General features: G+C 38.5%; 1 protein-coding gene across 5 annotated transcripts; it reads left to right on the top strand.

The window, feature by feature from the left end:
* The first annotated feature begins 25,834 nt into the window (after positions 1-25,834).
* On the top strand, positions 25,835-60,638 carry NAP1L1 (nucleosome assembly protein 1 like 1). Of its 5 annotated transcripts, XM_029205612.1 has the most exons (16): positions 25,956-26,115; positions 36,352-36,388; positions 40,666-40,751; positions 42,448-42,550; positions 49,249-49,390; positions 49,640-49,720; positions 50,455-50,583; positions 51,861-51,932; positions 52,753-52,892; positions 53,323-53,468; positions 53,562-53,581; positions 55,069-55,191; positions 55,952-55,981; positions 56,492-56,542; positions 57,551-57,622; positions 58,313-58,640. In XM_029205612.1, exons 2-15 carry the CDS (start codon positions 36,372-36,374, stop codon positions 57,584-57,586), a joined length of 1,176 nt encoding a protein of 391 aa, XP_029061445.1. In that variant the 5' UTR covers positions 25,956-26,115; positions 36,352-36,371; the 3' UTR covers positions 57,587-57,622; positions 58,313-58,640. The 5 variants fall into 5 exon arrangements, with proteins under 5 accessions (XP_029061448.1, XP_029061445.1, XP_029061446.1 ...); XM_029205613.1 differs by lacking the exon at positions 58,313-58,640 and having other exon boundaries at positions 25,985-26,115; positions 57,551-58,229; XM_029205611.1 differs by lacking the exon at positions 25,956-26,115 and having other exon boundaries at positions 36,336-36,388; positions 57,551-57,594; positions 58,313-60,638.
* The last annotated feature ends 11,451 nt before the right edge of the window (positions 60,639-72,089 follow it).

Genomic DNA, 72,089 nt, shown 5'->3' with positions numbered 1-72,089 from the left:
ACATTTTGGTTGCTAGGTATAGCCTGTTCTGTTTGGATATGCAGGTCCCTAATTCCTGTTCTATGTGTACACATGTGCCCTTATTAAGGAGTTACTAGATTGTATCCCAGTGGAATCTACCCTTCAGGACAGCCAAGATTCCAAGTTTCTTGTGTTTTGCATAGCATCTTTTCTCTGTTTTCCTTATGTGGAATCTTGTTAGGTTAAATAAAAAGATCCTTTGCAATTAAAAACAAAAAACAGGAAGCAACGAGAACAAGACTCTAAGTAAAAAAGCCCCCTACGTATAAGGAGCCCCCAACCTACATAGTAATCCATTCCCAAAGTATAGACATTGATAGTTTGGAAAACTGTAGGGGAGGGAAAAAAATCTCTTTCCCTCTACCCTCCTAGGTTCTCTGGTTAGAGCCCTGTAAATTAGACTGACAAAAAAACAGATTAACAAGAGGAAACCTGGGACTTCTCTTGTGGTCCGGTGGTTAAGAATCTATCTTGCAATACAGGGGACGAGGGTTTGAAATCTGGTCAGGGAACTAAGATCTCACATGCCTCAGGGCACCTGCATACCAAAACTAGAGAGAACAGTGCACCACAACAAAAGATCCCACGTGCTGCAACTAAGACCCAACACAGCCAATAAATAAATAAATAAATAAATAAATTTTTAAAAAGAGGAAAGCTTACATATTTATTTAATATAAGTTTTGCATGACATAGTAGCCTTCATAAGGAAATGAAGACCTGGGAAACAGTTAAGTCTGAGTGTTTTGTTTTGTTTTGTTTTGTTTAAAGAAGATGTTGGGGGTAGGAGTTTATTAATGTATTTATTTTTGCTGTATTGAGTCTTCGTTTCTGTGCGAGGGCTTTCTCTAGTTGTGGCAAGCGGGGGCCACTCTTCATCGTGGTGCGCGGGCCTCTCACTATCGCAGCCTCTCTTGTTGCAGAGCTCAGGCTGCAGACGCGCAGGCTCAGTAGTTGTGGCTCATGGGCCTAGTTGCTCCGCGGCATGTGGGATCCTCCCAGACCAGGGCTCGAATCCGTGTCCCCTGCATTAGCAGGCAGACTCTCAACCACTGCGCCACCAGGGAAGCCCTAAGTCTGAGTGTTTTTAAACTAGGTTTGATGAAGAGTGGAAAGTCATGGAAAAATGTGATAGAACAGAAGGGTATGAGCTAAGGGTAGTAAACTGGGGAAATTTAGCAAGACCTGTTCACCAGGTTCCTCTGTCCATCTTAGAGACAGGGATGCTCCTTTCTTCTGGGTGTAGGAAGGCACCTCTCACAGGAGGGTCTTATGACCTGCTTCAGAGGAAGGTCAGAGAGTCCTTCCTGTACCTGACGTTTCTCAAATTCCTTTAGCGTACAATATTCAAAATGCCAAGGTGCCATATTGTGGGGTAGCGTGTTCTGAACCTCATCACTACTAAACACTTTTTTGCTTAAACAAAGGTTCATTAAGAGCCTACTGTCCTCTAAACATCTTTTCCATTGAAACAATAGAATGAATACTGCTTGGGTTCCAGGGCTGGCGCACTAAAGCCTTTTCACCTAACTTGGAATGAAACTGTACCCTGAGCTGTGCAAGTCATATCTCTGAGCCCTGGGAACAGCAGGCCATGTGATAAGACGGGAGGAAGGGAGGAGGAGAGAGAATGGCACTTTCTGCTGTGGGAACTGACTAGCCCTAGGACCAATGATTAGTAAATACTTATTATTTTCATATCATTTGGGGCTAGCACTATTCCAAATGCTTTATGTAAAATAACTCATTTAAGCAGATATGTTTTGGTTTGCGCTGTCAGCCACTTTCCTTCTGTACCCCTTCTCCACTCCGAGAGCACCTCTCTCCACATGACCAGGGCACATGTTGCTGTCCTGTGCTCTCTGCTCTGGCTCTTGCCCTGGCCAGATGGACACTCCACAGTGCTCCATGCTCTAAAATCCTCTCTTCTCCAACCCCTACTCATCAAAATTACCATTATTTCAGTGCAGCTGATCTTAGGTGCTAAGAAGAATCTTTCCAGAGATGCTTTTATTTGCAAAGAGGATACCTCAGAAGTCAAAGGCATTTCTGGTGGTGTTTCAGGCAGGTGGGTCTGGCAGTGAGGAGTAGACACGTATGGGTTCCAGGTTACTGAGTGGAAGGGCTTGCCCTTCTGAAGGGACAGTTGGTGGAGACCACACCTCAGAGCTGTTTCTGTTTTGACAGTATATTCCTTTCTCCACTTCTGAACACGAGGAAAGCACAGGGGAAAAGTACCAGCAGAGATAAACTGGCACACTCAGCTTCTCTTAAATTCTACAGAACATACCAAGACGGGGGAAGCGAAGGCAATGCTGTGAAAAAAAATAGGAGTCTTTGGCTTCAGCTTTTCTATCATTGCTGTTAATGTGCTAACACCTGTTACCTAGGGATCACTGGCTGACCTACGTGAAAATTAATTCACACTTACCCCTTTTCAGGCAATTTCTGAGTAGAAAAGAAAGTCTTAAAATTAACTTCTAAAACTCGTAGCCCATGATGCTATTTTGTTTGTTTGTTTGTTCATTTTTAAATATTGATTTATTTATTTGGTTGCGCAGGGTCTTAGTTGCAGCACGCGAGACCTTCGTTGCTGCATGCAGGATCTTTAGTTGTGGCATGCGAACTCTTAGTTGCAGCATGTGGGATCTAGTTCCCTGACCAGGGATCGAACCTGGGCCCCCTGCATTGGGAATGCAGAGTCTTAGCCCCTGGACCACCAGGGAAGCCCCCTGTGATGGTGTTTTTTTACCTCCATTCTTAATGATGATGGTGGACTAAAGCCTTCAAAGGCAGGAGATGCAGGAGATGCTGGTTTTCCTTAGTCATCTTTTGGGTATAACTTTCTGAAGTAAGAATTAATTATTTCACAAAGGCATGATCTTTGCTTGTTTCTAAGGCATGATCTTTGCTTCTAAACAGAAGGTTAGGACTCTATTAGTCTCTGTCTTCTCCAAATTAATAATGCAGAGGTTAAAAGCAATGACATCATTTCAACTCAATTTCCATTTTTATTATAGTAAAATTGTTTTATATACTTTCCAAAAGAATTTTAAAAACCGGAGTTCTACTGAAAGAAAAATAAATGTGAGAATAATTATAAGGTACTTCCTGATAAGTAAAAGGGACATTTATGCCTCTTATTTATTTTTGTTTTTTCTAATGAATTGATTATCAAATTATGTACAATGAAATATCACTGTATAATAGAATTGCTGACTAATGATCACAAAGTTTACTGGCAGGGACTTTTTTTTTTTTTTTTTTTTTTTTGTGGTACACTGGCCTTTCACTGTTGTGGCCTCTCCCGTTGCAGAGCACAGGCTCCGGACGCGCAGGCTCAGCGGCCATGGCTCACGGGCCCAGCCGCTCCGTGGCATGTGGTATCTTCCCGGACCGGGGCACGAACCTGTGTCCCCTGCATCGGCAGGCGGACTCTCAACCACTGCACCACCAGGGGAGCCCAGGGACTTTTCTTATTAATTGGCCCATGAAGCCAGGACTATTGCCTGGCCAGGTTATGCCATCATTTATTTACCTTTTGTGGCTGTAGTCACAATTATTAATTAATTATTTGTGTTATTCTTTATATAGTCTCTTTTTTCCCTATTCAACTGTGGGCTGCCTGAGGAAATTTCTGTCATGTTCACCACCATATTTTGCATCCCAGCTGTGAACATAGCCCCCAGTACATAATAGGCCTCATAAATACTTTATATTTACATAAATATAAATAATCGTATGTTGAGTAAACAAATAATAACACTAAGCACGTGGGGTAGGTTCATTGTGACAGTTCAGCGATGAATTTGGCCAAGTTTCTTGGCAGTTAAGACCCAAGTCAAAACATATTGGGCTTTTGTTCTAATGGAAAATAACATGTACATGAAGAGACACTTTTCTTTGAACTGAACTCAGAGGCACCAAGTAACAGAGATGACCACATCTGTGGTTTTGCAGAACAACCAAATGCTATTCTAATGTATTATCTTACCAATGCTCCCTAAACATTTATATTTTACCAATAAGAATATTTTTGTAGATAACAGATTACATGGCCCAGGTACATTGATACCAGTTAATCAAAGCAGAATATAGTTTGGTGTTTAATTGCTCAAACTTTGGAGTCAGAAGGATCTGGGTATGCACACTGGCTGTACATACAAGCTGTGTGATCTGGGCAATATACTCCCTCTGAGCCTTGGTTTCCATATTGTATTAAAATGTAACACTAATCCCTACTCATAAATTTGTTGTGTGAATTAAATGAGATAACTTATGTAATCCTTCTGACAAAGAGTCAATGCTCAATAAACGAGAGCAAGCATTATTAGCTAACAATACTGAAGCAAAACTAGGGGAATCTAAAAAAGTTAATAGCAATCATAACGGTAAAAGTTTCTTCCAATCTCAGGGGCTTAAGTAAATATTATGAATTGCATATCGCAATCAATTATTGAGTGAATTTTTCTAGTAAGTGTAGGAAATGAAGCTATTTTATGTGGACGGTTAAAGGGAGTCATCTTTTAGATACCAGGTTGTAGAAAGCAAATTTGTTCTGCTGAGAATGAAAAGATCCCAAACCTGGTATTCTGACCCAGACAGAATTTCCACTCAGTTGATCAGAAGTGCAGACGGGAAGGGTGCTTGTAAATATAGTCAAACTCTTTTATCAAAAATTTAATTAAGTACTTGATTGAGGTTCCCAAGTTCTATACCACATAAAAAGAAAGGGCAGCAGAACACTATGTGATCCTGGACTGCAGGATGAGTCAGGTAAAAGTGGCACCTCCCATGCTGCTGAATGAATTGAGGTACCTTTGGTGTCTGCCTACGGGTTCTGTTAAAATGTTGCAAACTGCCACATTTTTATAGGCATAACTCTTTGAGTTTGGGGGTAGAGGCCACCAAGACCTTTAACATCAACTAGCCAATCGGTCTGATCGATTCTTAGCACAACTTTTTCTGCATGAAGCGTAAGAATGTGAACAACACAGAGGAGTCCTCACCCTCCTGTTTTCTATAGCAGGAAAGCATTTATTCCAATCACCTATTAATCATCAGAATGAAATGGGTCTATGACATAGCTTTTATTCCTAGCTGTATTCTCAATATGGTAGGATAAAGCATTATAGTGATAATACAATAATAAATGTTTCTGAAATTTGTAAACAGATTATGCAAGAAAGCTGACGTAGTTCAAAACACTAACTGATCCACGATTTAGGGATGAGAACAGATTGCACCGTCATTCCATCTAGGCTATTCCTGTATGGCTCATTAGAGTAAATAGTTAAGCAATTTTATTTCCTATCCGGCATTTAGGACAGGAAATTTTAAAATTATAATGCCTAGAGATTTTTCTGGGGTGTTTTCTTCAGATGTAAGTAATTGATTAGATTATCTAGAGCAGCGGTCCCCCACCTTTTTGGCACCAGGGACCGGTTTCATGGAAGACCATTTTTCCACGGCAAGGGCGCACGTGGCTGGGTGTGCGGGAGAAGAGTTCAGGCAATAATGCGGTTGATGGGGATCGGCAGGCGAAGCTTCACTCACTCCCTGCCGCTCACCTCCTGTTGTGCGGCCCGGTTCCTAACAGGCCAAGGCCTGCTGGGGGACCCCAGAGCTCTAGAGCTCTGCTGTCTAATTCGGTAGTCACCAGCCACATGTGGCTATCTAAATTAAAATTAATTAAAATTAAAGTATCAGTTCCTCAGTCACAGCAGCCACGTTTCAGGCGCTCAAGAGCTGTAATGGGGCTAGTGGCCACCGTATTACACAGTACAGATACTGAATGCTTCAATCATTGCAGAAAGTTTTATTGGACAGTTCTGTTCTAGAATGACTAAAATCACTGGCTGCCAATTTGGGGTGGCTCCTAGGACCTTACAAAATACCAAGATCATTCTAAGCTGAATTGAGGCAAGTAATTTGTCCAACTATCGGTGGAAATCTATACTTTTGTAATTCCTCTTGTAAATGTCATGCCCTAAGTAATTCTGTCCTGACAGCTGAGAACAGTTTCTCATCCCAACGATAATGCTATGTTACCAGGTCTCTACTAAGCACAGGTTTTTTCATTAAATCTACACAATATTTCTATGAGGAAGGTATTGTTATTTTCAAAATGCAGATGAGGAAAGTAAAGCTCAGAGTGATAAATTTACTTGTCCCAAATCATTCAGTTGGTAAAGGGACAATAGGAATTTAAACCCTATACTGTCTTAAGTCCTGAGCCCTATGTATTATTCACCACACTCTCCAGTCTCTCTATCAGAGAAAATTGTAATAGCGCCTCCTGTATATGAGCCCCTTTAGATCTTTAGATTCTTAAGTCAGATTCTCACACTTAATAGTTGTGTTACCTTGAGCAAACAATTTAACTACTCTGTGCCTCGGTTTCCTCATCTGGAAAATGGGAATGATAACAGTAGCTACTTCAGAGGGTTGTGGAAGTTAGGTAGGCATATGTGAAGCATTTGGACTAGTGCCTGGCACTGGGAAGAGCTCAATAAGTGCTAGTATTATCTCATTCAGTGTTTTCTTTTTAAAAGGAGATTGAGAAAGAGCTTTTGGTACTTTCAAGTGCTAATTATTTATAGGTCTGGAAAACTCTTTTCAAGCAGTATGTTTTTCAAGATATCAAACAAAGAGATTGGAAGACATACCTTTCCTCATCTCCACCCCCAAAAGTTGGCTGATTTTGGCCGATCTACTAAGGTGTCAAGAAAAAGAGAAGCTTCTCCAAAAAGCCTGAGCACTACAGCAGAAAATCCTCAGAGTGCAGAAGGTTTAACCAAAGCCTAAACAGAGCCTATTTTCACTCAACTTTTTTTTTTTTTTGAGAATGTAAGAAAGGGACATAGGATTCGGAACTTTGGGTGGAAAGAATATTATCAGAAAGGGACCATGTAAGGATTGCCATCAAATGCAGGCCTTACTTAGGACCTTTCATTTTGCAGTTCTGCATCTAGAAGACTCTAGGAGAGCCTTTCTTACTGGCACCTGGGAGGTAGGATTCAGAGTTCATAAACATAGAAAACCTGATGGGTTTCTGGGGCAATATTTTTCATGAACTGGGGCAGAAAAACAGAATGTCAAAGCTGAGCAGCCATTTACTATCCGGGACAGAAGACTCTGCATTTTATGCCTAGAAAGAAGGTTGGGAGAAACTATGCCTGCTAGCGTAAGGTTATAATAGCGATGGCCATCCACTCCACATACACAGGCAACAGCAATAGCCCCAGCCTCAGGGAAGAGGGTTCTGAACCATTTAACTAGAAATAGGAAACAAATCAAGTTCCAATAGAAGGAAAACGAACACCAAAAAAACCCCAAAACACACACAACAAAATAAATATCCAGGCCTCTTCCTTTCCTTCTCCTTAGAAGTTGTGTGGTCGTAACCTTCTGGAGTCAATTACATTGTCCAACTCTTAGGATAATTCTAGGGAAAGGGGATGATGGTGGATTTCAGGCCCCTGTAGAAATGGAATAGCCCCTCACAGTAGGCCAGAGACGGAGAAGGAGAATTTCAGAAAGTGGGAATCTTTTGGCAAATCTAGAGCAGCATTTCATTTTCAAGTAGGGTTAGTTCTCATCATGTCATCCCTTCTGCAGACTTAGGCATTTCAGGCAGGAGGACAGGAAGACGAATCAGAAGCACCAGCCAAAGGAACCAAAACCACAGCCTCATTTAATGGATTGTCAGACACAATTTAGAAACAAAAAACAAATTAGAATACATTTCCTCCTTATTGCTTTTCCAGTTTTCTCCAAACCGCCCATTATTTTTAAAAATTAAGGTCATTTCTACTTCTTTCTCCCTAAAACAGTCAGTATATCATAAAAGAAAACAATAATAACCTTCTAAATGCCTGATATGTGCCAGGAACTGTGCAAGCCACTGAAGCATGATTTCATCTCATCGTCACAAACCTTGAGCAGGATTGCTAGAAAGTGGCAGAACCAGGATCACGAACCCACACCGCAGCACCCTTTAACCAGGACACCGTTCTGTCCTATGTAGAATGTAGGACACCTCACAAATACGTTAGTGAAGAGCGCATCTGCCACCCCGCCTTCCCCACCCCATTACCAGCCACTTGAGGCCCTCGATTCTAAAGAATAGAAAGTTTGCTTTTGAAGGTTTTCCTTTTGAACTGTTTGTCAGCGTGGGGTCCCTCCCTATCATTTTCAGTTCAAAGGGGGCTCACACCACTGTCACACACACACACACACACACACACACACACACACACTTTGATGTTGGTCTCCACCTAAAATTCCTTGAAAGGGTACAGCTGCTCCTACATAAATGCCGGCAGAAGGACAAATGGGGGTGTGGGTGGGGCTGGTCTCACCTTCTCTGTTTTCCTCACTTTATTTTCCCCTACATCCCACTGAAGCCTATATAGTTGTTTCAGGCTTTCCCTAAAGCTGGGGTTACTAAAAGAAATGATAGGGTTCACAGGAAAATAATTTTAAACTGAATGCTAAATATCACTTCTCCCATAGTCTAGACCAGAGGTTAGCAAACTTTTTCTGTAAATGGTCATACAGTAAATAGTTCAGGCTTTGAATAGTTTGTGTCTTTTGCAACAGTTCAACTCTGCCATTATAGGGAAAACAGCCATAGACAATATGCAAACAAATATACTTGGCCGTGTTCCAATAAAATTTTATTTACAAAAATAGGCATTGGGCTGGGTATGGCCTGTGGGTTAAAGTTTTCTGACCCCTGGTCTAGTCCAGTGATGTCAAAAGATATGTAATGCAAGCCACAAATGTGATTTAAAAATTTTTTATAGCCACATTTTAAAGAAGTAAAAAGTAATGGGTGAAATTGATTTTAGTGATGTATTTTATTTAACCCAATATATCCAAACTATTATCATTTCAACATGTAATTAATATTAAAAATCATTAATGGGACTTCCCTGGTGGTCCAGTGGTTAAGAATCCGCCTTCCAATGCAAGGGACACTGGTTTGATCCCTGGTCGGGGAACTAAGGTCCCACATGCCACAGGGCAACTAAGACCACGTGCTGCAACTAAAGAACCTGCGCGCCTCAACGAAAGATCCTGCACGCGGCAATGAAGATCCTGCCTGCTGCAACTAAGACCAGACACAGCCAAATAAATAAATAAATAAATATTTTTAATAATCATTAATGAAATATCTTAAATTCTTTCTTTGTTCTGTCTTTGGAATCTGATGTGTATTTTACGCTTAGAGCACATCTTAATTCAGACGAGCCACATTTCAGCACTCAATAGCTACACATGGGTAGTGGCTATTGCATTGGGTTGGACCACTCTAGACACTTTGCAGGTATCTCTAGTTCCTCATCTGGTTCCCCTCTTCTTAGGTTTACCTGTCTGCTTACTCATTCTCTACACACAGAGCCTGTACCAGGATCCTCAGTGTTTCCCCTGAGTTTGAGTTGTTCTGCATAGAATAGCATTCTAGGATGCTGCTAATGGTCACTCCAAGTCCCATAGAACAGTGTGTATGTCTGCGGAGTGGGCTTGGTGATGTCTTAGTTCATTCAGGCTGATATAACAAAAATACTATATACTGTGTGGATTAAACAGCAAACATTTATTTCTGACAGTTCTGGAGACTAAGGAGCCCAAGATAAGGGGTCAGAAGATTCAGTGTCTGGTGAGAACTGGCTTCCTGATTCATGGATGGCCATCTTCTTGCTGTGTCCTCACATGGCACAAGGGATGAAGGAGCTTTCCGGGGTCTCCTTCATAAGGGCACTAATCCCATTCATGAGGGATCCACCCTCATGACCTAATCACCTCACAAAGGCCCCACTTCCAAATACCATCACACTGGGGTTAGGTTTCAGCATATGAATTCTGGGGGGACATAAACATTCAGTCTATGGTGGTGTCCCAGGAGAATCACCCAGCAATCCAAGTTCTGAAGGACAGCCAAAATATGTGTGCATATCCCTGTGTGATACCTTTTGAGGTTTCTCCACCAGAATGAATTTTAGACCCTCCTCTTTATTTTTTTGTCCCATTATCCAGAGAGTAACTATTGGATCTGGATTCTCTCTGACTCTCCTGTCCCTCTCTCTGTCTCTCTCTATTTCTCTCTCTCTATCCTGGTCTCACAGTATCTCTGCCTCTGTGTCTCTGTCTCTCTCTGTCTCACACACACACATAAATACTGCTAGCTTCCACCTCACCCTACACACACACACGTGAAAGGAAAATATTAGTTCTTGAAGAATATACCACGTAGTAAACTTGCAAGTCAGAAGAGAAACACATTTTTTTCCCCTACTTGTCCCGTAATTAGCAATGCTACCTCACTTACTTTGGACTCAATGCTTCACCACAGCTTAAAAGAATAGTATTCATTCCTTTCCTTCATCTTTTTACCTCCCGGTTTCCAGTTTTATCTGTTTAGGGCTGCCAGAAATAAGAAGCCAACTCATCACTGAGCCACTTACTTCTTATGGCCATACTCCTAGTTACACTAAGACACATCTGAAAGATGTAAGCCCAGCTGAATCCTTCGACCACAGCTGTATTGGCTTGGATGAGACCAAACCACTATAACAGAGGCACAACACTACAGAAGCTTAAAGAGTATAGAGTCTATTTCTCTGTCATGTAATTATTATGAAGAGGGTGATCCATCCAGATCAGAGGTAGGTGTTAGGCTTCTCCATCACCTCCTGGGGCATGTCCTCATCTGCATTGCTGAAGACACTTAGCCACCAAGCCAGGCTCTATAGCTAGAAAGTCAGTGACAATATGGAGAAGGCAAATCAAATGTCTTAAAATCCAAGCCTAGAAGCACACATGCCATTTCTGCTCATGTTCTATTGGCAAGAACTTGGTAACACAGTCATAACTCAATGTGCAGGGGGCTGAGGAACTTAGTCTAGGACAGTAGCCATGTACCCTGGAAGGAAACAAGACTGGGTATTCGTGGGTAAGGAAAAGTCTCCACTAAGGGGTATTCTCCTCCCCAGGCTGACTGGGCTGTGAGTGTGGAAATCATTCTTCTAATTTCAACTTCATTATTTTATATAATGATTATAACAGTCCTATGGGATCAAAATTATCTCCACTTTACAGATAAGGAAATTGAGACATTGGGTTATGTAACTTTCATAGAATTTTATTCCTTATTATAGTACATTTTCCTTTTGTTATGTTTATTTGGGATATGTCCGCAACTAGATCATAAAGTCGTATCCCCAGTGTTACAAAATTCAACGTCTAAACATACCAATTGCTTAGTAGAACTTTGTTAGTTGAATGACTGAATTAATGATTAACATATATTTATGTGCTGATGCTTGAAACTAAGAGAAGAAGACTTCTTGCTACATAGGTAAATTATTTTGACATCAAAAAATTTTTTTTAATTTTTTTGGTGGAGCCATGCAGCATGCAGGATCTTAGTTCCCTGACCAGGGATCAAACCCTCACCCCAATCCCTAGTCGGGGAACTGAGGTTGCACAAGCTGCGCAGCGCAGCCCAAAGTAAAAACAGACAAACAAAAAAACAAATGACAGATTAACAAGAAAAAAAAAGACAGAATTTTTATTATATTTACATGCACAGGAGTTTACAGAAAATAAGTGGAACTCAAAGAAGCAATTATACTCCGGACCTTTTATACTTTTCTTAACTAAGGAAAGAAAACTTGATATTAAAGGGATGATAAATTGTGGGGAAGTGACTAAGTAATATATGGGGGAAACTAATAGAAGATAAGGGCTATTTTAGTAAATTCTGTTTATGCAAACTCATCTTGGTGCTGACTCTCCATCTTTGATGATAGGAGTCACTCTTCTCTCCCTGGATGCATAGGGGAGGTACCTTCCTCAAAGGGAAATTTATATCCTGCTTTCAGGCAATGAGGGGAGGGCAGAGAGCTCTCCCTTCATCTGTTGACTTTCAGTTGTCTCAGCTCAAAATAATCCTTTTGCCAAAGGGGCATATTTTGGGTGGCATAGTGTTCTGATCCTCTTCAGTGTTCAGAGAGATTAAATTACTTGTCCAGGTTTACTCGGGTAGTGAGTGGAGGATTCTGGGATTTAAATCCGCCTCTGTCAGCCTCTATAGCTTCTGCTTTTATAATGTAAACATTCAGAAAAAGTCTGCTTTTCCAATTTTATTTAAGATTGTTTAAATAATAGTTTCATTGCAAATAATTTGTCTTTTTTACAGTAGCATGATGCTTGTTCAAAATGCTTTTATGAAATATCTCATTTGATGGTTTAGACAGTAGGATGGCAGGACTTGATAAACTAGTTTCACAGATCAAAAAACTAAGTAACAAAGAATTTAGTGACTTGACCATGGCCAAGCAACCATTTGGGAATATTGTTGCAACCGTGATCTAGGTCTTCTGAGTCTCATTACAGTGCCTTTTTTGGGCTATATCATTACTGCCTCTCCTCTAACTGCCCGCCCAATGAATTTAAATGGGATTATTCGATTTAACCACAGACCTCTGGGGCATAGCCTTCAGGGTAGTATGAAGGTCAGTGTTCTAAAATCCCACAACCTGGGACTGAGTCCAGGTTTAGTCATTTACTGTTCTGTGGGTATAATGGAACCCGCCTTGTGGGATGAGCTTGGAAGGAGATAAGGCAGTAGGGAGTATTACAAAGGGGCCTCCATTTCCCTGGCTTCAGGTTTCCTTGTAGAAGAACCTCCACCGGAGAAACCTGCTTTATTCCTTCTGACTGGATCATTTATCCCCAGGGCAGAAGGCATGATGTATCTGATTGGGGAGTTTGGGAGAAGGAACTGGGCAAACAAAGCCCAGTCCCTTCTTGGGTTCCCTTTAATTCAGAATTCATTGTCCAGGTCTGTCTTCTACCTTGCTGGGGGTACAGGAGGGCCTGTGCCTGCAGGGAGGCGGGGGGCCTGTGTTAGAGGTGAGGTCTGAGGAAATCCACTGCAAGTACAAAGCCATGTTCTCCAATTTACCCTATCCGTACTATTTTGATCTCCCTTTGGTTGCCTCCTGCATCTGTCTTTCAGTTGGTTCTAAACTCAGGCAGGGAAAATGGGTTTTATTTACTGGCTCCCTGGAACTCAACTTGCTTTCCTTGTTATATGAGCAGGTGTCCTAAATTCATTGGGAAAAAATGTGTCTGAGCAAAGTTATACATAATTTTTGATGTGTGAACCAAGTTTTAACTTGTAGGTGTGAAATGTTTTTATGTAATTATAGATCTAAATGGGTATTGCTTTTCCACTAAAATCACAGTTTTTATTCGTGGTTCTGCTGCTAAGTATTTCAGAACTTTCAATATGTCATAAGAGCAAACTAGTTACTAGAAAAGAACACCTGAAGAAATGAAATAATAATTATAATACTAATAAAATATCACTAAAGTTGGAAAATATCACTAAAGTTGGAGAAATGGAAGTGAAATCCTTGTACCTTTTTTTTTTTTACATCTTTATTGGAGTATAATTGCTTTACAATGGTGTTAGTTTCTGCTTTGTAACAAAGTGAATCAGTTATACATATACATATGTTCCCATATCTCTTCCCTCTTGCGTCTCCCTCCCTCCCACCCTCCCTATCCAACCCCTCTAGGTGGTCACAAAGCACCGAGCTGATCTCCCTGTGCTATGCAGCTGCTTCCCACTAGCTATCTATTTTACGTTTGGTAGTGTATATATGTCCATGCCACTCTCTCACTTTGTCACAGCTCACCCTTGCCCCTCCCCATATCCTCAAGTTCATTCTCTAGTAGGTCTGTGTCTTTATTTCCGTCTTGCTCCTAGGTTCTTCATGATTTTTTTTTCTTAGATTCCATATATATGTGTTAGCATACGGTATTTGTCTTTCTCTTTCTGACTTACTTCACTCTGTATGACAGACTCTAGGTCCATCCACCTCACTACAAACAACTCAATTTCATTTCTTTTCATGGCTGAGTAATACTCCATTGTATATATGTGCCACATCTTCTTTATCCATTCATCCGATGATGGACACTTAGGTTGCTTCCATGTCCTGGCTATTGTAAACAGAGCTGCAACGAACATTTTGGTACATGACTCTTTTTGAATTATGGTTTTCTCAGGGTATATGCCCAGTAGTGGGATTTCTGGGTCATATGGTAGTTCTATTTGTAGTTTTCTAAGGAACCTCCATACTGTCCTCCATATTCACATTCACATTCCCACCAGCTGTACCAATTCACATTCCCACCAGCAGTGCAAGAGGGTTCCCTTTTCTCCACACCCTCTCCAGCATTTATTGTTTCTAGATTTTTTGATGATGGCCATTCTGACCAGTGTGAGGTCATATCTCATTGTAGTTTTGATTTGTATTTCTCTAATGATTAATGATGTTGAGCATTCTTTCATGTATTTGTTGGCAATCTGTATATCTTCTTTGGAGACATGTCTATTTAGGTCTTCTGCCCATTTTTGGATTGGGTTGTTTGTTTTTTTGATATTGAGCTGCATGAGCTGCTTATAAATTTTGGAGATTAATCCTTTGTCAGTTGCTTCATTTGCAAATATTTTCTCCCACTCTGAGGGTTGTCTTTTGGTCTTGTTTATGGTTTCCTTTGTTGTGCAAAAGCTTTTAAGTTTCATTAGGTCCCATTTGTTTATTTTTGTTTTTATTTCCATTTCTGTAGGAGGTGGGTCAAAAAGGATCTTGCTGTGGTTTATGTCATAGAGTGTTCTGCCTATGTTTTCCTCTAAGAGTTTGATAGTTTCTGGCCTTACATTTAGGTCTTTAATCCATTTTGAGCTTATTCTTGTGTATGGTGTTAGGGAGTGTTCTAATCTCATACTTTTACATGTACCTGTCCAGTTTTCCCAGCACCACTTATTGAAAAGGCTGTCCTTTCTCCACTGTACATTCCTGCCTCCTCTATCAAAGATAAGGTGACCATATGTGCGTGGGTTTATCTCTGGGCTTTCTATCCTGTTCCATTGATCTGTATTTCTGTTTTAGTGCCAGTACCATACTGTCTTGATTACTGTAGCTTTGTAGTATAGTCTGAAGTCAGGGAACCTGATTCCTCCAGCTCCTTTTTTCGTTCTCAAGATTGCTTTGGCTATTCAGGGTCTTTTGTGTTTCCATACAAATTGTGAAATTTTTTGTTCTAGTTCTGTGAAAAATGCCAGTGGTAGTTTGATAGGGATTGCATTGAATCTGTAGATTGCTTTGGGTACTATAGTCATTTTCACAATGTTGATTCTTCCAATCCAAGAATGTGGTATATCTCTCCATCTATTTGTATTATTTTTAATTTCTTTCATCAGTGTCTTATACTTTTCTGCATACAGGTCTTTTGTCTCCTTAGGTAGGTTTATTCCTAGATATTTTATTCTTTTTGTTGCAATGGTAAATGGGAGTGTTTTCTTAAATCCTTCTACCTTTTAAGTTAGAGCCATCAAAGTGATTAGCAGTAGGAATGTTCTGGGATCCTCTTCTGGTGCTAATTTTGATACCAGAAAGTCTTAGCCCACTTGGGCTTTAAATAATGATTCTTTGAACTTGTCGTATTTCTTACTGAGGTCTGGGATCTCTTTTACCAAAGGGAGTAGTGCATCAACTCTGAACAAGATTAGGCTGGTAGAAATTGCCTGATTCACCTTCCTTCTTTGGCATCTCAAGTTGGGCTCTCCTCTCCCTTTCCTCCTGCTCTAGTTCTTCCTTGCTGGCTCTTCCTCTTCTGCCAACTCTTCAAATGCTGGGGTTCCTGGTCCTCTTATTTTCTTCTTACCTTGTCTATGGCATCCTCATCTATACTCCTTGCGCTGAGGATTTCTAAATCTGTACTTCCCACTCAGGAGTTATTCTCCTGAGTTATTCTCCTGAGCTGTGTGCACATTTTCAGATTTCTAACTGCTTGAGGCATCACAGCTGTCTGAAACACGGCATGTCCAGAACTGAACTCATTTTGTGCACTCATTCTCCTAATATTGGACGATTCCATATAAAAGTCAGCTTCTGTTGAAAAATTGGAAAATCTTATAATACCAAGTCCATGTGACTACAGCTGGCTGGAGCTGAGGAGTTGTTCACAGTCCCTACCTCTCCCTTTGTCTGATACCTGGCTGACTTCACACAATATGTTCTTGGCCTGGCAACTGTAGATGTTTGAGTTTGTGACCATGGTCTAGACCATAGTATACCATGTGCTGAATTAAGAAAAATATCGAAGAATCAAATAGCATCACTCTTTTGAGTTTATTAAATCCTTGTTCCCCCAGGTACTAAACTAATTGCATCTTTGCATAAGTTACTCAACCTCTCTGTACCTTGGTGACCTCATCTATAAAATAGTGATATTTATAGTAGCTACCTCAGAGGGTTGTTGTGAGGGTTAAATGAGATAAAATATGTAGGTAACTTAGAACAATGCCCAACACAGAGTAAGCCACAGTGTTTGCTTCTCAGCCCCTGTTCTTTGTTATCTTTTCTGGATTTCTGTGACATAGTTTTCAAAACTATTTGTAAAATTGATGGCTTCATAAGATTTCAGAAAATAGATTTAATTTGGCTCATGACCTGTAAAGACTCCAACCTTAACTGTGTGGAAATATGTAAATGCATTTTCTATTACTGAGAAATCACGTTTCTGGAGTTAAGTAGAGATTCAGTTTGACAACTGAAAGTTAGCCCAAATGGAACTGACAAATACCTGAAACGAACATATTTCATGACTACATGGGAGTTTTTATGTTTGCAAAATCCATGCCTGGCCAAAGGCAGAAGTTCTTGTTTGAGCAGTTTTGTATCCATACTGTATTTCCTGTATGACCTTGAACAACTAGACCCAAACTTCTTCCAAATGGCTGTTCTCTTGCCAGGAGTGATGTCCTGCTTTCGTCATACAGGAAGTACTTCGCCTTCAAGATTGTTTTCAGTGTCGCTTCTGATACTCTTTTCTCTTTTCTCTTACACTGAGTCACAACTACTTGTTTACATGTCTGTTTCTCTTAGAGTGAATTGCTTGAATTCTGAGACATCTTACGTGCTTCACTAGAAAGGACATGATGACTGGCTCAGGCTTTGGTGCCAGGATGCCTGGATTCAAATCCTGGCTCTGCCACTTTTGGGCTTTGTAGCCCAGGGACAGGTCCTGGATCCCTGTGAATCTCAATTTCCTCATCTACAGTAACTCACAGGGTTGTTGTGAGGATTAAATGAGCAAATATTTGTAAAACTCTATAGAACAGTATCTGGCACATGGAAGATATTTAATAAATGTCAGTGATTATTATTGTTGTTGCTGTCGACTTGATTTTTTTTTATTTCCATATTGTGTCTCTAGTTTCCTCCAACTGCTCAAATTTACTCTGCTACAACTGATACAAATCTAATTTTACTGCTCTTTGCTTCTTCTAGTTTAAGAAATAAGCTTTCAAAATATGAATCACAATTTGATCCTGCAGAGACAGAATACTGAGAAATGAAAAATATTGAATGTCTAGTTTTGGCAAAAGGTGCATAGCCACATTCCACTCCTTTAAAAAACAAAAAAGAAAAAACAAAAAAAACTTATCCTGTGGGCTTCCCTGGTGGCGCAGTGGTTGACAGTCCGCCTGCCGATGCAGGAGACACGGGTTCATGCCCCGGTCCGGGAAGATCCCACATGCCGCGGAGCGGCTGGGCCAGTGAGCCATGGCCGCTGAGCCTGCGCGTCCGGAGCCTGTGCTCAGCAACGGGAGAGGCCACAACAGTGAGAGGCCCGCGTACCGCAAAAAAAAAAACAAAACAAAAAACTTATCCTGTAACTCCTCCCTGCTCCCTGGTAAGACCTTTCTAGATTAATAAATTGATTCCTTTTTATTTCTGTACTACACTCTCCTTCCCTTCTACCCCCATTGTAATGTGTTTAATATATATCTGTTTGCACTTAGTACAGTGTACTAATTAAATGAATGTACTAATTCCTGCCCCATCACATCAGGGCATACTTGACAGTAACATGACTTATAACTGATGGTGTTAACCTTGATCTGAAACCTGGTGCTGTTTGCCAGTTTTCTCCACTATAAAGTTAACTTTTTTCCCTTTCCATACTCTTCTTTGGAAGTGAGTCATTAAGTCCAGTGCACAACCAAGGGAGGGCGTGGGGAGAGAACTAATCTTTACCTCCTGGAAGGAGGAGTATCTATATCTATTCTTTGGAATTCTTCTATAAAGAAAAGTTGTCACTTCTCCAATATTTATTTATTTGTTAAATAATTTTTGTATCATTATGGACTCATAGATATTTATTTTACTCTTTGGGTTATAATCCAATACCATAATTATTTCCTTGCTGAAATTTTTTCAGCTTTGGCCATTGGGAGCTCTTTCAGATTGGCTCCTGTATCCTTTTGACATGCTTCCATCAATTTTATCTTACCTTTTTTCAAACTTCCTTCCTTTTTGGCTTTATAAGATACTCCAGACTCATATTTTCCCTCCCCTGTCCTAGAGTCAGCCGTTTCTCCTTTTCTAGGAAAATGGTATTTAGAAATCAAAATCAGGTTGCTGGTCATGCTTATTGCTGCTGGAATGTCACTGCTTCTAGGCCCTCTCAATGGACAGAGCTAGGAAATATACGTATGTGTAGTAACCTATGAATACACACATCTATCTATTATCTATCTCTCTATCTATCTTCTATTTATCTATCTATCTATAAACATGAATTTCTACTGATGTCTCTGGCCCTAATCCAGCACCCCAGGCCTCATTTTAGCCTTCTCTTCTTGCTTATTTATGACATTTTCTCTAATAATGAGAGACCTGGCTCCCATTATCTACAATTATTTAATTATTTCTTTGAGCCTACTATTATGAGTAAAAATGTGTTCTCCCAAAGCTAATATGTTGAAGTCCTAGCTCACAGTACCGCATAATGTGACCTTATTTGGAGAGAGTCTTTACAGAGGTAAGAGGTAAGCAAGTTAAAATGAGATCATTAGGGTGGCCTCTAATCCAATATGACTAGTGTCCTTAAAAATAGGGGAAATTTGGACACAGACACATGCATAGAGGGAGGAAGATGTGAAGGCAGGGAGAAGATGAACATCTACAAGCCAAAGAGAAAGGCCTGGACCAGATCCTTTCCTCACAGCCCTCAGCAGGGACTAACTCTGTCAAAACCTAGATTTCAAACTGTGAGTAACCAGAACTGTGAGACAATACATTTCTGTTGCTTAAGCCACCCAATTTGGTACTTTGTTATGGTAGCCTTAGCAAACTAATATAGATTTTCTGGTGTACGGGTAAATTAGTTTTGAAATTCCTAATACTTAGCTCTATGAGAAACAGATTTACCAAACAGAGTACAAAGTTTTTGCCTTTAGCCTTATAATATCTAGTCAAAACACTGTTTTCCAAAGTCAGTTCCTTTTCTACCTACCCCTTCAATGAGGTTATATTATATATTTATAATACAGTTAGATTAATTTGTCACAGCCTTCATTCCATCCCAGGATTCCTCATCATCTTGGTTGATTTTTTTTTAATTTGAATACAGCAAATGGATTTTGACAAATGCATCAAGTCTATAGGTATCCACTACCTGTAGAGTATAGAAGAGTTCCTACCCTAAAACATCCCCTCCCTCTGCGGTGCCTTTAGAGTCAACCCTTCACTCCTCCTGAATCCCTGGCAACCACTGGTATGTTTTCCATACCTATAATTTTGCCTTTTCCGTATGTCATATAAATGGAATTACATAATATATAGCCTTTTGAATCTGGCTCCTTTCACTTTAGCAAAAATGCATTTGAGATTCATACATGTTGTTGAGTAAATTAGTAACTGCTTCCTTTTTATTTGAGTAGTATTCGATTGTACCACTATTTATCCACTCACTTGTGGAACAATATCTTTGTTGCTTCTGTTTTTTGGCAATTACAAATAAAGTTGCTATAAATATTCCCCTCTAGGTTTGTGTGTGTTTCAATTCACTTGGGTAAATACCCAGATACGAAATAGCTGGTTCTTTATGGTAAGTGTATATTTAACTTTATAAGAAACTGCTAAACTGACTTAATGACTGTATCATCCTGCATTCATACCAGCAATGAATGAAGGTTCCTATTGTTCCACATACACACCAGCATTTTGTACCATCAGTTATTTTTTTTTAATTTGAGCAGTTGTAATAGGTGTGTAATGATATCTAATTGTGGTTTTATTTATTTAATCTTATTTTATTTTATTTTTGGCCACGATGTGTGGCTTGTGGGATTTTAGTTCCCCAACCAGGGATTGAACCCAGGCCCTTGGCAGTGAGGGCGTGGAGTCCTAACCACTGGACTGCCAGGGAATTCCCTGACTGTGGTTTTATTTTGCAAGCACTAAATTTTACAGATTCATCCCTGTTGCCATATTACATCCCATGTTCTGCTGTATAATTCTCTATGATGTGCATCTACCACATTTCACTATCAATTCTCCCAATAACAGACACTCCCACTGTCTCCAAATAATACCATGAAATTTATTTTCTTTATTCATTATGATCTCAGAGATTTCAGTATTTCTTTAGTTTCTTTTCGTCATCGTTATTTCATACATGAGAGAAAATAATATCCAAACAGTCAAACAATATCCAAACCATATCTAAAAATCTTCTTGCATAGACTAGATTCTCAAATTTTCTCACATAGACTCTATGATAAATATAGAATTGATGCAATTATCTTCAAAAAAGGATTATTTAGGGCTTCCCTGGTGGCGCAGTGGTTGAGAGTCCGCCTGCCGATGCAGGGGACGCGGGTTCGTGCCCCGGTCCGGGAGGATCCCACAAGCCGCGGAGCGGCTGGTCCCGTGAGCCGTGGCCGCTGGGCCTGTGTGTCTGGAGCCTGTGCTCCGCAACGGGAGAGACCGCAGCAGTGAGAGGCCCGAGTACCGCAAAAAAAAAAAAAAAAAAAAAAGGATTATTTAATAAAGCATTATGACTTCTGGTTTGTTTTCAATAACATTTCTTTCTCCCTCCTTCTCTTGCTTTCCTCCTTGCTTCTTTCATTTCATCCCTCAAAAAAATATTATTGAAGGTCTTTGCCTGTAGTAGTCATTGTTCAAGCCAAGGATAAACACAAACAAGGACCCGACCCTGTAGTAGCTGACAATCTGGTGTAGTCTGTGTTAGGGGAGAAGGAAACATGGGAACATACATACAGACATACAGGAAAGAGTTGTTTAAAAACAGGCAAGAGAGTGCAGCCAGCTGTGCCCTGGTGAGATAGGGAAGGTTCTCCAGAGGAGATAAAGATTTGAACTAGTTGTTGAAGAATTAATAGAAGGGGAGAGGGACTTCCCTGGTGGCGCAGTGGTTAAGAATCTGCCTGCCAATGCAAGAGACACCGGTTCAAGCCCTGGTCCAGGAAGATCCCACATGCCATGGAGCAACTAAGCCCGAGTGCCACAACTATTGAGCCTGCGCTCTAGAGCCCACAAGCCACAACTACTGAAGCCCGCATGCTGCGACTACTGAAGCCTGCACGCCTAGAGCCCAAGCTCCACAATGAAGAGTAGCCCCTGCTTGCCGCAACTAGAGAAAGCCCGCACGCAGCAACGAAGACCCAACGCAGCCAAGAAAAAGAAAAAGAAAAAAAAAAAGAAGGGGAGAACAGAGGGCATAAAAACACTTGTCATGTTGAGGGGCTGGTGAGTAGTTCAAAAATTATAAAATTTGGGGTCCATGAAAGTGGGTAGTGGGAAGTATGGCTAGAAAAATAGGATGGATTCTGATTGGGATGGGCTTTGCAAGTCTTATTTTGTCATGTAGACATCAAAGAGCCATTGAAGGTTTTATAACAAAGTAGAGTTTATTAGACTTGTATTTTAGAACCATAACTTTGGCATATAGGTCAGAGAGGAATGAGATTGGTAATAGTGAGACCAATTGCAAGTCTATTACAAATAGTTCACATAAGAAATATTGAACATAGGAATGGCTTGTTTTCTCCCTAAGTCGTCTATGTGTGAGAAACAAGGAAAAAAAGTAAAATCTGGGAAAGTAGAACTTTATTTGGCATGTAAGTTAGAAAAGAAAAAAAAAACAAACAGCCATCAAAGAGCCACATAAGGGATCCTTGCAGTGAAGGAACTGTATCCTGCCTGACATGATGATACAGAAACTTACATGTGATAACATTGTAGAGAACTAAACACACAAACACACAAGAGGATTGAAGTAAAGGGGGAATCTGAATAAGATTGTGGATTGTTGTTATTGTGGTAAACTGGGTAAAGTTTATGTGGATCTCTGCGTTATTTTATACAATCGTGTGTGAATCTACAATCATTTTAATAAAAATTTCAACTCAAAATGATAGCAAAATTAAGATATTTTCAAACCAAATATATATATATATATATATATATATATATATATATATATATAAATCTCCTTTTGGATGTAGAGGAAGAGATTTAAGGCAACTTTTCCACAATTCCTCACTGGAATTTTGATTGATTTTATGTTGCAGTCATATAATAATTTGGGAAAAAAATGGAAAAAAAGAAAACCAACCAGATTCAAAACTAAGATAAGGAATTTAAATGTGTAGTTTTTTAGATGATAATTATGATTGGTGCCGTATTTTACATATTGATTAATTGTGAGGGGAGAAAATAAACATTTATTGGGTACTTAAATGCAATCACTGCTCTGGGGGCTTACATATATTTTTCTATTTCATGCTGCTAAAAAGGCAAATTTTATTAGAATTACTAATGCACTTTTCAGATGGGGAAGCCTAAGTGTCAGAATGTGTAAGTACTTTTGCAAGGTCACAGTGTTAGGACTAAGCTAAGCCTGTCTGACTTTCAAGCCTATGTACTTTCCTACCATGTAAGGACAGTTACAGACACAAGCATATTTAAGACAGCATCTCTGTCCCTGACTTCTCTGGTTGAGCTCTACAGTGTCTGTACCCAATACTGAGAAATGTGGAATATAGTACTTTTGTGGTTATCAGTGTGGATTATTTCAGCTCAGGAAAATATGTTTTCAAATTTGTGACAAGATAGCTTTGATAAAATATTTCGCAAAAAATAGAGTCAGATATAATTAGACTTCAGGGCAGTCCCTTCAACCTTTAAACAAAACAAAAACAAAAACAAAACCTCAGTAAGAGGGTTATAACGTTTAACTATTATGGAGTGTTTACTATCTGTCAGGTGCCAGGTTAAGCAACTTACGCGCTGTTTAACATCGCACAATGAAATAGGGATGAAACTTGGGCTATTAGACTTCAAGGCCACACTGCTAAACCACTGGGCTATAATGCTGTAAGCATCTACCAGATGAAATTAATGGGGAATGAAGAAAAAAGGAACTCTAACGAAAAGTTTAGCATGATCCACGATCAGTGACCAGAGCCACCATTTATTGTAAATTAATTACATGAGTTAACTACATTGTGTGATTTGGGGGCCTAAGGGGGTCTAAGCCATGAGAAAATCTCAATGCTATGCTCAGATCGGTCACCTTCTACCCCTTTATGTGATTTTATTTTCTCCACAGCTCTTTCACTTACTAATACCTAAGATTATTTCATTACTTGTCTATCACTTGCCCCACATCACCAGAACACAAGTTCAATAAAATTAAGTACCATGTCTTTCTTGTTCAATGCTGTATTTCCAGTGTGTCAAGTTGTTCCTGACATATAAATATTTGTTGAATTAATGCATAAATGATTGCCTTTCCTGGGTCTTAAATGGTAGAGGTTTAGATTTACAAACTGTGGTTCAAAAGATCACATTAAAAGGCATGCCTTATTAGCAATTTATTCGTGTTTCATTCCTTAAATTGGCTAGGATAATTGAAAGAAAGGGAGGAGGAAGCCGGAGGAAGGAGCTGGAGTAAAGGAAAGAGAGAATATAAACTGGTAACGATAAAGCCTTTAAATATGGCAGTGGGGGTTGAAGAAATTAGGAGCCTCGGATCAGTGCCTGAAATTGGTGGGGCATCCTGGAGTGGGATGGAAACCATCATGAAGGCTAACTTCTCAATTTGGTCTCAGATGTTCAAACCACCAACGTGTATGGAAAGAAGGTGAAAGTTATTTACCTTTGATTAGACTGCGGTGCTCTTGAGGACTCCATTGAAATTAGTGCCAAGTGTACTGACATTTTGGGCACTGGTCTACCTAGTTTGTGTATTGTAGATTCTTCAGGAGGAGCCATTATTTATTTTTTATTTTTTGCAGTACGCGGGCCTCTCACTGTTGTGGCCTCTCCCGTTGCGGAGCACAGGCTCCGGACGCGCAGGTTCAGCAGCCATGGCTCACGGGCCCAGGCGCTCCGCGGCATGTGGGATCCTCCCGGACCGGGGCACGAACCCGTGTCCCCTGCATCGGCAGGCAGACTCTCAACCACTGCGCCACCAGGGAAGCCCAAGGAGTCATTATTGATGTGATTATAATCCTTATTAGCCTTACATCATTGTCAAGTAGGATGTATATGAAGACAGAAGGTTGCGACAAACAAAATAATCACATAAGAAAACCCAAAATGAATGGATAAACTCAGTCATCTGTAGCACAGAGTGGAAAAGGCAACTAATTTCAATGAGGTTGGGGAGTGCCGAGGAAAAAAACCATATCCTCTAAAATGGATTAGGGGTTGCTGCTAAACATGAGAATTACAATAGATGACTCTAAGCAGTTAGAAGTTTCAAGGAATACAAGAGAGAATAGTTCTCAAACTTTTTAATCTCAGGACCCCTTTACATTCTTAAAAATTGAGGACTCCAAGAACTTTTATGTGTATTATAGATACCTATATTATCATATTTGAAATTAAAATTAAGAAATTTTAAGAGTAGTTATTCGTTATTTCATTTTAAACATTCGTTATTTCATTTCATTTTAACAGAAAAGAATCTTTTATATGAAAAGTAACTACTTTTCAAAACAAAAAAAATTGAGTAGGTGGCATCGTTTCATGTTTTTGCAAATCTCTTTAACGTCTGGTTGAACAGTAGATGACTGGATTCTAATATTTGCTTCTGTTTCCAGTGTTTCCATATCACATGTCATGTAGCCTTTGTAAAACTCCACTCTACACTTATGAGAGAATGAGAGTGCCAAGGCAAATAACATTTTAGTATTATTATGGAAATACTTTTGACTTTCCCCTTTAAAGAGTCTGGGGGCCCTCAGACCACACTTCGAGAACCACTGTTTTAAGAGTTAATATTAGTCAATCCAGCTTCAACTGAAAAATAGCCATGAGGTTTCACAGGCCCTGAGGCTTTACATGGGATTTACTTTTTCAAAAAGATGAAACAACACTGTCCTCATTATAAAGCATCCAGACAATACACGAACATGCTATTTTCATCCATCGAAAGTCCTAAAGGATCGCAAGTCTGGTAGAAGGATGGAGAGGTAGCAATGAAGAGCATCCCCGGAAGCCACGGATACCCACTGAGTTAGGAGAAGCAAAACCAGCAGAAGACGCCGCCGAAGTGGTTAGAAGGAAAGAACTGTTGTTCTGAGGGGGAAAAATGGGCGGGGAGAGAAAATGGTTACCGGGGACCGGAGAGTTGCAGGAATTAGGCCGTGACAGCGTCGGGAACTAAGGAGCGCTCGCCGTTAGGATGCGGCAAGCCGGGACCCGGTGGCTGGCCCCCTGCCCTCACCCTTCCCAGTACCACGCAAGGGGGACGAGGCGAGCGGGGGGCGAGGCTGGCGGGTCTGGGCCCTGCCCGGGAACGTAAGGGGTTGTGAGTTCCTTTCCAGCGAAGCGGGTAGAAAAGAGATGGCTGGAGGCATAGTAAGGGGCGGAGGCGGGAACCCGAGGAACCCAAGCTTGGCGCGGGAGGTTTGGAGGTCGCGGGGGGGAAGAAGGATGGTTCTGTTGCTAGGCAACCCGTCCTGGACCCGCCTCCCGCTCGCGTTGCTAGGAGACGGCGAGGCCAGGGGGAGGGCGGTGGCGGGGGCCCTACGTGCTGACGCTAATTGTATATGAGCGCGAGCGGCGGGCTCTCGGGTCTTTTTTAGCGCCATCTGCTCGCCGCGCCGCCTTCTGCTCCTCCCGCCGCCGCCCTGAGTCACTGCCTGCGCAGCTCCGGCCGCCTGGCTCCCCGTGCTAGCCACCGGTAACGGACGGGAACTCGAAGGGGAAGGGGGGACGTAGAGGCGGCCTGCGCGGAGGGAAGGGGTGAAGGGACGGGGAACCGCGAGCGGGGGCTGCCGGCCGCCCGGGCCTCCGGAGCCGTCCTGTGAGGCCAGAGCCCGAGCCGTTTGCGGAGTCTCGACCCCGCAGTCGGAGAGGGCCCGCGGGATCGGCCGGCGCTTCTCTGGGGAACCGATCAGGACACGCGCGGGGGTCGGTGCGGCCCGCGTGCTAGTCTGCACCGAGGTTTTGAGCTCCACCAGCTTCTCAGCGCGGACGGGAGCGAGGCCGCGGCGACGCCCGGGCGCCCGGAGGAGGCGGCGGCTGCGCCACTAGGGACCGGCAGGCGCCTGGGGTGCGGCCCGGGCCCAGGTCTGTAGCCCACCGCCGCCTCGACGCCCCCGCTCACTCAAAAATAATACTCGGAGGGAGGCCGCTGGGGGATGGAAAGAACCGCGGAGGCTGCGAATTCCGATGGGAGGGAGGGGCTGTGAGGGGACGAGGCCCCTGGGCGGGGAGGGGGCGGGGAGGCAGCGAGGCTCCTGGGCTCCCCGCCCACTGTAGGCGGCGATGGGTCTGGGAGGGGAAACCCCCGGCGGCTTCCCTCCGCACGTGGCCGCCGGCGGGGCCTGATTGGAGACCCCTGTCTGGTTGTCCCTACTTTACTGGAAGTTGTGGAGATGGTGGGACGTGAAAATGAATAGTGAGCCAGTAAGTCCAGCCCTTGGGTTTCCAACTCTTCCCTGCTTCTCTTTGGTCTTAGTCTTTTTATTGGTACCGGAGGAAAGTGTGAACGTTAGGTGCTGAATGATGAAGCAGGGCCTCCACTGCTAGGGTTTTAAAGAATTAACACGTGTAAAGCGCTTACGTTAGCTGTTATTAACAAGAGATTCTTTTGTGTATCTCAAGTACAAATTAGAATTGGGATGGGTATCTTGACCAGGGTTTTTTATTTGGGGAGAATTGATCCTAATCAGTCTAAGCCTGAACAGTTCTAAGGTGGAAGTAAAGGATTTGGCCTGCAATGTCTTTAATTTTTCTAGGACTTCTATTGCTTTCTTACAAATTAGTTCCTTTGTTCACGTTCCCAATCTAAGATAGTTAACCAGTTGTTTTGTTTTTAAGGTGAGTGGGGTTATGGTGGAGGAGGTATTACGGGGTGGAATGCGGCGTCAATGTAAACGTACTGAGCGAAGTGTGTAGTCTGCTGCCTTGTCAGTGCGCCCGCTTTGCCCTCAAAAAAAGAGGCAGGGCAGGGAGACGGGTAATGAGGTACTTTAGGGGAGCGCTGGGTTTTCCGAGTACAAGAAGAACGGGGTACATGATGTCCTCAAGGAGCCCCAATTTTATTCTCTCACTGTCTGATTATACTGTAAGGACTGCGCTTTAAAAGCTCACAACTTCAAACTGCTTGCCTGATTTCAGGAGAGCTGAGCTGGAAAATGAAATTTGCCATTTTTGAAAATACGTAGCATCAAAATACCTTTGCAGAGTAGTATTTAGTTCCTATTTTCCTGTCGGCTTTAATTAATCCTACTTCTGTACGTACTTAGTAGTACACTTTTGGCTAAGGGAAAAACCTTACATTTAGAAAAACTTATTTAAAGCTGACCATTGGTAAATGAGGTTTACAGTGATCTTCTGGGGCTAAATCTCATGATTCTTTCTAAGTTTTCTGAGTTCAAATTAACGGCACAAATCTAAAATGTGCCATTTACTTTTTAAGAAGACTGGTCCTTTTATATCACTCTGAAAACTTTCATAAAATGTATATGTTGCAAAGTACCTATTTTTGATATAGGACCTATTGACAGGGAAAATTACTAAGCTAATACTAAATGTGACACCCTTGTACTCTAGAGATTAAAAAAAAAACACACCCAACACTTGTACCAGAACTAATTTAATCCAGGTGCTATTTTTTTTATTACTTACTCAACTTGCCCATATTGCCTCGAGATGACTGATTCTAAACTCCCCAAAATGTATTCATACAGCGTCCTTTTGCAGGAAAAGGGGCTAAAAAAGGTAGACTCTGATTGACTTAAAGGTATGAAGATGTCAACATACTGCTTTGCTTTTATTTTCTGCTTGATTGTAAATTTGAAATATTAAAGGGGATGAACCCTGATCAATTTAGAAAACTAATGAACAATCTATTCATATCCTCAAGTCTAATCAAACCTGTAATTACTTGTGTTCTTAGTTGATTCTTTGAGTAAATATTTTAGCTCCTGTTTGGACATACACCTTATTTCATGAGCCAAACAGGCAAATTGGTTGTCTAGATATAAAGTGTTGAGTTGTGATGAGTGCCCTGAAGAAAAAGAAAGTGGGGGAAGTGGGAGATAGTGTAGTATCTATAACCTTCTTTACATGAAGGAATTTGTTAAAACGGCAACATTAAGACCCATTTCATACTAATTTCATCTGAGTAAGTTCTCTCCCTGTTGGGCAGAGTAGGGGTTAGAAGGTGAGCACGGTTGCTTTCACTCATCCTTGTAAGTAAGTTGCTTAGTACTCTGACTGCAGCCCACTAGATCACATTACTGGGCTTGCCATGGAAAGTGGCCTCTACACTTCTGTTTACCAACTCTGCCTTTTACTGCTACATAGTTTGATATATTTTTACTTGCTCAGAAGTTTTCTACATTGTGATTTTTTTTGGGAAAGGAGGCTGTAATTTTGAAGAGTTTATTAATTTGAATTATTTTCTCAGGTAAAGAGGGTACATAAGAAGAGCACAACAGGCAGAAAATATTCTTGCATGATTATTCAGGCAATGTTTTACTCTGTGTATATTAACACATTTAATGCTCCTGGAGATAGCTGGTATCAACATTTTGATGAGGAAACTGAGGTACAGAGCAGTTAAAGAACTTATCCAAGGTTACATAACTGAACAATGATGATTTATAATAAGGATTTTATATTGGTTTAAAGGGAGTTCCCTTGACTTAAACTTACACTGTATACATCTGCTTGGAATTTAAAAGCACCCTGCTTGGGTTCCACTGGGCTTCAAGGGAAAGTTCAAGCACTTACAATCCTGAAGATTTCTTCCAACATATGTCTGATATGTGAATAAATTGTTTTAGTTTGTTAATGCTGAGTGAATTTTCAAGAAATATCAGTATGTTTCTCTGCTGTTGGGTCAGATGATCCCTTGATCCCTTGAACAGAAGATAGTGTTCTCAAATAGGAGTTCATTTGGCTTGGGAGTGTAATACAAAAGTCAGTTCTAGGTTGACTTTTGATATCCCTGAAGTGAAAAAAGCATAAAGAATGAGATGTGTTGTGCTGGAATCAAGTAAAGTACTGAGCCCCTGGACCACCGAAATTGTTAATAGAACAGCAATGTCCAAAATACAGATTTGTTTAAAATGCATTTGGAATGAGATATGAGGTCTGAAGTAAAGGGAAATGTTTTCCTTGGGATGTTACTGGCTCCCTTGAACTCTTTTGCTTTAAAACATTTGTAGTTCTTTTTTTTTTTTAATTCTTTAAAAATTTTTATTTTTTAATTCTTATTTTCTTACTTTTGTATTTTTGGCTGTGCCGCATGGCTTGTGGGATCTTAGTTCTCCAACCAGGGATCGAACCCACACCCTGGGCAGTAAAAGTGCAGAGTCGTAACCAACCACTGGACCGCCAGAGAATTCCTAAAACATTTGTAGTTTTTAATGATTGGCTGTTTCACCATGAAGTAATCATTTTCTGTAAAGGAATATAACTATAGGTTACTGTATAATCTGTAGCAGTAGGCTGATAGGGGAGGCCCCTTGGCTTTTGGAATAGTGGAATTGGCATGGGTATTGGAAGTCAGATTTTAATTCCTAGTTTTTTCACTTGTGTGTTGCTGAGCAAGTTGCTTACTAATCTGCAAATAAGAGGAAAGCATGTAATAATTTTCTACAGAGTAAGCTCCATGAATACCAGCTTTCTTTCCTTCTCATTGAAAGTAAGGAGAACAGAATCAGGTATACTGGAATGGTAGGTCATTTGATGTCTGGACATCTAGCTATTATAAGACCACAGAATAATCAAATGATGGTCTGATTGAATCACTTGTTTCCCCCTCTTTCTCCAATGGAAGATTTTCTTCATGTTCAAGTTCTTGGGTTAAGATTTGCCTTCAGTCATGTTATGAACTGTCTTTCCATTGAGATCTTCTGTAACATATATTGTTTGGGTAGTGGGTTGAACCTGTTGTCGTAAGCTTTAATCTCTTTAAACTTTAAAACAGTGATACCACCTTTTGGTTAAGGATTGTATTCTACTTTGAAGCTTTTTGTATTCTTACGTTGTAGATGTGTTTCTTATAAGTGGGATGTAGTTGGATTTTGTTAAATCTAGTCTGACAGTTTTAAAAGGGAGCCTTTAGTTGATGTATGTAATCACTATGATTAGGTTTAAATCTGATTTGTGTGTGTGTGTACTTTTTATTTGTCCAAAACCTGTTTTTCTTTTAGGTTGATGTAAAAATAGGTATAATTTACTTGGTGTTCCTTGTACTTCAGAAGCTACATGTTCTCTTTATGAAATTTTGGAGTCACCTTAGAAATTATAACATGCTTACTTAACATTGGAATAATCCATTTCCTCCCCCCTTATTCTCACCACTGACATTGTTATGGTAGTTTAAATTTAACACTACACAGTGGTGATATTATGTCTTAAAATATTTGTTTAGGTATATGCTGATATCCTTATTTCCTCTTATTTCTTCTTGTATCTTTAGAGCTCTTGTTTGGGATCACTTGCCTTCTGCCTGTAGAATATACTTAATAGCATTTATTAATGAGAGTGCTGGAGATATTTTTGCCTGATATTTCTGTTTCACCTGCGTTCTTTTTTTAATTGAAGGAAACTTTTTACTTTTATTCTTATTTTTAAATTTATTTATTTTTGGCTGCGTTGGGTCTTCGTTGCTGCGCGCAGGCTTTCTCTAGTTGCGGCGAGCGGGGGCTACTCTTCATTGTGGTGTGTGAGCTTCTCATTGCAGTGGCTTCTCTTGTTGCGGAGCTTGGGCTCTAGGTGTGTGGGCTTCAGTAGTTGTGGCACATGGGCTCAGTAGTTGGGGCTTGTGGGCTCTAGAGCGCAGGTTCAGTAATTTTGGCACACGGTCTTAGTTGCTTCTCAGCATGTGGGATCTTCCCGGATCAGGGCTTGAACCCGTGTCTCCTGAAATGGCAGGCGGATTCTGAACCACTGTGCCACCAGGGAAGTCCCTCACCTTCATTCTTAAAGGATGTTTTGGTTGGGTGTAATATTCTGAGATCCTTAGTTATTTTCAGCTCATTGAGCACACAGTACGTTCTGTTGTCTTTTGGTGTCTATTGAAGAGAAAACAGTAGTCAGTCTTTTGTGCCTTTGAAGTTAATCTAAGTCTTTTCTCTATGCTTTTTGAGGTGACTTCTGTCCCTGTTGTCTTACATTTTCACTCATATATCTAAGTGTGGGTTTTATTTATTCTGATTGGAATTTGTAGGGCTTGTCTTTCATTAGTTCTGGAAAATTCTTAGCTATTTATTTCTTCAAATATTCTGCCCATTCTATCCTCTACTCCTAGAACTTGTATTAAATCTTTTTAGACATTATTGTGTCCTAAAATGCTTTTTCAGTATTTTTTATCCTCTAGTCTCTGCCATACTTTGGAAGATTTCTTCTAAGCTCACTTCCATTCCAGCTCACTTAATTCTCTCTCCATCTGTGTTTGGTTTACTGTTAAACCTGCCCATTTAGTTTGATTTCTGTTATTTTTATTTCTAGAAGTTCTGTTTAGTTCTTTGCCAGATTTGCTCTATCACCTTTATTTAGTAAATGACTGTTTCTTGTAGGTACTGCTACAGACATTGTATTTTCAAACTTAATAAGCATGATTGTTTTTTCTGTGTGGTCTTTTTGACAATATTTAAGTCCATTCATAGGATGGGCTTCTGTTGTATTCTTTTCTGTTGCCCCTATTGTTCTCAAAAATTACTTTATGAATTATTTAAGGTCTAGGATGAAGGCACCTTTCATTTACATTTGGATATGCAGGTGCCTAGGAATGCTGAGATGGCTTTAAGCTCATAGCTTAAGGTTTTGGGTGCAGTGCAGATGAGGTGAATTTGGGCTTTTGAACAGGAGGACTTGTGTATTATCTCTGAGAATATAGCACTTTGAGGTTCCTGCTTAATTTGGGAGGTTTGCTATAAAGATTTCCTACCTTGAATAAGTCCAGGGCTTTTGGTTTCATCAGACAGTAGTTCAAATTTGATTGGCAGTTGCCCTCAGGGCAAAAGCGGCTTCCTTCTACTTATCCTTTTGCTTCCTGTTTTGCCTTCAGTTTTGTGTTAGTAATTTCTTACTATCTTACTAACATTTTCCCATGCTTTTAAGATTTTAACAGATATTTTATTCTGTACTTTTAATTAATTTTCATTGGTAGAGTTGGTCTGAATAATCTAGCTTGTCACTACCAGGAGTGGAAATTCTTCAGAACTCTTAGAAAGCAATTTCATGTCTGATAAATAAAATTCTCATTGATTTTACTTAATGTTGTTGACTGCAATAAAAAAAAAATCAATGCAGGTGTTAACCTAAACTTGTGTTTTTCAGTGTGATCTGAATGTCTGAGACCACCTGCCTCAGAAGCTGGGTTTCTTATTTCAAATGCAGATTTTTGCGTCCACTCCTTGGTTTTGAATCTGAGTATGGGAATAGCTCCTTTATTTTTAGTTTTTTGATTTATTTGTAATTCTAGATTTACAGAAAAGTTGTAGTTCAGAGTTCCCATATGCCCGTTACCCAGTTTCCCCTAATGTTAACATCTTATACTGCCATGGTGCATTTACTGGTCAGTCTGCATTTGTCAAAACTGAAAGAAGCTGTTTTTAGCCATCATCCTAGCTAATTATTTTGCAGGAACACTGACCCCATGTAAAGGGTAGTTCAAAATGGACAGAATGAAAAACATTGTGTGTGTTTATTGAGTGTTAACTAGGTGTCAAACACGAATCTTTTACATGAATTTGCTTCTTAATAAGAGAAATCCAATGAGGGAAAAATTTTCTCCTGCTTTTTGAAGATGATGAAATAAGGCCAGAAGTTGTTCGCCTGAGCTAGATTGCTACAAAGCTGGTGTCAACCCAAATGATCTGGCTGCAAAATTAGGCATACTTTTCTTTAAAAAACAAAAGTGTATACAACCAAGAAACCTAATTTAGCCAGAATGCGCAGATTGGAGAAGGCATCTCTGAAGAAGTGAATGCCATCTTGTTGTATCTTGAATCCTTGGTAATAAAGAATCAAAAGAATTTCATTATAAGAGTTTGAATTCTAAATGTAATGCCACAAGGTGGACACTGAGGGTAGAAGTGTAACCATTTTTCTGTGAACATGTTAATATGATATAAAAATTTGAATTTAGAAGTTTTGGGCATTTTTTGTTTCATAACTTTTGATAATTGCTGGATTCACTACACTGTATATTCAACCCAGCAAATTCTAAAATGTTATTAAATAAGTATCTGTATAGGAAAACCGAATAATGCAGAATGAAACGTAAGTTCTCATTTACTTCCAATCTTTTCTCTCTTATAGGTAGCTCCTGTTAGGTTTCTGGTGTATCTTTCCAGAAATGTCTTATTCATAAGAAAGTATGTACATGTATGAGTATGCACATTCATATATATCCAGATTGGATTTTGCCATACATCCTTTACCCCTGCTTTGATGCTCTTTCCATATCAACTCAGATCTGCTTTATTTTTTTATTGCACAGCATTCCATTGTATGCACATTAATACTAAGGTTTTTTCCTGTATACTGCTTTGTATACTTTCTTTACTCCTCTGAAGGATATGATGCAGTGATTGGAAAAAGCAGATATAATACCTGTAATCATGAATTTTATGGCCTGGTCAGTTGGGGGGAGACAGACATTAGTCAAATAATCACAATAATTTATAATTACAAACTTGAGACATCGTATGATGGAAAGAAATGGAGCTTTATAGGAGTGTGTACAACCAAGAAATCTTACTTAGCCAGGATGTACAAATTGGAGAAGGCATCTCTGAAGAAGTAAATGTCAGCCTGTCCTGTCTTGAAGAAGTAAATCTTTGAGCTGAGAGCCAAAGAATGTGTAGGACTGGGAAGAACCTATTAGGCGAGCATGAAACATTTACAGACCCTGAGATCCTTTAATTTTTTTCAAGGTAGGTTCTCATAAGTGAATAACCAAGGCTGGAGATGGACATATTTAAGGCTTTTGTTATTCCCATGGCCAAAGTGCTCTCCAGAAGGGTAATGGTTTATAGGAACACTAGCCATATTTAAGAATGCATATTCACCATAATTTTCCCTGCATTAAAAGAAAATCCTTACTCTGATTTCGTAGACAAGTTTGAATCCCGCTTGTGTTTCTTTGACTGATTGAATATTTTTCTTATTTTTGAATTAGTATCTTCATAATTTTTTGCTAAATGTTTTGTTAATGCTAACTAATTAACCAGCATCACTAGAGAAATTTATCAATGCTGTTAGAAATTATTTACAGCAAACAGAAAGTGTATAAAATAGAGTAGGATACATTAGGAAGAAATATTTCTAAATTGTCTAAAGGGTGGATGTTGGATCAGCAATACTATTCCAAATGAAAGCACTTCACTGCTAAAATCAGTAACTCTTAATTCTCTAAGTGAAAAGCATATTAAGCATGTTGGTATGAGGAATCACATCTTGTAGCATCTTGTGAGTTAAACTAAAGTTTTAATTTTTAAAAGAGTAAAAATTGATGTTAATGTGGGATTCTAACCTTAATTTTTTAAAAAGTAATCTGTGCGTTACCTATGGCATTCAGCCATTTTTCTGGCTCAGTGTAACACATTTTGTCTTAAGTTTTGGCTTTCCTTTTTTTTTTAATTTTATTTTTTGTACAGCAGGTTTTTATTATCTATTTTATAAGGTTTTGGTTTTCTAAAAGCAGTATTCTCTAAATTAATACTAATCTTATAGTACAAAAGAACTTAGGACATGCTCTGATCAGTTCTAACAGTATTCAGGTCTGATAACCAAGAACATTATGGACAGTGTGCCAGCATGTCTGGGGTAGGCTGGGGGCGTGGTGGTATTCAGTGATGTGACATGAGGTGTGTTCACGGAGATGAGGAAGGTTTACTTGACATAGATTGGGACCAGAGCTTTTTATAACTGCCATTAAATAGTTTAAAGGGCTGACATTTGATAACAAGAATTATTAAACTAAAAAAAAAAAAAGATCTCCAGGGGGAGCATAATGAGTACAGTACAGCATGTGACAGATTTTGACTTTTTAACATGAATTTGATAAAAATTAATACTGTTAAAAATCAAGTGGGTTTGAGAGAGGTAAAACAGTTGTCCACACAAAGACTTACACACAAATGCTCATAGCAGCTCTATTTATAATAGCCCCCTGCCAAAAGAAAACCCAGATGTCCATCAGCAGCTGAATATTTAAGTGTACAATAGAATATGTTTTCAATGGAATACCATTATACAATAAAAAGTAATGAATATTTGATAAATACTACAACATAGATGAATCTCAGAATAATTTTTCTGAATGAAAGAAGCCGGACTGGAGGAAAAAAGTACATACTGTATGATGGCATTTCTATAAAATTCTAGAAAGTATGAACTAGAGTGACAGCAGAGCAACAGTTGCCTGGGGTGGGAAGCAGGAAGGGGAGAAGGGAGGTGTTCTAACAGGGCGGGGGAAGAACTTTGAGAGTGATGGATATGTTCATTATTTTGACTTTGATGATGGTTTCACGGGTGTATATATACGTGAAAACTTGTCAAAGTAAAAAAAAAAAAAAATCAACTGGGTTTGATCTGTGAGGTACTAAGCAGCCCAGAAATTTAAGCAAAAATTGACCATTCATGGTTGTTAAAGGAATTTGAATAAAGACTCTTTGTATTTTTCCTTTCCTGTGATTCTAGCATACATTAGATTTTCACCAACAGTGCTGTTGTAAAAATCCTTGCCCAATAGATTCTGAATGCCAAGTAGTAACTTGTAAGCAGCATCCTCTGAAAAATTACTTCAGTTATTAGTGTCTATGTTCCGTGTTTTTCCTTGAAATAGTTTTAACGTGATATTCATTTAAAGGTTTTGGTTTCAGATGTTTTTATTGGTTATAAATAAGCGTACGCTCTTTCTTTTTAACACTGATGTTTCTCTCCATAGGTATTTGGCGCTCATACAACATGGCAGACCTCGACAAGTAAGTGGCAGATAGCTGGTTCCTTTTTCAGATTTGGCATCACTTTGTACCGCGTGGTGTAGTTAACAGCAGTACAAGTTATGTACTATGAAAATGTATGGTAATGACATGCTTTAGTGCCTGCTATTTTAAAAGTTGGGTACAATGTATTCAAGACAAAATATAGTATACAGAATCACTGTCATAAATATAGTAAACCGTTTGTCCGTATTTATTCTTAGGGAAGTGTTGAGCACAATAATGAGTCATAAATATTTGGAGATTTCACTTTTACCATTTCTCAAAGATTTTACTACTTGCATTGTAAAGTATCATACATACAAGATAAAAAGTGTATGAAGCTTATGTGTAGAATTTAAAGAATAACAGTACCCTTGTGTACAAGTTTTAAAAAATGGATCATTACTTTTAGAAGCCCTGTGTGCCCCTTCTCAATTGCATCCTCCTCTTCTCTCCAGAGGTGTCAGTACTATCTTGCCTTTTGTCTAATTCACTTCTTTGTTTTTCTTTAGAGTTTTACAACCTACAAATTCTTAATCAGTGTTTACTTTTGAAAATCTGAATAGCAGTTACAAACTTAGCTGTGTAAAGAAAAAAGCAGTGTTAGTTGAAGGGTCCAAGGTAGGAAAATAAAAAGCAAAAGAGACTATCTGGGTCATGGACTGGCTTCAGCTTTCCTGAGTCTTTACAAGGGCTTATTTTGGAGAAGTCATTGGGCAAGGTCATACATCCTGGAAACATAGGTTTATTGAAGTTGGCATCTGTCAGGGTTCTAGTGTGGATGGATGTCTTGCAGAAGTATGGTGAAGGAGAATGAGGTGACCTGCACTGTTTGTTGCTATTTGTAATTTCACAATAGTCTGCCAACTCAGGAATAGGTAAAACAGAACATTTCAGGATGAAGGGGTTACGATGCGATTATCCACAGCTGTTGTAGGCAGCAGAACATGGAGGTGGGAGGGCAGGAAACTTATATCATAAGGGCAACACATTCAAGTACTTATACGAATTTGGCCAATCCTCCCATGTGTACTGTCTTCAGCATAAAAATAAGAGTGGCAGCAGACATTTTAGTGATAATGGCTGTCAAAGTGATTGTCTCCTGAATCACACTGCTCCAGTGTGGATTGCTTGACCTTGGTTGTACAATTGTCATTGTGGATTTATTTTATCTTCCTGGGGTTTCCTTTTGTCTCTCCTCTCTTGGGTTTGCTGTTTGCTATATCCCATGTTTTCTTTTTTTGGTTCTTTGGTTTAGTACCTTGGAAGAGTACAAGGGAAGTAAATTCTTTTGAGATGGCATGACTGAAGATGACTATTTTACCCTTCTGCTTGATATTTGGGGTGTAGAATTGTAATTTAGGAATCACTTTTCTTTAGAATTTTGAAGGCATTGCTCCATTGTCACCTTGCTTCTAGTGTTGCTGTGTTGAAGTTCAAAATCGTCATAATTCTTGATCATTTGTATGTAACACTTTTTAAAAAACGTAGACATGTATGTCTATTTCTGGAAACTACTGGCTTTGGAGTTCAGAAATTTTAACATTGTTAGGTCTTTTTTTTTTTTAATCTCTTGTTAGGCATTCAGTGGTGGACTCTCAGTCTGGCAACTTGATAGCTGTCAGTTCTAGGGAATATTCTTGACTTATTTTGTTGATTGTCTTGTTCCCATTTTCTATTTCTGGAGCTTCTGTTATATGTTGGACTGGTTCTTGTGATTACCTTTTGTCCTAGTTTCCATCTTTGTCTCTTTGCTCTTCTTTCTGGGCAAAGCTGAAGAAACTTTATCTTTTAACTCTTGTATTGAGTTTCTAAATTTCTGTTGTTTTAGTTTTCAAGCGTTCCTTTGCTCTCTGTTCCTATTTTTATAGCATCTTGTTCTTACTTCACTGATTGTAATATCTTTTCTCTGGATGTTCTTTCCCCTGTATAGTCTGTTTGGTCTTAAATTTTTCTTTCCTGTTTTGGTCTCCATGTAGGAGGCTTTCCTCAAATAGGAGGTAATACTTGTTTGCTCTTTAAGACTGGGTGGGGGAAATGCATAGTTGAAGGATGTTTTTTAAAAGTTAATTGGCGAATTTGACTGTTGGGAGGGGGGGGAGTGCTTTCAATTTAGGATTTTAATGTGGGCTCACCAGGGCAGACATTTGTTGTGAGACTCCCCACTGTCAGAATGGCATTTTTTTCTGGGCTGGTCACATACCCCAGTAAAGAGTGTTTGGGTAAAGATACGGCTTCCATACATTTGGGAACTAACTTGGGAGAAGGCAGCTGGGGGAGGGGTCTCTGCATTCAGCATTCTATCAATAGTATGTATATATCTGTGATCCTCTAGTCTGAGCTTCCAGTTCCGTTTCCAGAGAAGAAACTGTTCTGGTAGAGTGAGAAAGAGGATCTAAGGATTTAACTGTTTATTAGTTTTTGCTTAGTTCTCCCTATTTTATCCACCTTCACCCCCAAGCCCTAGTTCTAAAAGTGTCCTTTTTAAGATTCTGTGTTTAGGCTCGTTCTCAGCTGTACCACTGCTGACTTAGATTTCAGTTCTCGGTGAATTTGCTGCCTTTTGTCTCCTTGTCCTTCAGTATTTGTTTAAAAACCCCTTTGTCATAATTTTAGTGGAGATTTTGGAAGGATTAAGATCAGATGAGTATGTGCAGTCTGTCATCTAACCTTCATTTTGTCTTAAACTTCGAAAAAAGAGTAAGTTGGTTGTGGTAGCTTGATTCTGCCCTATGCTTCCCACCCCATTATTTACTGTTGGATGCCTGTGAGCTCTTAGGAGGGTAGGAGGAAGAGGAAGATCCTTGTTCTTTAAAGCAGGAGTCCGCAGACTTTTTCTTTAAAGGACCTGATCATAAGTATTTCAGGCATTTTGAGCCATGAGGTTTCTGTTGCAGCTATTCAGCTCTGCTGTTGTAGTGTGAAAGAAGCCAGAGACAATACATAAATTAATGCGGCTGTGTTCCAATAAAACTTTATTTACAAAAATAGGACTGGGCTGGATTTGGCCATATGACACAGTTTGTGGACTTCTGTTTTAAAGCTTTAAGTTTTAGATGTTCAATAAATGATTGAGATGGCACTGGAGGAAGAGCTGTTCCATGTTGTCTTTATGCTTAACTTTATAGTGAATAAAAGATATTCCCAAAATAATCTGTATTGTTTCTGATGGGAAGGCTGTTTTTTTTTCCCTTTGTTGACAGAAACAGATTTTTCTAGCAGAATACAGTTGACCTTTTTTATAGTTCCTATATGAAAATTAATTTTTCAAATGCTATTTCTAGACTAACCAAATACCGTACTAAAATGTAAAATAACACAAGGAATTGTATGATGATCTGTATGTTGAGTTAGATATCCTAATTCTCCATTTTAATGCTGATTGTAATCTCACGTTCAAAACCTAGATTTTTAAGATGAAATGGGAAGAATGTTACTACTTTTTACCTTCTCTTTCAATGGTCCATCCTCCTGGCTTTACTCTAAGCATGAAGTAGACTCGGGTCTTCTTAACTTTTACTGTTCTTCCCCATCTCCCCTGTGAAGTGAAGAAAAAAGGAAGGTCCAAAGATAGTAAGTACAGGCTGATGCGGTTGTTCCACAGCCACCAGGGATCCAGGATCCTTCTGTTTTTCCAGACTCCTTAATTTATTCTTAGCTGGTGAGTTCCGTTCTCTAGGATGCCTCATGGTCCAACATGGCTGCTGGAGCTCTAGCCATCATATCCCTGTTCTAGGGAGGGAGCAATATTGAAAAGGGTTCCAGCTGTTTACCATTCTATTAAGGAGGCTTTATATATATATAAAATTCTACATTCCTCTTTTTTTACCTTACTGCCAAAAGATGGTTATATAGCCACATCTAGCTGAAAGATAGGCTGGGATATGTAGACTTTTTAGCTTGGTTTATTACCATCTCATATAAAATCAGAGTGCTGTTACTAGGTAGAATGAAACCAATGGATTTGGGTAGAAAGCACATACTTTCTGACATTACATCCTCTGAATCACAACCTGTCAAACCACATTTTTAAAGCTTAAAGTATAAACTTTATATTAGACCATATGCTTTTAAATGAAAGTTTAAGTATTTCCAGTTTGTCCTTGTTTACATATGAAGTTAGAAAACTGAATCACCCTTTGGATTTCCTACTTCATATTTTTGAAAGAGGAATATTCACCTAGAAAATGAACTGAAGTTTTCTATAATTTTTTTTTTGTTTTTTTTTTTGGGTAATTGGTACATTTGAACCTTGGTGTGATACTATAATATTATAGCAAAGAACAGTCTGAACTTGATCAAGATTTGGATGATGTTGAAGAAGTAGAAGAAGAAGAAACTGGTGAAGAAACAAAAATCAAAGGTATTATTTTAAATTCCTTCAGGAGCCAGTGATTGCTGGCGTGTGTCTCCTGGAGGGTAGTATTAAATATCATTCTCTTTTTGGATACTTGTCCAATTTACTGACTAGCCAAACCTGCAGTAACAGTTTTGTGTGTAAATGTATGTTTGGGGTGGGGAGGGTGAGGGAGGGAGGGAGGGAGGAAGGGAGGGGCAGAAAGCGAGGAGGGAATGGATGTAGTGACCCAGCAGAAGTCACTGTGTGCACGCTCTACTGCTGGAGTGATGTCATAGCTTGTCAAACAGTTGCCTGTGAGATTTGTCTCAATTTAGGTACGTTATAGGTGGTGGTAGGAGTTGTTTCTAGTGGTGCTTCTAAATAACACTAGCTTAGACTTATTTGAAAATGTTTAGTATTTAATATGTAGAAAATACGTAGTGTGTATGTCTGTGTTTTTAATCCATTCCAACCGATCAAAAAGAGACATTTATTAAATGTAGACAAAATCATTCAAAATTTTCTTTAGCAAATTATTTTTAAAGGGGGTAATAATGGTAGTGGGGAATTATACTGCTTTAGGATATGCCCTGTAGCTTAGGAGCCAAGAATATCAACGTACCAGATGACTCAACTTCTCAATTTTTTTTTTTTTTTTTGGTGGTACTCGGGCCTCTCACCGCTGCGGCCTCTCCCGTTGCGGAGCACAGGCTCCAGATGCGCAGGCTCAGCGGCCATGGCTCACGGGCCCAGCCACTCCGCGGCATGTGGGATCCTCCCGGACCGGGGCACGAACCCGTGTCCCCTGCATCGGCAGGCGGACCCCCAACCACTGCGCCACCAGGGAAGCCCCTCAACTTCTCATTTTTAAGCCAGAATGAGGTTTATTCTGAAAAGACTGCTGAACTTCTAGCTTCAGCTTTCATTGTGCAGCGTTTTTTTAAAAGATACAGAACTGTATCTTTAGTGGCCAGTATTGGTATTTCTGAAAGCATGTTGGTTATCACAAGCTGTACGTCATCCAATAATAAAATCAGTATTAGAAGTAAATTGATGTTTAAAAACAAATTGGAAAAATTAATGGTAATTTTTTGGTGAAGTCTGTATTGATGGAGAAAATAAGATAGCAAAATAATTTGTTCTGCATAAATCTAGGTTATTTTTAGATTTAATATAATTTTTAGATGCCATTAATAACCAAATTTTGTTTGGCTTTAGTTACAACTTTTGACTATCTCAGTTGTTAACTTTCTCTGTTCAGATACCCACAAGCACATTATACAAGCATCAATGAAACGTTCAGATTCATTTGACCATCTTTGTCCCAGGCTTGAAACTGTCATTATATTTGCAGTTTTCTTGTATGTGTTGTTTGACTTCAAAGGGTTATCAAGGATCATAGATAGGCATCTGGATGAATCTTTGAGCTTATCAAAACACAAGGTGGGTAAAACAAGGTAGTGGGAAAAGAAAGGATAATGTTCATAGTAGTTGTGGCAGTGGCCTTGAGAAATGGTGTACGTTAGACATCATTAGAATCTGAACTTTTCCTGTACACTGGGTTTTCCTAGAGTGAATTTTCTTTAGCTTGCTGCTCGTCTCTACTCATACCAGTGATTTATGAGCTAGTCAGGAAAGTTTCATGATTGGATTGTCCTATTCAAACAGCATGATACATTTTCATAAAATCCTTCTTTCAATGCCCTTTTTTTTTTCAAAGCGCGTCAGCTGACTGTTCAGATGATGCAAAATCCTCAGATTCTTGCAGCCCTTCAAGAAAGACTTGATGGTCTGGTAGAAACACCAACAGGATACATTGAAAGGTACAAGTTCTTTTTCATAGTCCTTATTTATCTTTCTATAATCAACGTTGCAGGTGTATATTTTTAAGGCCATCTGGGACTTAATGTATGTCACAGTGGAAAGCTAGTGTTCATTAGTATCTAGTATAGGATTATTGGGAGTTTAAAATTTTTTTGAGTACAGATTTAGAGTTGGTCTTTTAAAGTTTATTTTGGTTCATCTCCGTAGGGAGTATACTGATCTTAAATCATTTCTGAGATTTGTTAGAAATGCACAGAATTAAAAGAAATACAGATTTCTTATTTATTTCATTGGTGATATAAATCACTAATAATAGCCCAAATATCTTATTCTGCTTATAATTTTTTACATAACTTTATAATTCTAAGATCTCTCCACATTGCTGTCTATATGTATCTCTAGTCATTAGTTTCTGGCTTCTGAATGTTTCCTGGTTCTCTGTGATATGTGTCCACCATGCTTTATTATATGCTTTTTCCTTGATGGTCATCCAGTTTGTCTCCAAGCTTCATCAACACGAATTCAGTTGTGATGTTGTTCACGCTTGTGTATGTCCTCTTAAGGAGCTGTGTGGGAATTTCTTGGGATATGTACTTATCAGTGGAATTGTTAATTATGGGATATGCAGACCTTCAGTACCTCCAGGTGCTTTCTGCAATGCCTATGTCCAGTATGTGAAGGTCGCTTTACCCTTGTGTCCTTGCCAACAATTGACATCATTCAGCTTTATCGTTTTTCTGTTTTTACCAATCTAAGAGGTGCAGGCTCATTTTGTTTTACTTGTATTTTCTGATTTCTAATGGGTTGAGCTTGCTTTCATAATGATTGCGAGTGAGCCTTTTAGGTTGCTCATTTTGTACCGTTTTGCCCATTCACATTTTGGGGTTTACTACCTTTTTTTTAAAATTAATTAATTTATTTTTGGCTGCGTTGGGTCTTTGTTGCTGCACGTGGGCTTACTTTAGTTACGGTGAGCGGGGGCTTCTCTTTGTTGCCGTGCACGGGCTTCTCATTGTTGTGGAGCATGGGCTCTAGGCGTGTGGGCTTCAGTAGTTGTGGCACTCGTGCTCAGTACTTGTGACGTGCCCAGTACTTGTGGCTCACGGGCTCTAGAGCGCAGGCTCAGTAGTTGTGGCGCACGGGCTTAGTTGCTCCGCAGCATGTGGGATCTTCCTGGACCAGGGTTCGAACCTGTGTCCCCTGCATTGGCAGGTGGATTCTTAACCACTGTGCCACCAGGGAAGCCCTGGTTTACTGTCTTTTTCTTGTTTTGTAGGAGTCCTTGTGTATTCTAGGTTTTAATCCCTTATCAGTTTTAGACTTTGTAAATAATCTATTGTCATTTCTATTAATTTTGTCCATGGTGTCCTCTATTAAACAAATCCTTAATTTTTATGTTTGTTAAATTTTTTGACATACGGCTTGTTCTTCTGAAGATAAATCTTTCCTTACTCCTTCTGCATTTCCTATTGACTAGTTTTACCTTTCACCTTTAGGTCTTTAATCCCTTTAGAGATCACCTTTGTATTTCATATTCAATAGGCATCTTTCTTTCCTTTCTTTTTTGGTGAGCTAGTTTTTATAATGCTTCACTAAACAGTTCATGCTTCCCCCATTTATTTGTGTTACCACCTTTATTGTATATCAAATTCTTACAAACACCTTTGTCTCTGAGCAGCACTCTTCTTCATTGGTTTTTTGCTTGTTCTTTTGTCATTGTCCCACTTAATTACTCTGGCTTTATAGTATGTCTTAATATCTGGCAGGGTGAGTTGCTTTCTTCTACCACCCCTCATCCACCATGGAACACACTTTTAAGGTTGATCTTACCATCTGTAGCCCTTTATCCCATGTATGGTTGAGAGTAAGTTTATCAGGGTTCTCTTAAAAAAACAAAAACCCTCAAAATAACAAAAAACTAGAATTTTCTTAAGAATTCCAATATCTTTTTAGTATTAGATTGTCTCATCCATATCCTTGTATTTATTCAGATCATATTCTGTATCTTTTATTACAAAGTTTTCTTCTTGGTTAATTCCTCTATATTTGTGTTGCTGTTGTGAATAGTATTTTTTATTGTATTTTCTGGTTGGCTGTTCTTGATAAAGGAGTACTACTGATTATTATTTTTTTAAAGTTGATCTTGTGTCCAGAAACCTTGCTACTCTTACTGTATAGTAATTTGTTCTGTTATTTCTCACATAGCCCCAAAGATCTTATCTGCAAGTGGCAGTTTTAACTCTAATCTTCCACATTACACCACACTGCATGTTTGTTTTTCTTTCTTTGTAACATTGGCCAGGACTTTCAATACTGTGTTAAACATTAGCATTAAAAATGGGCATCCTTGTCTTATTTCTTATCTTAACCAGGAATGAGTATGTAATCTCTTCATTCTCCTTTTTTCCTTTATCAATTCAGATAGTCTTTTGACTTTTTCTTTGAATCTACTAATTGTATATTAAATATGGTTTTGGAAACCTCAGTTGGGTAGTTAATATTTTATTTAGGGTCCTTATTTATTAGTGAAAAGAGCTTGTGTGTGCCTGTACACACACACACACTCCCTCCCTCCCTCTCTCTCTCTCTCTCTCTCTCTCTCTCTCTCTCTCTCTCTCACCCTATCCCTGGTTTTAGAGTCAAGATTTCAACTGCCTAGAAATGAACAAGATTGCTTTTACTTTTTTCTTTGTTTTCTGGAACAACTTGTATAAGATAGGAATTCCTTGAACAGTTGGTGGAACTCTTCTAAAAATTGACTTGGGCCTTTGGGATTTGGCAGCTAGAGGTCCTGGGGAATTTATCCTTTTTCTTTTTTCTTTTTTTATAACATACTAACTGACCTCTTCAATTTCTCTTGTGCCAATTGTGGAGTTCTATGTTCTTCTAAAACTGTATGTGTTTTATCTAGGTTTCAAATTGATTAGTGTATAATTCATATTTTTAAAAATCTGATTTTTCCCTTTCATATTCTGTATTTTGTATCTGCATTAGTTTTGCCAGTTGTCTCAATCTTAATGTTTTGGTTTTCCATTTGCATTTTTTTGTTATTGCTTCTTTTTTCTGGCTTTAATGTTATTTCCTTATGTGGGTTTGCTCTATTCCCTTCCCAGTTTCTTAATTGCCTGCTTAAGTTCATTTAATTAAAAAAAATTAATGTGTCTCTTTTACAGCCATAAAACTTTTTATAAATGCTGTGTGAATAAGTATGAAAATTTATATGCCGAAATCAATAGCTTAGGCATATTAGTTGTATTGTTCAGATTCTCTTTATTTTTGCGTATTGATTGACTGCTTGATCTAACAGTTTTTGGGATGAATGTATAAAAAAATCTTCTTAATTTATTTTTCTCATCCTATAATTCTGTCAGTTGTAGATTGTGTCATAGATTTTGTTTTGTCTGATACTAAGATAGCTGCTCCAGCTTTGTTTTGGTTTTTATTTATCTGGCGTGTCTTTTTCCATCCTTGTATCTTACTCTAGTATGATCGTGTTCTTCTTTATTAGTAATTTCAAACTCTTTACATTTCTTAGAAGTGGTATTGTTTTGGAGTTAATTGCTCTTCTCTTTTCTTATTATCTAATTTATGGTACTTTTTTCTCCTTTTCTGTTTTCCATTGAAAAGATCAAGTTGTCTTCTGCTGGTTTCAAAGTTAATGCATTTTGTTTTTTGTTATTATGGTAAAATGGATCATAACCTAGTATCTCAGTTTATTTACCCCTATTGATCTGTTAAATTCACCAATAATATACTTCCTCTAGGCCTCTTTTTTTTTTTCTTTCAAGGCAACAGTAAAATTTATCAAGATATTTTTGATCCACCCATATGTTATATAGCATCTGGGTTTTTTTTTACTTCCTCAAAATTATTTTTCAAAATTATTTTTCATGAATATAATATCTGTGGCATACTTCCTAAAGCCTCATATACCTTATACAGTTTTTATTTTGCCTTCATATCTGAAAATTTTAAGTTCAAAGTTCTTAAATATCTTAAAAATTCACTTCAGTTTTTCTTGTCTACAGTGTTCTCTTTGAAACCCAATATCCCTCTGAACCTTTTCCTTTGTAGGTTGTTTGCTTTTTTCATTGGATATCTTTAGAATTTTCTTTTTTCTTTGATAGTCATCAGTCTCATTAACGTGTCTAGTGGTTCGAATAAGGGCTTTCATGTTTCTGTAACTGAGAAATTCATTACCCTCATTTCCTCAGATATCCACCTCCCTTCTCTTTTTCAGCTATTGTTTCATTTGGCACCAGTGCCTCCATGTCTCATAGCTTTTCTGTCTGTCTGTCTTTCCCACTGCCTTTCTGAAGAGGTTTTAAACCTCATGGATTTTTTTCTTCAGTTGAACATACCTTGTTTGTCCAATTTTTGGTTACTTTAGTTAACTGTATTTTTCATACTTAATATTCCCACCTTGTTTTAGCTTTCTTGGTCTTGTTTCAGAGTTAAGATGTATCTTTCTTCAACGCTTTAAATGTATTTACATTCTTGATTAAATCCTTTGTTTAATAATGCTTCAGATGCTAACTATTTCATTCTTTCATAGTACTCTTCAAGTGTCTAGTTATTTTGGCCTTATAGCTCCAGCACACTGGGCGATATCAGTTACTCTAGTAATGAGTATTAAGGGAGGAATGAAGATTAGACTTCTGTCTGTAACAGTCTCATGGCGAAAGAGACAGGGGACTGGTTGAGCCTAAGGAGAGCTCCAGTCACCTCAGACTCAGACTTGGCTGACAATTACAGGCAATTTTCTTGGCTGCTTTGGGAGGAGCCAGTCTCCTTTGGTTGTAATCCATTGTTCCGGGATTGGAGGAGGTGGAAGAGTGAGTGCTTACGGGCTCTGAGCCAGTCCAGCTTTCATCAACTCTTCATGTTATCCTAGGAGCAATGGCACTGGGCTCTGTGAAGGGTGAAGGGGACAGGCAGTGAGTGTTGAAGGCAAGTGTAGAACTTTAAAGCTTGTCTGCAAAAAGCTTTCTTCCACCTTGTCCTCACTGCTGCCCACTCTGGTCACCACCACCCACCTACCCCCATCCCTGCCTTCCAAGTTGCAGCTCACCCTGTCTGTATCAGTTAAAGACAACCTTCAGTCTTACTCAGAAATTGCTCATGGTGTGATGGTGTGTGTGAGTGTGTGAGAAATAGTTGTTTGCTTCATGGTTCTAAAGTTTCCAGGGTTGATTTTTTTTTTGAGATGTGGAGTTGCAGGGAGGCTAGCTGACCAAGCTATTTCACCACCTTGACAACATTTTAATTTTAATTGTAAGAATTAAGAGTTTGTATTTTAGGTTTTTGTTTTTGTTTGTTTTCTGATTACCTTAACTAAAGTGGTTAAGTAGAGAATTAATTTGCTTTACACTAATCTGTGTATGGCAGGAAATTCTAACCTGGATTTTGGATCTGTTGTACAGATTCCCTGAACTTAGGGAACTTTTGAGTGTGAACATTTTTTGGGTGGTAGAGGGATTCATAATTTTAATCATTTTTTGAGGGGCTCATAAACTAGGTGTGTATAACCTTTAAAAAAAATCTATGCTCTATAGTGAATTGTATATGAATTATATCTTAGAAAAGCTGTTATTTAAAAATCTACCTCCCCTCTTCATAAAATTTTACATACTTATTTAATGTAATTTCAAATTCCAAATTAAATACTGAGACTAAAAAGAAAATAACGGTGTAGGATACCATTCTTTTTCCAAAAACACATATGTTCCCCTTCTTTCCCCTAATAATTGACACAGGTGGATATGCAGTTGACCCTTGAATAACACAGGAGTTAATCAGTAGTCATCCCCCTGTGTCTGCGATTCCTCCATCCATGGATTCAGCCAAGCACAGACTGTGTAGTACTCTAGTATTTACTATTGAAAAATACCTGCATATAAGTAGACCCATGCAGTTCAAAGTTGTGTTTCAAGTGTCAGCTGTACATATTTTATTTTATTAATTTATTTATTTAATTTGGCTGTGCTGCGCTACTTGTGGGATTTTAGTTCTCTGACCAAGGATTGAAGCTGTGCCCCCTGTAGTGGGAGCTCGGAGTCCTAACAGCTGGCCCTCCAGGGAATTCCCTCAATTGTACATATTTTTAAAAATTATTCAGGTTATTGCTAGGATGGTTAGTCCATGACTTTTTTTTTTTTTTTTTGCGGTATGTGGGCCTCTCACTGTTGTGGCCTCTCCCGTTGCGGAGCACAGGCTCCAGACGCGCAGGCTCAGCGGCCATGGCTCACGGGCCTAGCAGCTCCGCGGCACGTGGGATCTTCCCAGACCGGGGCACGAACCCGTGTCCCCTGTATCGGCAGGCGGACTCTCAACCACTGCGCCACCAGGGAAGCCCAGTCCGTGACTTTTTAACTTTTAGACTGCATTTTACAACTGAGATGCCAGCACTGACGAGCCCAGTGCTGAACTTAATTACGATGAAAGATTTAGGGTTGGTGATACGGTTTACATTTTCTTATCAATTTACTGTACCTGGTTAAATTTCCTCTTTTGAAATGTTTTATGGTCAAGAGGTCTGTGTATTTATATCTCTTGAATTTTAATTACTTTGAATGTACCTTTTGCTTCAAATAGGAAAGCTGTTACTAACTTTTATGCTGCAATTTCAGTATGCTAAAAGAAGTGTTACTTGGGTTTTACTGTGATGCTATATAACTAGTGCTTTCTAACCTTTCAGCTTGCCTAGGGTAGTTAAAAGACGCGTGAATGCTCTCAAAAACCTTCAAGTTAAATGTGCACAGATAGAAGCCAAGTTCTATGAGGAAGTTCATGATCTTGAAAGAAAGTATGCTGTTCTCTATCAACCTCTATTTGATAAGGTAATGCTTTCTAATACTTTGTTTTTTTAATGTAAAATTCAAGAAGAAGATAAAGCTCTGGAAATATAAACAAACTTTTGTTAGAACTGTCAGCAAAATGGTTATTAGAGGAATTTGGGAGAACTATCAATAATAGCAATTCAAGTTGTATGAATTAATTAAATCTTTAAGCATTCTTAATGAGGGACATCTAGTTTTTAGCTTCGATGCCAGTGTTTTTATGTAAATTTTTGTTTTTAATCATTTTAGCGATTTGAGATCATTAATGCCATTTATGAACCTACAGAAGAAGAATGTGAATGGAAACCAGATGAGGAAGATGAAATTTCGGTAGGTATTAACTTTAATTTAGTGTGTTTTTATACCTTGGAAATAATTATTTTTATTGTGAGATGGATAGTGAGTGCAGATGATCCACTGTTAGCCCAACTCCACCTGTACCCAAATTCACCTTTTCCTTGCATTTTTATAGCATTTAAAGTTTATAGATTCATATAAACTTTTCGTTTGAACTTCATGATGACATACAAAAGGATTGTTCCCATTTTTAAAGTGCAAATGGAGGTCTCTAAATGTCCTGCCCACAACTTATAGATGGCAGAGCTGTGATACAAGTCCAGTGCTCTGTTACATGACCTGTTTCTCCAGCATTGATGTTTTAACATTGGTGATTAAGAGAATATATTTTGATTAAGAACACCAATGGGTGAGGCAGTGGACAGGGTTTATATTTCTTTTGCTTTTCCTCTTTACTGTGCTTAAGTCTTATTTTTTTTTCCTCTTCTCTCCCATGAAGCTGAATTTTTTTTCCTACAGCTCATGGTCCTAGTGGCTTTCTTTTTGGAAGGGGTATGGTAGTAGAAATATTATGGAAGTAAGGTCTGGTATGGGTAACAGCAGTGTTTACACAATTAGACTAGAACTTCTTTGGCTAAATGTTGAAATTAGTTATTGAGGGTTTGTTGGGTTCTCTGCCACTGCATGCAAGTTAAGGGGATGTGAAAAATTTTATCAAGATGTCTAATCTGGGTATCCAGTAATGATGAATGCTGTCTTTTATTAAGGAGGAACTAAAAGAAAAGACCAAGATTGAAGATGAGAAAAAGGATGAAGAAAAAGAAGACCCCAAAGGAATTCCTGAATTTTGGTTGACCGTTTTTAAGAATGTTGACTTGCTCAGTGATATGGTTCAGGTAATTTTATTCATAAAAACACCAGTTTACCTCAAAGGGTAAACCTTTGAAGTTTAAATGGCTCTGATGACTAGTCTCTTTATTATTGATTTTTATAGAATGATTGCTTTCTTCTTTTTTTTTTTGGAGAGGGCCCATGCCACGCCATACGGCTTGTGGGATCTTAGTTCCCCGATCAGGGATCGAACCCGGGCCCTTGGTAGTGAAAGCGAGGAGTCCTAACCACTGGACCGCAAGGGAATTCCCACGATTGCTTTGTTTTGAAAGAGCTGTTATTGGTAGAAGGAAAATTGCAGCTTTGATTAATGTAATCAAATAAATTATAATTTGTTTTCAAAAATTAGATAATGAAATAGTCCCTTTGGTAATTGCTTATCTCAGTGTATGATGCTTTCTCATATATCCCTGTGCCTTCTGTTTTTAGATGTGGAGTGTGGTGGAAGGATGAGGGAGTTTCAGTTGTCCTACCCCAGAGACCTTTTCAGTCTGAAACAACTACTCCAAGGGACATTTGTATTTTAAAAGAATACTGTAAAAATATTTACCTATTTTAACAATTGTCATTTTCCCTGGGAAACTGACACAGATGTCACCTTCTCTGGGAAACTTTGCCTCTCCTAATCTGAATCATTTCTTGAGCCGCTATCATCTGCATTGTAGTACTTGCTACCTTGTATTGTGATTGTTGGACGTTGATGTCAAGAAAAAGAAACTGTCTCAGAACAATGACTGCTTACTGCATTTCTACTTTTTAGCAAAGTAGAAAAGGAACAAGCAGCTGGAAAAGGCAGCAATTAATGATTGGGGAAGCTTTTTTTTTTTTTAATATTTTTGGCTGCACCACACGACATGTATGGTATATGCATCTTTAGTTCCCCGACCAGGGATCGAACCCGTGCCCCCTCCAGTGGAAGCGCAGAGTCTTAGCCACTGGACCGCCAGGGAAGTCCAGGTCTGGAAACATTTTTAAATCAAACATGAATTATTTAGACTTGATTTTGAACTTTTCAGCCCATTCAGTCTATATAATGATGTAGTTCTCTATTTAGTCACCTTTTTTCAGCCAATGGTGATAGAAGGTAGAACTAAGTAAACTAGCTTCAGTATAAGGCATAACCTGGAGAATTAAGTCTTTATGGTTCATAATAGTACATAAAACTAACAATAAAATGTCAGTTAAGTGCTTATTGTCTAATAACAGAACACTAGTATGCCATTCAGATACTCATTTTAATTTTTTTTATTTTTATCAAATTAATTTTTTTTTTAATTTGAAGGAACATGATGAACCTATTCTGAAGCACTTGAAAGATATTAAAGTGAAGTTCTCAGATGCTGGTCAGCCTATGGTAAAAATTTTGAAATATTTTCAATTTTGTAGCATTAGCTGTTTTCAAGTAGATAAATGGAACTTTCTAAAGAAGGGTGACATTCAAGGGTTAGACATGGGAGTGGGAAGAAATTAAAACTGATACTTAATTGATGGTAGGAAATAAATGTTTGGACGTTGACAGTTGTGATGCAGTATTTATTCCTTTTCCTCCCTCTGTAAACTATTTTTGAAATATAGTCAATTTTTGATCCTAGATTAAAAATGTATATAAAAATAATAGCAAAGGAACATGAATAAGAAAATGCTTATTCTGTATTAAAAGACATGTGTCTGGGAATTAAGTAAAACAAAAATGTTAGAGGGCTCCCACTTCCCCATTATGAAAGATCAGCCAACGGCTTCTCTCCAAAACCATCACTATTATGTAAAGCATGGGCAAAGGCTCTGTAGGCTATTAGTTCTTATATTACATGTGATACGGTTGGGCTTTTTCTCTGTCAAGCTAGGTTCTAGTCTAAGGTTTAAAGTCCTCTCTGTGGAGATGGGGAGGTGGGGGGTTGGTCAGTTTATTCAGCTGTACCTAACCTATGTCATAAACATGTTACTAAATAGTAGTGTTAGCTGAACTAAGTTTTATTCAGTTTATTTTGTGCCATATTTTGCTTTTAAGATACTTCGGGATTTATCTGACCCTTTCTTTCCCAGAGTAGGACTTTGTCACTTAAGATTTTATATGTTTATAAAAATCATAGATTAAGCTTTATTTACTGAAGCATTGAAATTTATCATGTAGGAATTTAATTACTTTTTATGCTTTTTCTTTTTTTTTTTTTAAGAGTTTTGTCTTAGAATTTCACTTTGAACCCAATGAATATTTCACAAATGAAGTGTTGACAAAGACATATAGGATGAGGTCAGAACCAGATGATTCTGATCCTTTTTCTTTTGATGGACCAGAAATTATGGGTTGTACAGGGTAAGTTTAATTTTATTACTTTAACAGTGTTATATGTGCTTTTGCTTTACTTATGATTTGTGATATTTGGTATCTTCTAGTGTGTCTGCTTAGTACACACATACATTTTTATCTCCAAACATTTCAGTAAAACGTTTGCTGAGAAGGGCTTATTCATTTTCCTAGAATTCTCCATAGACCATTACAGATATTTTTCCAAAGGAGTGTACATTTAAATTTATTGTGAGTTTGTGGTAATTGTAAATATATTTATTGAAAAAGTTTGTTTAGAAATAAAAATTTCCTCTTTGTACTGCTACAAAAAGCAGCACAAATTTCCCCTCTAAATTTGAAATTAAATAGAAATTTAATTAGAAAAATCTCAGCTTTCCTAGCAATTGAAAGTAATGTGTTAATTGTGATAGACCATCTCTCCCCTTTGTTTTGGAAGGTGCCAGATAGATTGGAAAAAAGGGAAGAATGTCACTTTGAAAACCATTAAGAAGAAGCAGAAACACAAGGGACGTGGGACAGTTCGTACTGTGACCAAAACAGTTTCTAATGACTCTTTCTTTAATTTTTTTGCCCCTCCTGAAGGTAAATAGTGTTTTACTTTGGGTATTTATGGTTGTTTTATTGTAAGCTTTGTTTACTTTTTATTCATTTGAATTTCTTTTCTCAATTTTGCAGTTCCTGAGAGTGGAGATCTGGTAAGCTGAATTGTTATTTATTTGTTGAATTGTTTACTAAATATGAAATTAAAGGACTGGTTCTTAAATGTAGGGAGTAGAATAGTTGCTACTAGTATTTTCTGAGGCTTGCAATGCATAGAGGAAGACCTTTACGCATATGAAAAATTACTCCATTTAAAATGCTTTTGAGGCTTCCCTGGTGGCACAGTGGTTGAGAGTCCGCCTGCCGATGCAGGGGAATGCGGGTTTGTGCCCCGGTCCGGGAGGATCCTACATGCCGCGGAGCGGCTGGGCCTCTGAGCCATGGCCGCTGAGCCTGCAGGTCCAGAGCCTGTGCTCTGCAACAGGAGAGGCCACAGCAGTGAGAGGCCCGCGTACCGCAAAAAAAAAAAAAAAGCTTTTGGTGCTTCTACTGAGAAATGGTGAAAGGCTAAAGAGAGTCCTTTCTTCTGAGACTTGTGAATACTGCTGTGAGGGATTCAAGTTTTCAAGACTAGTTTTCTTCCTTATTGAAAATAGAATGTATTAAATCATTTATACTATTTACTAAACACTAACCAGATTGTACTTAGAGTTCTTTGTGTGGTTATTATTCCGATGGAAATTTGGTTTTATATATGTGGTCATATAGCCGAAAACTGAAATGTGCCTAGCACACAGCCAGGAATGAGGAACAGCCTTAAAGAAATCTACACAGGCAAGGTAGGCTAGTTCAGTTTTGAATTTGGCTTAAGTCTGTTATGAAATATTGATGGTACCAAAACAATCTTGAGTTATGGATAGAACACCTCTGCCTGTGATTAGAATCCTTTCCTTCAAAGTCTTCCCCCACGACCCTTTGGTGTTTTATTGTTGTTGTTGTTAGAGTGGATTATGTTGATGAATCAAAATAAACATTCAGGAATTCACAGAATAGTTACTCAGTGTTTAGTATCACAGAACTAGAACTTTAGTATCATAGAATGATTTTAATTTTGAATAATATCAACAGCATTTCTGTGCTGTACTTTGCCATTAAGTAGAAATCTTAGATTGACTTAGTCTTTATCAAGTAGGACAGTATCTCACTTGGCATTACACAGACGCTTGGATGCTGTCTTTTAGGAAGTGTGAAATGATCTTCTCTGGTCTTATGTGCCATATACATAATGTTATTTGGAAAAGCCTGAGATTCTTTCTTACTGTTATTCCGGTTGGTGTTTTCAGTAATTAATATTTTAAAAAGAAAGTTGTAGTCATATAGCAAAGTTGCTTTTGTAACTTTTAAGCTAGAGAAAACTTAAGCGATAACCAGTATGTATACTGGCCTGCTAACTTATTTTTATTAAAAACCTGTAAACCTAGGGCATATGTAGAGACTATTTGATCATGCACATGTAAGATAATTTTAAAAGTTTAAAGTTAAAAGTGAAGTTGAGAGTTTCTGCATATGATTTAAACCCAAGTCTCGCATATGCCAAATTAAATAAGTTATTAAATTCTGTGCTTTTATTTTTCTTTAACAGGATGATGATGCTGAAGCTATCCTTGCTGCGGACTTTGAAATTGGTCACTTTTTACGTGAGCGCATAATCCCAAGATCGGTGTTATACTTTACTGGAGAAGCCATTGAAGATGATGAGGATGATGTGAGTGCATTTGAATCCAGCAGTGAAATCGTTTGGTGAGGGTGTGATAGTCAGAATCGGTGAGAGGTTTAATGAATAGATGCAATTGTTAAAAAGCAAGGCAGAATAATTCAAAATTAGGCTGATTACTTATGTCCTTTTAGATAACCTCCTTGAATTAAGTAGGTCCTTTTAGGATCTTTGGGTTCATTTATTGTAGTTTTTATTTTCCTGCTATTAGGAAGGCTACTTTCTCTGAAGTAGTAAAACTTCACTATGTTGGGTTAGTGTTGTAAATCCATTACACATCTTTGACCAAACAAAACGTAACCTTGTACATTTTCTACTACTGATAAAAATCTTTATTAGGAAGCATGGAATTTTTATCCATAGGAATATTAAGTAACGATTAAGGTAAAATTAGGCTGCTCTCAAATATTTTGTATATCTTTCTTGTTAAATGGCAATCATTCACATAGACTTTAGGTCCTTTTTGTACAGGCAAGTAATATTTACAGTCATAGTTATCTGATCATACTTCATCCATGATTGTACTGTGTTCTTTATTTTAATTTTTTAAAGTGTCAGGTTTAGATAATGGCACTGAGCTGGGTGATTCCTGAAGCTATTGTCCTTGTTTTAATTTATAATCAGTCACTATAGGGGATGTATTTTTTCCTCTCTTTAGATATTAGGGGATACAATGGTGGATATTAACTAAATGCTACTTTCAGATGTTTGTTAGTGTCATTCAAATGTCTCCTTTTTTCCCCTTTTTTAGTATGATGAAGAAGGTGAAGAAGCGGATGAGGTAATGTTTACCAAATGAGCAAATAATTCTGTTTAACACATTGAGAAGCAAATTGAGTGACTTATGTATTCCTTTGCTATAAATCATTACTCTGTGATATGGGATAAAAACGTTTTTGGAAAAAAATACGGTTTTAGAATTCTACAGCCAAACAATGTATGTATGAGGTTTCAATAAATAAATTGCAAAACTCAGAACATTTTTTTTATTTCAAATAATTCTGTTCTGCTGCAGGGTTATCAGCTCTTTGAAGAAGTCAAAAGCTGCAGTAAACTTTTTCAACGTTGGCTGCAGTAAATCTTTTCAATAAAACCTGTCTGGATGTCTCAAGTTGTGTTGGGAAATCTTTCGTATTAGAAGCTTTCAAATTAAATTGCATTGTCACCAAACTCTGTAATCATGAAAATCTGTTGACTTATAGAGTAACTTGTATTAAATTCTCCCCACATTATGAGCCGTTTCTTCCTATTATGTACCTACTTCATGGATGCATTTTGAACTTTAATATAGGAAGGGGAAGAAGAAGGAGATGAGGAAAATGATCCAGACTATGACCCAAAGGTGAGCAAAATTAGTGCTGCTTTCTGTTAAATTTAAGGCAGGTTAAATATGAGTTAGTGTTTCTTAATGTAAAGTTTATTTTAGTCTATTAAAGTCTTTAATAAATCTCTCCTCACTGGCATTTCAATAGTACATGTAATTTCAATGCACCTTTCCTAAGAAACGTTTATTTTTGGTTCTGACCTTTATTTTTCCTACTTTCAGGCGAAATAACCCTAGGTTCTATTTTATTGGCACATTATCTTGGGCATTTTTTTTTAATGTTTTTTTTTAGAAGCACTTAAAATTACTTATTGCTTGTGTTCTTTAGGTTGTTTTCTCCCCAAAGGAAAGCTTATAATAGGTCAGTTTTTAAATCATCTGAATGCGGGAGTGCACAAGAATAGGGGAGCAATACTCCTAGGTTCTCCCAGTCATCTCTTTGCTCCATATCTGAGAGTCCCAGTTTCTTACTCCTGGGAAGTTGTCATGTGGACTTTATCTCCCACAGAATGCTTAGTATGTTATCAGAATTCATTTGGAACTTCTGGTTTCTCTTTAATGTATTTATTCATTTGCTTGTGCTGTAAAAATATCCAGAAGATACTTTAACCTAGTGAGCAGGTAACAGAGGGTAGTTAAAAAAAATCAAATATTCTAATAGGTATGAATTGGGGTTAACAGCTAAATATGAATGGAATTAGTATTTTAGAATAACTGATCTATTAAAAGGCAAAAATAATTGGTAATATGACTTAACAAATTGCTTGGCTATTTTAAGATGATAGCTTAATGTGTTCACTTTATGGAGTTCATTCTACAATGTAAAATTGGGGCTTTTCTTTTTTAGCATTTTTGTGACTTGATAATATTTGAATAAATAATTTGCCATCATTTATTTTTTTTAATTTGGCAGAAATTTTGACAGAACAGTGAGATAATGTGATAATTAAGATAGTTAACTACTATTGAAAAATAAACTGAAGCAGGTAGAAAAAGATAGATTGACTTGTTGTTTTCCTTTAACAGAAGGATCAAAACCCAGCAGAGTGCAAGCAGCAGTGAAGCAGGATGTATGTGGCCTTGAGGATAACCTGCACTGTAATAGCCTAAACACAACTATTATTTACTTACAGCCTTATGTTTTTGTATTTTCTTGGTAGACTCAAGTTTATTTTTAAAGGAAAGGAACTGATATTTTAAAGACCAAATTTGTTCTACTTAGCATTTTAACTAGTTTTTCTGCCAGATACATAGAATGCACAAATTCTCTCACGCATGTTTGTTCATTGCTACATATTTGGTTCTTCCTGGAGTATTTTTATCTTGTAACTACTAGATTACAGTTATGAAAATGAACAGAACTGTGAAATGAACCAGATTTTTTGTCTTGCTAATTTTTTTCCTGAAGAACCAAAGTATTTTTTCAGCGGGTAGTTGAATGGGTTTAAGTTCGCTTGCACTAGCTGTGCCTTTCATTACTTTGTTACAGAAATACGGTGACTTGTACTAAGACAATTCATCATTTAAAAAACAATACTTGTCAAGACAAGTATATGGTTAAGAATTTCCAGTAAGACCACACCTGATAACTTAAGATTGTTAATGGATTTTTGTATTTCAGGTGACAGTTACTATAAAGAAATCTTATTAACTAACAGTATGGTTATTGGTTACCACAGGGAGGTGAATAAAACCTAGTATTTTCAGAAGTTAAGTCTCATTATTTTTATTTTAACTGTACTTTTAAAATTTAACCTCCATTAACTAAGCATCTTTTCTTTGTGGTAGGGTCTACCTTCTGCTTCCCTGGAAAGGATGAATTTACATCATTTGACAAGCCTATTTCAAGTTTTTTGTTGTTTGTTTGCTCGTTTTTGTTTTTGCAGCCTAAAATAAAAATGTCAAATATAATTTTAGTTCTCCAGAGATAATGTCTTAATTTTGTACTAATTCAGGTAGAAGCAGAGGCCTAGCTTAAATTATGTACCCAGTTTACCGCATTATTGAAAAGGGTGCCAACTTTGGAAGAGGTACTACATCTACTAATGAGAGAGTATTAAAAAAGAAAACAAAATCTTAAATGATTTCATGTTTTTAATAGAAAGATTAAAAGGGTAAATTTTATTTCCTTTGGTCAGAACTAGACAACAGGCCCCAAGCCTCTACAGTTAATTCCAATTCTTATTCCTTAAAGTATGAGTGTGTCATTTACCCACGCCTTTTGTTTTACTATCTATTAAAATGGGTAGTACTGTTTACTTAACTACCTCACAGACGTGTTAAGGCATATTAAGTTAAATTTTATGAAATGTTTCTCAGTCTCATCAAAAGCTCAAAAGTTTGGACCTATTCGTACCACAAGTATGTGATATTCAGCATTTTATTTATACCAAGGTCTGATAGTTAAACTGGAAAACAAAGATTAAGGACCTTTATTCTGGATCCCGTCAGGCAACCCTTGCAGATCTTTGTGTGGCTCCTATTTTAATAGAAGTGGATGGACGAGCAGCTGTTTGAAAAGGTCCAAGAATTTTTTTTCCAGCTCTTTTAATTATGACCATATTGTAGTAAATACTGCAGATATCATGGGGCTAAAGTAGAAATAAGACCATTTTTAGAGGGGGGGAAATGCCATTAAATTAGAGACTGTAGAGCCACGTTTAAAATACCTCAGGCTAATTACTGTTACTTTTGGGGATGAACTTTAAAGCTTTGACAGTGAGGATGGACTAATTGGGTTGTAATTATAGGAAGGCCTTAGAGTTCCTTCTATATTAATAAAATTACATTGCGTTCCTTTTTAGAGGTGATAGAGCTTCTGTTTTAAAAATTTAGTATTAAGGTCTTGGAATGTAAACACATTGTGTTCTTTGTATAGTACTGTCCTTCGTTCCTCTCCTGAGATTTTAATTAACTACTGGAAATCCTTAACCAATTGCAGTAGCTTATGGGGGGGGAACGGGGAAAATGCCATGAAAACACCTGTTTTTCCTCTTTATTTTCAAAATGATTTTGGTTGTTTTGATTAGACATTCTGTGACTTTTTTTTTTCTTTTGTACCCATAGCTCACCTGAACACAGCTTTTTCTGAACTTAAAATTTTTAATCTAAAGATAGAATCCCATTTTTAATGAACTTAAAGAAGTAGAAAAATCACTACTTTTTTTTTTATTCCTTTAGGAAATAGCTGTTGCCAAAGTGAAGAGGTAGATACCATTTCATCTTGTTATATAAGGGGGAATATGGTTTGCAGAGGAATTGTTTTTTTAAATAAAGTTGGAGTTTCAAGGGATATCAGTGTTCATCTATGCCATCTTTCCAGTTTCAAAATGGTTCTATTCCATTCTAGAAATTTGACATATGTAATTTGAAATCCTTAATAAAACTGCATTTAATTTTATAAAATGTACTGGTGATATTTTGGGTGGTTTTTAAAAAGAATGAGTATATACTTTTTTTTTTTTTTTTTTGAAAGAGTGGAGAGTAGAGATGTTTTGAGTAGGCTATTCAATGCTTAGGCCATGATGGCCTGTAAAATGTGTCATTTTAAGAGCAACCTCCCAAGCTCTGCTAAATCGTGTTTGTTATTGGAAGACTAGACAGAAAGGAATTCCCTAGTTCTACAGATTATACTCTTGAGTTAACTATAGACGTTTTTGAGGCCCTTCGAATTTTGTCTTTACATTTTCAGTTTATAGTATTCTCTAGCCCAGGCAGTGACTACCAAGAAATTCTCTTTTTCTCTCTAGAAATGGTGAAATCCCATATGATCACCTGTAAAGTAATGCTTAAATTTTTTTTTATTCAAATATGGTTATAAGCAGAGAACAACAGTTCCATAAATTGATTGGTTTTTAGATTAACATGGATCTCTGAACGTTATTTTATCTAGTTCACTGAAGCTGTATTAGTATTTATGTGACATAAAAATGTCTTAATTGTGTGGAATTGGCTTACAGAGTAGTGCTTTAAAACGTGGGATTCTACCTCTGTTTCCTTTTTAACACATTTAATAACAACACGTAAACCTTAAAAGGACACATTAGCTTTGACAGAAACATTTTAATTATTCTGTGAACGGGTTATGGTATTCATTGGTGTATTTGATAAGGCCCTTAAGATAACTGAATTAACTGTATATTACTGCTGCTTGTAAGACAGTGAATTTGTGGGTTATCTGAGTTGTAGGCCATTCCCATCATTGAAAATAAAAATAAAACTGAATCATTGTGAAAACCTCATTGTACCATGCAGAAGTATTAAACTATTTAATATTCAAATATTCTTTGCTTGGTTTTAGGGCTTGGTTTAGAATTTGAGTCCTTTTTTATGAGTTAGTCTTATAAAAATTTTAGCCTTTATATTTTTGACTATTTAAGTCAAGCCAAATGTTATTTAAATGTACAGAATTAATGGATAGTTTAGAAGAAGCATACACTATAGGAACCTTAGGAAAGAGAAATCATATGCTAACATAGATTTTAATCTTCTGCACTGTATATATACTTGGTAATTGTGAACTGGATTTTGTTTTGAAAATCCGTGTTTATAATTTAGGTAGTTTCTACTTAAAGCACTAAGTCGCTAATAGCTGAAAAATAAATGTAAATGATAATGGTGAAATTAACTGAGATTAACTTATGTAGTGGTGATTTTTGTATACGGGTTTAAAAATCCAGATGCTAAAATTATAACTTGGAGAAAGAGCCAAGTTTTTGGATTAATTAAGGATTACTTACTTCAGAGAAATGGGAACATCTTTGTTGGAGTGTAGAATTATTTAAGGATAAATGTTTATTAGAAAACTTAAATTGTATTCAGTTAATTTTATTTTCAAATAATACAATATACGCGCTATCTTGTGTTTCTTCCGTTTGACATTATATACCATACTTTGTTTTTCAGTTTTTTAAAAAATTGAGGTATTGACTAAGTGTAAAGTAAACGAGAAACGGAGCACAACAATTTAGAAATAATGAATTGGCGGCAGGAAACAAGTTAACCAAATTGCTTACTTTTCATGTTGAGAGTTTATAGCTTTTGTAGATCTCTTATTTTGAGTTTTATTATTTTGAAACTCGGGATGTGTTAGTTAAAAGCAGTACTTTTTAGTTCTTCATCTGTGTGGGTGCTTTTTGTTTTTAAAGAGAAGTCTGTGTCTTCATTGGCCGGCAGGCTATTTGAGGCGGATGGAGTGGGAGGGGTGGGTGGCCCCGTGCTGCGCCGGCCGTGCTGCACGGGCGGGCTCTTAGGTGATTGAGAACTTGCCTCGGTAGTGCCCAATCATCGCAGGCTTGATTTCCACCTGGTTAAAGGTCTTGCCGTTGTAGACGCCCACCATGCTGCCCGTCACGTTGGGCTGGATGATAATGTTGCGCAGGTGCGTTGACCACCTCGGGCTTCTCCTTGGGCGGTGCCGCATACCTGACCTTGCGCAGGCGCTTCGGCAGCCAGTGCTGTTTCCTCCGCAGGCGGCGGTGCGGCCGCCGCCACTGCCTCGCGCGCCATGAAGCTGCCTTAGCTGCTCCTAGGATATGTCCAGCGGTGGGGTCGAGGTCCAGGCCACAGTAGGTGAGCTCGTGGAAGGTCTGCTGCTTTCCACTTCTGCTGTCTTGTCGGTTCTTCAGAAAGGCTAGGTCTTCATGTATTTTACGTTTGAAAATAAGGAACTGGGGGTTGTGTTGAAAAATGCAAGTGCCAGAAGTGGACAGATTTCATAGTATTAATACTCATTTTTCTTTCATAATGAAGTTAAGCAGTTGTTGCTCAGAAACTTTCATGGAGTGGTAAAAGTTTCTGCCAGAATACTCAAATCTTACGTAAGAGCTTTTAGCTGGGAATTCACGGATGAGTAGGAATTTGTGTAGTGAGGATGGAGCCTCCGAGCAGAGAGCAGTTCAGGTGAAGGTTTTAGAGGAGACAGAGCATGAGGGTCCTGAAGTAGGACAATCCATGGCACTTTCAAGGCAGTGAAAGAATGGATGACATAAGGGGCGAAGCCATGGAAGGCTTAGCTGTAGAAGTCCTTTTAAAGGGGTTTTCAAGTGATGATGACTTTTCCATGAAGATAACTTTAAGGTAAGACATGATTAGGAGTCAACCATTCGTAGGTAAGAACGTTGGGGCTGGTTAGAGGCTGGGTCTAAAAGTAGGGTAGAGTGTCAAAGTAAGGGATGAAGGTTTTTGGGTTTTTTTGTTTTTTAAATAATAGATTCAAGGTTATCTGCAATGAATCCTCTTAAATTCCAGATTGCTTTTTGCAAGGAAGCCCTTATGGATATTGCAACTTTTCTCTAACTCTAAAGTTACAATAGTTGAAAGAATTCCTGTACATCCTTTGCTCAAAATCACCATTTATTGTTTTTGCTACATGATTCTATATTCATGCATATATCTTTTTTCTATAGTACTTGACAGAGTTGGAGGCACTGTGCCCTTTTAGCCTCTAAATGCTGTATTTTTTCATTAGGAAGACACTCTTACAGAATCACAGTATGAGTAATCAAAGTCAGGAAATTTTACTGTGTAATCATAATTCATTTTGATGCTTCAGTCATCTCAGATTTGATCAATGGTATCCTTTTACAATTGGTTCCTGTGTGCTTTTGGTGTGTCCTGCATCATTTGAGCTCTTGCATACTTTATAGCTCAGAAAGATTTTCTGGGATCATCTTAGGCTTTTTTGTACCAGCTCTGAAACTGGCTATTTCCCCAAGGATCCCTGGTTCCCTTTAATGGGCAGTGGTACTTAGAAATCAAGTCTAGGTGATGGGTTTGCTTGTTCTTGGGATGTTATTATTTCTAGGTCTTTTCAGGTGACAGACTTAGGAAATATATTAAAAACTGAGTACACACTAAATATTTCAAAGTTAATCCAACACAATAGGATTTTTTTTCCAGCCTTACCCCAGTACATATTTGTAACTACCTTCAAACAGGTGGGGTTGGTAGTAGCTGATCCAACTGAGAATTGTAGGTGAGGTTGCTCTATAGGAATAAGAAACCATGAATAAAAGTGGAAAAGATTTTCGACTGAAACCTTGGCAGCCCTAGACAAATGACCCTTACCATCTGTTTCTAATGAATATGGGAATAAAATAGTTGATACATTGGATAGTAGAATGGTTAAATATAAGCTTTGGAGTTAATCTACCACTTGTTCTTTTAGCTTCATTATTTTGATGTCTTGTGAAAGATGGTAGTGGGCACTGATGAGAGAACACATTAGTTCTTGAAGTTGTTCAGGAGTACTTAGAACCTGATACATATAATGAGCAATTAGTAAACATGCTTCCTAAACATAAGAAAATCTAGAATTTGTGGTTGGGATCACCTTTTATAATAGATTCTGGCAGTTAATTTCAGAATTAGTTGGGGGTTTTTTGTTCTGTTTTTGTTGTTGATTCTAAAGGCAAAATGGCTCCTGGCTAAGAGGTGTCCATACTTGTACAAAAGAACGCTGAGACTAAAACTGGATAATAAATATAAACCTATGCCCCCATTTTGAAGGTGTTTGATGTTTTTTATAAAGAGATAAGAAAAATAGAAGAAAAGAATAATTGATCCCCCTTACCTAAAATCAGTCTTTAAAATCTGATTTCATTTTTAAAAAATGCTGATTTATTTCCTTTTGTGAAGTCCAGAAATCATCTAGGGTAAAACTAAATGAAGTTTGACTGTATTGATACCTCATGCTCCGAAACTTCCAAGTTGTCATTACTTAGCCCATCCCTTTCCATCCCAAACATTTATTAACCTGGATCCCTGGACATTGTGGGTGGACCGTCTAGGGGTGGACAGTGAGACTTGTCAGTCTTCAGGCCAGATGTGGGTTTAGACCTGGATTAGGCTAGTTGTCTTTGCTGTTGAGTTGGCTTGGTGAGTGGACCCAGAACCTTTAGAGCAACTTGCACATCTACGACCTGCCCTGTTTAACCTACATTTGTACTGTTTCAGTTATGCTTGGCTGTCTTTTCTTTCACTTCCTTCTCCCGGGTCTTTTGTGCACATACCTTACTAGCTCAAGTCTCTTTTTCATTGAATTAACACGTACTTTTTTTTGGTTCTTTAGTTCTGAACTGGTATTGCCAGTTCAAGAAGGACTCTAGGAATGCTCGTTCACTGCTGGATTCTCTGATTTCCAGTGTGGAGCCAGGAAGATGGTAGCTGTACAGGAAATTTTTATACAGCCAATGCGTAGATGGAGTAGGGTTTATCTGGACTCCTTCCAATTTACCAGCCATAATACTGTATGGGGCTATGTAACAAGTGACTGATTCTCATTATTTCAATCTCCTAAGTCAACCAAGATGCTCCAAGTTCCTTTGTAGTTGTCACATTTCTGCATACTGAGTTGCTTATTTTGGGAAAACCAATAAAACCACAAAACTGGACCGTGTATATTGTTCTGTGAACTCAGTGGGGCTATGAGAATGTGGAGAGTTGAATCAATTGTTGCAGTTACCTAATATTGCATTAAAAAGCCACTCCCCACACTTAAAGCATCAACAAGATTTTTTTTTGCTGACTGTGCTTGGGTAGTTCATTTCTGCTCTACTGAGCATCATCAGGGGCAGCTTTGAAGGATGGGGCCTAGAATCATCTGAAGGCTCTTCATGCACAGGTGGTCAGTGCTGGATGAGACTTCAGCTGGGCTGTGGCTAGAGCTCCACCTAGACTTTATGGTGGCTGGGTTCCAAGAAGTTGGTTATAGTCAAAGCCACCAGGGTTTAATGGGAGAGGACTCTACATCTTGCTGGAGGAATGATAAAGTTTGGGGAAGGTGAGAGGAACTGGAATCTTGTAGTGGCCACAGTTTGTCTTTGGAAAATACAGTTAGCTATAATACTATTGATAAAACAAAGGCTACAATAGTTTCCCAAAATGAAACATCAGGAAAGGTTAAATTATATATTGTATGCCTGTTTATGGAGAAAGAACGTTTTACTTTATCATACTGGAATCTTACCATTTGAATTTATCTGGACAATTGAGATTACCAAATGTACACATAATTAGCTCACTCTGATCATTAAAATGTCAGGCTTGATTAGTAAAAGAACCTTAAATGGTAAGTGTACGATGACCATTAAGTACATATTTCTTTTCAAAGGTTGGGTATATTACATAGTTTGGGGTTCAGAAGAAAGCTTCATTGCTGTACTGTTTGTATTTCAGACTAGGTGGGACTTTGCATTATAAATCTTAATCAGCATTAAAGAAAAACACCCAAATGTGTATTCAGCCATTTAAGGTAATAGAAATAATGTTTTATTTAATCTTAATACTTGTTTGAAAATGGTAATTATTCCCTCTCGACATGTAAGGGTAAAAGGTAAATAACAGGGCTGCCCAGCTGATCTTTGTTGGAGTCAGGTGTTTGATGTCAGCTGTTTTGGCCTCTGTCAGTGCTCGCACCTGCTCTGAGAGCTTCATCCTCTGCTTTGTTTTCCTTGACATACGGCTTCCACCTTTAAAGTTGCTTTACTGTCTGACGTGGCTGCTGCCACTCTTACCCATTATTGGCAGGTTTTAGGCAGCAGGTGGGGCTGAAGGACGCAAAAGACTCCTGGCATCCAACCATCTTTAGAGATGGGCTTACGATTTGTGCTTTCAGCACAAAAGTGCGGCTGCTTAATATAGTGGACCCTGGGTAGAACAAAGGCTGGGATCACAGCCACATCAGCCATGCATGCTGAAGAACTTCAGGTTTAGAAAAGGGTTTAGGATATCCTGGAAAACGGGAGGCAAACAGCTGCATTTCAGAAATAAGTAAACCAGTTCCAGAAAGGTGATTTAGGAATACAACTTGAAGATGAATTCTGATTGGAGTCTTATCCATCTTCCGGGTTTTTCGCTTTTCCTTACATGATAATCTTTCCCAGAGCCCCTGCATACACAAGTGAAGTTGAGACAATGACTTAAGCAAAAGTGTAAATAGAATCAATCTCATTAGAAGCAAGAACTGCTAAATGTTCCAGTTTCTGATCTGTTAAAGGATGCCGATTGTTAAATAGTTTGTAGTCATGAGTTGTGTGGCGATTTTGTTGCCTCTAACCTGGGGCCTTGCTTTTCCTGATAGGTTTAGTGGCAGTGTGGAAGCTTGCCATAAAAAGGTTTCCTGGGTTCTATCTTTGGTAAAAAGTGTTCCTCCATCTTTCTGGGCCTGGCCACCCTACAGAATTCTTTTATTCCATCTCTTTTATTCCTTGGTTCTCTGTCAGCTGTCATCTGTGATGCACCCTCCACCCTGCAATCTTGGTCTTTGAAACCTGAGTTCCTCTTCTTAAGTAACCTTGCCATTTACAGCAGCACCCAAGCAAGTTTATCATACCACCTGTTTTCCTGTATCCTTGAATTTTTGGAAGGAATTCTGTACACTCACTGCTTTTACTTTTCCTCCTCTACCACCTATAAAAGGCCTTTGCTTATTTACTGATTCATTTGCAGGTGTCAATGATCAAACTGAAGTCTGTTCTCAGACTGTGTGCTATGTTGTAAAAGAAGACTGCAAAAGAGGGAGTTTCCCCATGTATTCTAGTCCCTTAAAAGGAGAGATTTGCCCACTGGCTATCCGTCAGATACTTGAGTTGCAAGCAACAGGAGCATTTACCTAGTTTGAGTAGAAGTAGATTTAGGATATTAGGTGTTTATGGGCTCTTACTGGAAGGCAGAGGCTTGGATGCTAATCTGCCAGGGCAGTGCTCAAAGTAAACCTGCAAACAAGTTTTCCAATGCTTCCACTGTCAGTCACTGAAGTACCTGGTGTTTCTCTACTGCCATCCCTGAAGGCCCGGAAGTCAGTATCAGTACTGTTGCCTGCTCAAATGTTACTGAGGTTTAGGGAAAGCAAAAACAGCACAAAGTAGATAAGTGACGAGTTCACTTAGGGTTGAGTGGAAGGAGCGTCTAAATTGTAAGGGCAGGTAGGGCTTTACATTTCTGTGGAGGGCTTTTCATGCTAGAGTAAGGAGTTGAGATGTTCTCTTATGTGAATAGGAGGAGACCGAAAATTTTCTGTCATAATTTAGGAATGGAAGTGGTAGCAGTGCAGTGTATTAGATAGTGTGGATTCAAGTGGTTGGGCTGTTACAAGAGCATGAATGAGAGAAATGAGAACCTAAAGTTAGGCTGTTGGCACAATAGAAAGGACAGAGACAGCTGATTGACCGTGTTTGATCTGTAAACGGGTTGTAATAGCGGTGTTTTGAACACTTCACAATTCAGTTGCTCTAAGCTGTGTTATACAAATTGGTCACTAGGAGGCACAGTTCATCAACTTTAGGCGAAAAGGAAGGTAGCTAGAGGGACGCATCTGTGAAGAAAAATAGTTCTGTATTCAGTTGAAGAGTTGTTAACCTTTTCAACTCAGCATTTTGGAAATAAGAATCTTTATAAAATATTTTTACTGAATAGAATTTTTAAAAATGAAGAGATGAATGGCTAAGAAGTCTAAATTGCAGTCTGAACACAGACCTTTATGCACTAATGAAGGTGACCTGACTTGTATTTTCATGATTACTTGGCTTTTAACTATTTCTTTAAAGACATTTGAACTTTATCCAAATCTTTAATAATGATATTTTTCATGAGTTTCTACTTTATATTGCAAATTAGGGAGTTTATAGATTAAAAGTTTTATAATCTTGTAGTCAAGTTGTAAATGAAAGTAAACACTTTATAACTTTCTAACTTCTGTTAAATGTCTTTAAGCCAGTATTAATGAACTTCTAAGCAGGTATCTGCCAACTAAGAAAATTCTATCAATTCAGTTCCATTACTGTGTTGTTTCTGTTTTTGATTACTCCTACTAGCAAGCAATAGGATGATGTATAAATACCTCTCAATATTAAGCTGCATGCTGCTCAGGAAAAGGAAGGTTTGTAGGATGTATTTTAGATAGCATTTATAGACTATAGTAGCATTTAAAGTTCAGAGAGGCCTAGCATGTATAGTTGTTAATTCCATTTTTTAAAACTATCACCAGGGCTTCCCTGCTGGCACAGTGGTTGGGAATCCGCCTGCCAATGCAGGGGACGCAGGTTTGAGCCCTGGGCTGGGAAGACCCCACATGCCTCAGAGCAGCTGGGCCCGTGAGCCACAGCTGCTGAGCTTGCGCTCTGGAGCCTGCAAGCCACAACTACTGAGCCCCTAGTGCCACGGCTGCTGAAACCCGTGCTCCTAGAGCCCATGCTCGCAACAGGAGAAGCCACCTCAGTGGGAGGCCCGCGCACTGCAGCAACAGGGACCCAACGCAGCCAAAAATAAATAAACTTACTTAAAAAAAACTATTAACAAATACATGTATTGGTATGGCAAGATTTAGAAGTCTTTTCATAAATTCTTGTTACGGTTTGAAAACTTTAAAAAGTAGGATGCATTATGAAAAATCTGTCAAGCATTTGAAGACATTGATTTTCTTTTTATGACAGATGTGGGCTTTTGAGTCTTAAAATTTCTACATATGTTGAGCTCCTCCTGTGTGCCACGAAATGTATTAGGTGATCGGGACACATAAAAACAATGATTTTTGACCTCTTGGAAGAACTGACATTCTCTAGGAATGAGAACAGAAATAAGCAATAGGAATTATAAATTATTCAGTTATGTTAGGAGGTAATACATGCTATGGGAAAAATTAAGGGAAATGGGGTGGTTGCAGTTTTAGAGTGATTAGGAGAGCCCTCATTGAGATGACATTTGAGCAGAGACTTGAAGAAAGTGATTGGGATGTCTTAAATAGATTATAATATAGATGATAAGACAACAAGGGTAGAATCAGGGAGGCAAAGTTCGGAGGCCATGGCAGTATTTCAGGGGAGAGATTATCAGCGTGGTGAAGTGGAGAGAAATGGACAGAATATAGATATGGTTTGAAGGCATAACCGTTGGGATTTCTTGACTCAATTTGTGGATTGGGTACTGGAAAGCGAGTAAAGGATTTTTGCAAGGCAGGCATGCTTCTAAACATTTGCCGTCCTGGGGTAGGAGTGCAATGGAGACGCCAGTGATTAAATATTTTAAAGTTTTGTTCAATGAAGATACGTCCCGCACTACTATCCTGCTAAATACACCTTCACAAGTACCTGGAGGTCCAGGTTTGAAATTCAGATCCTTAAAACTCCCGTGCCAGAAGCTTCCTTGTGAGGAAGCTGATCCTCTGCCTGTGTCCCACTTTCCTTGTCTTCCCATTCCTGCCTCTGAATTGTATGGCAAGGGGCCTCCTGCACGTTTGTGTGGACATTCCTAGCCTGCATGTTCAAAATCTGTCCACCTACCTTACACACTAGTGCACACAATGGTCATGTAATACTCTGAAGTAGCCGAGGTCATTTAGGCAGGGTATTTGGAGTGAGTACCTGGAGTATAGTCTAGAACAAGTATGAGTTCCAGATAGGCATGTAGTACTGGCTCTTCAAAGCACAGGGCTCCTTTTGCCTTGTTCTAAGGGCAGTACTGCTGCAAGGGTTTTGGCCTGAACAACTGTACAGATAGAGTTGCCATCACCTGAGAGGGGGATTGCAGGTAAGTAGAACAGGTCAGGGTGAGGAGATAAGTTTGGGAGTGCATATATTCTGGTTCTCTAATAGACACCCAAATAGTACTGTAGAGAAAGGCAAAAGGAAAAAATTCAATTTACAGTAACAGTGGCCTGGAATATATAAAAACTGAAGGGTATTTTTCATTACAGCCATTCTAACCAGCTAAGGCTCTTTAACCATGAACTTTGACTTCAGACTCTTACTGAACCAGTTCTACCCAGGCATTTGTTTTAACCAGTCATATATAAGCCTATGGACTCCATCCTATCCAGCATGCTATTTTTTATTCGCCAAAGCTCCATGAACCCTGCTTTCTATGATCGAAAAACCCCTCAGACTTTTCCCTCTAGCGAACTACTCAGTGCATGTCTTCACCAGTATGTGTTCCCTTGCCTGGGGGTGTAACTTTGGTAGTCTTTGTTTTATTCTTTGACAACAAGCAGCTGGATATAAATTTGGGAGTCTTGGGCATACAGATCTTATTGAAAATAATAAGACTGGATGAGATCAAGGGAGTGAGTGTAGATAAAAACCAAGGGCTGAGCTTTGGGGCACTCAAAAGATTGGAAAGAGGAGGAACCTGTAGAGGAGACACAATGACCAGGGAGGTGGAAGGAAAGCTAAGTGATGTCCTCGAAGCCAGTGAAGAACTGTCCTAGAGCAGAAGATGATCAACGCTCAGATGCTGCTGATAGACAACTTGATGCAGCTGGCCGTAATATACACTTTGAAGCCTTTTCAGACTTGTTTACCAAAGCAGTGACTTGTTAGCTAGCTTTCTAAACTTTAGTCATTTTTAAGTGACATTCGTAGGTTTTCATTATCTACAACTGAAGTTGTGGGTTTTTTTTGGGGGGGGGCAGTTATTTCCTGTAATTCATTTTCTGTGAATTTATTTGTCTTAAAAATGGTAATATGGCCATTTTTGTGAGTTGGTGGTGACTGGTGAAATTAAAAGCAAAGTTGTCACCTATTTACAAGATTCCTATATTATACTACTGAGATTTCCAATAATCAGTGGCACTATGGTTGGAGAAGGCAAACTGTGTACTTCTGAGCTGTTCACAAAGTCACTAAGTTGTGAAATACCCAACTGAAATTCTGAGTTTTAAAGTCTAATAACAAGTGCTTTTGAAAATCGTGCTGCTGGTTGTTCAGACATTGTGAAGTAGCTTAGGTAGAATGCATTTGTTGCATCCTGATAAACTGCAGAAGGATAGAAACACCAAATGTTGCGTTTCTCAAGAAAATGGCTTGGGCTTCCAGAATACATCTTAATGTTTTACCCAGTTTGGTTTGTATAGTATCAATTTTCCATATGAAATGTCTTTCCCAACTACACCTGCCCTCAGAGACTCTGAATTACACATTTAAAGGAAGTATCCTTTCTAAATGAGCTGAAGAATGGCATTCTGTTAAAAAGATGAACAGCTGGTCATGTGGAAATTCTCTGGAATGCTCACTTGTCCTGCAAAGGCAGGGGGAAAACTAAGATGTTAGGTGCAGTGTTTGTCATTCATTGGTATACAGAATTTTTTAAAAAAGTAACTTTTTAAAATGTAATCATGTAAAGAAATCTTTACATGACTTTGCCTTTCTCCTTAAAAGACTAATCCATCAACAATGTGAAGGCCCTGAGAGCCCACTAAGTGCAATTCAGTGGGTCTCAGGATTGTGCTGGAATTGTCCCATTTGCTGAAACATTGTTCCTTATATTAAGATTCAGGACCCTCCCGTGTTTAAAAGTTATCCTTTGTTCTCGATTACCTTGGGATAAACCTGGAATTTCTTAAGCGTGACACACAAAGAATTTGAATCTTGCTCCGCTCTCCAAGCTCATCTCTCACTTCTTCCCCTTTGAATTCTTTGTACCAGCCTGATGAAACTACAGATGAGCAAAGCTCTCCCTTCTTCCTTCTTGAGTTCAAGTAGCAGCCTTTCCTCTTACCTTGGCCAACTCTGACTTATCCACCCCTGGTTTATTTCTTCTTTGTGTTAATTCTTCGCATTTTCAGGGTCGGTAC

The sequence above is a fragment of the Monodon monoceros genome, unplaced genomic scaffold (genome assembly GCF_005190385.1).
Source record: "Monodon monoceros isolate NGI ecotype Baffin Bay Population unplaced genomic scaffold, NGI_Narwhal_1 Super_Scaffold_6, whole genome shotgun sequence".
Lineage (NCBI taxonomy): Eukaryota > Metazoa > Chordata > Mammalia > Artiodactyla > Monodontidae > Monodon > Monodon monoceros.
This window is presented reverse-complemented; position numbering and strand designations above follow the sequence as displayed.

What these genes read in the sequence shown, in the direction of transcription:
- NAP1L1 (XM_029205611.1), top strand. Translation starts at nt 36,336, where the DNA reads ATGTTTCTCTCCATAGGTATTTGGCGCTCATACAACATGGCAGACCTC. An exon ending in ATCAACCTCTATTTGATAAG is followed by an intron (nt 49,391 to 49,639) that starts GTAATGCTTTCT and finishes TAATCATTTTAG; the next exon opens with CGATTTGAGATCATTAATGC. An exon ending in ATCCAGACTATGACCCAAAG is followed by an intron (nt 56,543 to 57,550) that starts GTGAGCAAAATT and finishes TTCCTTTAACAG; the next exon opens with AAGGATCAAAACCCAGCAGA.